The sequence below is a fragment of the Pollicipes pollicipes genome, unplaced genomic scaffold (assembly GCF_011947565.3).
Source record: "Pollicipes pollicipes isolate AB1234 unplaced genomic scaffold, Ppol_2.1 Scaffold_6686;HRSCAF=7923_pilon_pilon_pilon, whole genome shotgun sequence".
Classification (NCBI taxonomy): domain Eukaryota; kingdom Metazoa; phylum Arthropoda; class Thecostraca; order Pollicipedomorpha; family Pollicipedidae; genus Pollicipes; species Pollicipes pollicipes.
The window spans coordinates 37,505,641-37,568,774 of NW_023596921.1; the positions used below are offsets into that span (position 1 = coordinate 37,505,641).

The window sequence follows — 63,134 nt, forward strand, 5'->3', positions numbered from 1 at the left end:
GCAGTTCAAAGATAACACCGGGCAAGGCTTTTTTTAAAACTTTGAGGCTATCCCCTGGACAGATTAACAGTTACAGCAACGCGGAAAATAAAGATTTTCCCTTACTTTTCCAGCTCCACCACCACATTCCAGCATCACTTCGCGGTGCTGTAAAGGCCAATGCGTTACTGTCATCAATCTGAGAAACGCATAAGGTGGTGGTGATTTAGTGTTTAAAGAGCGCGTCGGCATCGGGGCCATTTTGTGCCCACTCGATGACGGTTATCTACCTCTGCGACGTCGCGATAAGTGGGTTGCCAACTAATAACAGGCGGTATCGCTGGCACACTTACACTGAGGGGTGAGTGAAAACAAATGTCAAAGTCAGTGTGTGCTAAAAATGCGAGCATATCTCTAAGTTCATAACATGGGTCTCGACCGATCAACCGATGAAAGAGCGCTGGAGGAAAAATCTTCGCCCTTCCGTCTCAAGGCGCCGGCATGAGACGAGGACATGTTCCACAGACAACCGGTGCTCGCATCTGTCACATCGTGGCACATCCTTACGCGTCAAGTAAAACGAGTGTGTTGCATGTGTATGACCCAACCGAAGCCTACAAAGAGCGACTACCTGGAAGCGGCTTTGGCGATGGGAAGATTCCCAATCACCCAGTTGGGGCTTGATTTCCCCAAAAGCACGAAGATGTTGGTCGAACTTGTTCTGCCAAGTATTGCGGTCTTATTTGAAAATGACCGACTTCAGATGTCGAGTGGGTACATAAACTGGCATTGGTTTTCTCTCACACGCCGCAGCAAAAGCTGCGGCGTCTGCTTCCTCATTTCCCATGATCCCTATGTGGCTGGGATCCACATAAATGTGATACGGCAGGAAGTGTTACCCAGCCATTCCAATTCCTCCCAAATTGAGTGCGTCAGAGATGAGTGGTCACGCGACATCGCCGTCGGGTCTTATGATAAAAGTGCACTAAGTGAGTCGGTCAAAGTGATATGTCCGTTTGAGGGCGATAAGTAACGTACTGAAGCGAGCGATGCTAAGATAGCAAACAGTTCTTAGGAAAAAAGTGACATGTGATGCGGGAGGCAGAGACCTACGGTGTGATCACCGCAAACAAGTGCGCAACCCATTCCTCCCGAGCCCTTGGACCCATCAGTAAATATTTATAGCGAGTTAACGTATTGTGAGATCCGTTCCAACGAATAGCTGAGCAACTCTCGTGGTAAAGTGTCCTTTTTATGATGCTGACAAGGTTCCAAAGAATACTTCAGACTCATACGTCTCCACGGAGCTGCGTCCCGAAGAGTGTGCGGGGCAATGCCATCCAGCGCCTCATCCGCCTCATCCGCCTCATCCAGCCTGTACCGGACGCGCAGACGCATCGACCGCGCTGACGTGGGCGGCTCCGTCAAGAAAGAATGGATTAACGTCTGACAGAAGATGAACTCAAAAATTGGGCGATCCGGAAATTGCGAAACATTTGTAGCGTGATCCAAAGAAAGTCGTTGCCTCCCAAGAGGCAAAGGCGGTTTATTCTATTTATTATAGGCGTATATAATATATATATATATATATATATATATATATATATATATAGGTGTATATTAAAGGCGTATATGATACATAGGCGGCGGTTTATCATAGGCGTATATTACTTGTAGTTGAAAGTTCAAGTAAAGCATGGAGGGACTCCCTCTTCAGGCGATTTAACATATAATTGTGGACTTTATCCAGTCCATGGGACACACTCTTAGCTCTCTTAAGAGCAGTGCAGAGCTTCATGACAGTGAATGGTTGGTTGTACTCATAAATCTCTGAGTCAGGAATTCTAAAATTGATTGCCGTCTTCTCACCCTCTTCCTTGTAACGAATAAAGCGTGGGTCGTCTGTTCCACGTCGGCGCCTGTCTGCAAATGCGAGGCCGAGGCCAAAAGCGAGGATTTTGTTGGAAACTTCCTGTTTGTTCAGTATCGTGATTCCCGCCACTTTCAACACCGGGACTGCAGTGGAGACGCTCCTACCGGAAATGCGACTAACTCGCTGCTACACTGTATTGAGCGGGGTGTGACGAATTAAACCATTTGCATGTCCCCTCCATGATGCACGCTTTGCCTCGCGTATTGTGCGTTTCGACAATGTTCTGGACTTTTTAAAAGCGATGAGGTTATTGGTCGTTGCAGAACGCTTAAACCTCGAACGCCCGCTTCCGCTTAAAAATTGCCGCCTTGCAGTCCTCTGACCACCAGGGAACAGGGATCCTGCGCGGCTCAGGTGATGTCAAGGGAATGCAAGACTTTGCAGTGTCGACAATTGTGGATGTCACTTGTGGTGTGAGAGATATTGCATTGTCGTCCTCGGTCGGCTGCATTCTGATATGACACTCGTCGGTAAACCTTTGCCAGTTAGCACGTCGAAGGTTCCACCAGGAAAGCCTCCTGCCTGGGTGTCCAGCACTCATCCCAAGCCATATTGGGAAATAGTTGCTCCCACATGTAGTGCTCTCAACGAACCAAGACAACCGACAGAAAAGGGACGTGGAGCAGATAGAAAGATCTATCGCTGAAGTAGTGCTGGACGGCAGAGATATATGGGTATGCCGGCCGGTGGTAAGAACGCAAAGATTATTGGAATTCAGCAAACGTTCGAGATGTCGGCCTCGGCGGCTTGTGTGACTGCAGCCCCACGAAGGGCTATGGGAGTTGAAGCCACCCAGCAGCAAGAACGGCGATGGAAGCTGATCGAAGATAGGCTGTAGCATCGAATCCGGTACTTCCTCAGCAGGAGGGAGGCAGATAGAACAGACAGTCAGCCTCAGCAACTCGAGGTCGACGACGACAGCAACAGCTTGAAGGTCCGTGTTAAGACTTAGAGGAGAACACGGTATATTGTGATGAACTAGCCACCCCATCATGGGCGATCGTGTCAGTTCTCACGACCTTCCGAAAGGTGCTGTAGCATTTGGTGCTAAGGTGCGTGTCATTAGATACCCTTGTTTCTTATAAGCATGCCGCAACCGATCTACGATTAAATAAGAGTGTGTGAAGGTTCGACATGTTGGCCCTCAAGCCACGCATGTTCCGTTGTAAAAAAGCGTCATTGGCATGCTAAATACACTTGTATGTGGGGTGTATGGTTAAGATCCATCGGTACAGCTTACATGCGCTTTAAACGTTCACCTAGGATTTCGCACTAAAATCTCCCTGGCGACGCTCTACTTCAGTGGAGCTAAACCAGACCCTTGGCTGAGCCTTGGGACTTCCATCCTCGGTAGGCGATGTCGGCCAAGGAGGGGCACGCTTCGTCGCACGACCTGCCGCCGGGGACTGCTGGGTAGGCCGACCTGACTCCCCGTCTCCAAGTGGAGGAATGGGAGGCGGACCCAATGATCCTCCCGGCGAGTGGGGTGGAGTCGACAGCGGGAGTCGGACTCCGGTCCGCGGTGTAGACGCCGACCTGGTGGCGCGCTCTGCAGGTCCAAGGCCCAGAGAACCCGGACGAACACCAGTTTCAGAGGGGCGGCTCCGGGAGGGAGCGACGAATGGGGGATGCCAAACCTTATCCGGCTCCCGTGAGCCGGGCGGACCGGCGCTCCCGACAGGACCACTAGCTGTGGAGCCAGAGGGGGTCAGCCCTCGTAGCGCCGCTGTGCCAGCGGGAACAGGTCCCGTCGTAGCTGAATGGAGGGGAAGATGGAGCCCGGGAGGGCGTGTCTTCAGCACAGGCTGGGCTGGGGTGCGATGATGGGGGGGGGGGGGGGGGGGGGCGAAGTCCACGGCCTCGCTGGTCCGCGGTTCATCCCCCTTTCCGGGTCGCACCCCAGTCCCAGGTTCTCTGACAGCTCTACCAGGGGGCCCCAACCCTATAGGTTGAGCTTCTTTGGCAGCGACCAATGCCGCAGGTGAACTCTTTTTCGGAGGATCCGACTTCTGGGACGACGGGGCAGCAGGGCCAGTTGGTATAAGTGTGCTTAGAATCAGCTGCACAAACTCGCCCACAGTCATGCCTTTGAAATCAAGTTAACACAGTTTCAGTACCTCGTTGGCTGCGGGTGTTGCCAGGACTAAATTCCTTGCCGGATTAGTAAGGGCGTCTTTGTATCTCCTTGCGGTGGTCGTATCGCTGTGTCGACATCGGGCCTCCCGAAACGAGACTCCTTCATTCACCTTGATGCTCAGGACAGCCTTCTCTGACAAGAAGGACTGACAGCTACGATATAACGCCACATGTCCCTGACCACAGTTGACGCATTTCACTGCTTCTAATTCACACTAAGAGCGTTAGTGACCTATTTCTGCACACCTTCCTTATCTAACTGTTTTCCAGCACTTCTCAGTGAAGCGACCATACGTCTGGCATGGGTAGCACCGGACTGGATCGGGCACATAGACCTTAACAGGGACCGACTGATATCCGACACGGACCCTATCTGACACCTTTCTCAGGAGCAAAACGTCAGAAATCAGGAATCAGTATCCGAATCAGCTTCTCTATCTAGCCTCTCTCTCTCTCTCTCTCTTCTCCCTCTCTCTCTCTCTTTCTCTCTCCTCTCTCTCTCTCTCTCTCTCTCTTCTCTCTCTCTCTTTCTCTCTCTCTTTTCTCTCTCTCTCTCTCTCTCTCTCTCTTCTCTCTCTCTCTCTTCTCTCTCTCTCTCTCTCTCTCTCTCTCTCTCTCTCTCTCTCTCTCTCTCCCTCTCTCCTCTTAATATGCCTCACCGCGGGTACCCCTTCCTCACACAAGCCCTCAGCAATATCCTCACCATTCACACCGCGAAGGTCTCGGCAAGTAATCACACCCTTGAAGTAGTTCTTAGAGGGGTGAAGGTGCCCCGATACGGGCGCCCTAACCTCTCCCTGTCCTCGTACTTTGTAGATAAGTGTGATCGTCTTGAGCATGCGCTGGATCTCGCGTTCGTATGTTAAATGCACTTATATTCCCTCATCCATATACAAAATGACATTCTCGGGTGTTCCGATCTTGAAAAATGTTTGTTGGCGCTGCAATGGGTTCAGTCGGAACGGTACTGTTTTTCCTTGGTCATCTACCTTAGCGGATCTTAAGACCAAAAACTGGGGCAGTGGCACAGGTCGTCTCACCTCAGCGTCCGTGAGTGGACAACTTCCGCTTTCTCCTTGGCTGCGGCGGTCGGGGTTTGGGGGCGTTGGTTGATGATATAGTGTCCACCATTAGTATATGTTTATATTCGGCGCGCTGGTTCCCCGCCCACCATGGAGTCCAACACGGGGACGGTCTGCTTCTAAGAGAGGAGCCGCCATGGCTACCAGCACGCTATACGCAGACCAGTGTGCCAAAAGAGTTGCTGCGAGAGCCGCCGGGCACGAGTCTGCGGCCGCCAGTGCCTCGGTCCGCAGGGGCTAACTAGGCACCCTGGTAGCAAACCGAGGTACGGCCTCTTGATGATGTCCGGAGACAGACTCTGCACCCGGCAGCTCTCCCCTCAACACCCATCACATAGCCTGCTCGCCTTCAAGCCAGTGTCGCGAAAACACAACGCCTGACCAGCCGATTTCCTGGTGTTGAGACTTCACGAGGCATCCTCAGGATCACAAATTCGGGCCCAAGCCACGTGTTGGTAAGCTGTTCCGACTGATCGCAGGGCAACTCCCTCAGTGACCAGGATCCCTTCATCGCCACCTGCCGATCCAACGGGGTACGGCGAGACCCCGATAAGGCTGGAAAGCTGGGGCCAAGGGGTTGCTAACCTCTACTCTGAACGAGTCAGAGCCCTTGCGGAAGGCGCGTTTCCTCTGGCCCCTCCCTTTGGCCGGAAGGAGCGCTTTACAAGCCTCCCCTACCGCTCGCAGGATCATTAGGGCACACAATCCCCCCACCACGGAATGGTGGTGCCTTGCAGGAGGAAACGTTCAAAGGTATTTCTTTCAGAGGCGTCACCATTTTCGTCCACCTGTTGGCCACGGCCTAGTATGAGCCGCGGGGCCAACGCTGCGTAGCCTATGGAGGCTGGAACGCCCCGCGTCGCGTTTTTTGTTTTGTTTCTTAGATTTGCGCACGCGTTTCATAATTTGTACCACTTAACAATCTCTACCGATCGTTTAACTTATCCAGACAAACATGGTTTGGCTATGATAATGTAACCTGTTGACCTATTTTTGTCTTCCATCTATATTCGCGGAATCCTCGCTATCTGTGTAGAACCCAGATAAAAATTCTAACAAAATTTCTGAGTTCTCTCGGTTTGAAAGAGTCCACTGAACCATCATAAGGTGAAAAGCGCCGACGATTTATTTCATACAGTCATTTAGCGCATGATTTTGTCAGTTTCTTTACTATATACTTGGGGCAGAATTGAGCTCGCGGTAGCGTTTAGCCTATATTCCAGTTATGCCTGGTGCCCCCGTCAAGCCTCTGGCTGCACCCCTGGCAGCATTCCTTGTATTTCGGCGGGCATGCCGATTCTTAACGATCCGGATTGTTGTTTGGTCTTGAATTGTATTTCATGGTTCACCATTTATACACACCTCAGCCTGCGAATATGTAATAAATCTTACAACTTATTGCATTTCATTTCAACGTGAAACCGAAGTCAGGGTCAAAACAGAGAACTGTGTTATTTCGTTCTTGTTGATGATTGGGGTTGGCTGTTGCTTGCGCGTCGACTGCTGAGGTCATTTCGCGCCCACATGGAGGCGTTACGTACCGTCCAGCATATTTTGCGGACAATCAGATCGTTCTCGGCAATCCGAAAAGCTTGTCTGCCTCAATGGCGAACGCATCCTCACTCAACGCACATCTCGGTAACTCAGCGGTGAAGCGTGACATCAGAAATGATGCGGATGTTCATTGTTCAATTACTGGCATGACTGAAGAATATGGAGAGCCGCGAGGGGAGCATCACGGCAAGCACGCTCTGGCCTGTCTTCGCCACACAGCAGGCCACCACGCGCTTTCTGTGTGGCAGATGCGTAGCATGCGAAGTGTAACTTCATCTCCTCTTGATGGACGGGAGCTCGAGGACTATAGCGCTAATTTTTATTTTACTTCTCAGAGCTATTGTTCGATGATCTGTTCGAACTGTGCTGCCACTTACTAGGTATATTTAGCCCCCCCCCCCTCTCTCTCTCTCTCTCTCTCTTTCGCTCTCTCTCTCTCTCTCTCTCTCTCTCTCTCTCTCTCTCTCTATATATATATATATATATATATATATATTTATATACATAACATCCAATGTCCGCATAAAGATCTCCAGCGGGGTGAGCCATGGTTCGAGTGCACGACCCACGCGTCGCCTGTTTAGCAGCCGTATCTGCCAGCTCGTTCCCAGCGATGCCAACGTGACCAGGTATCTAACAGCGCACGACCTTCTCCCTATCTTGTCAAGCGTAGACAGGCGAGCTGAGAACCCTGCATAACGGACCACATCAGACGAAAAGGATTTGCAGCCAACAGGCCACTGATTCAAAGGTCTGATAAAACGGCGTGTAAATTCTCGTTCCGTGGTGATAAAACACCGTGCAATTCGAGATGGCAACGACCCGACACTCAAAGCGGACGTAGGCGCCGACAATGTAAGGACCGATTACCACGAGCGTCCTCACAAACGCACCCCCCGCACTGTCATCCGACTCGGAGCTATCTATGTACATGAGAGTATAGCTAGCATAATACTCTCAATATAATACGGCGTAGCGCACATGACCCTTGTTCACTTCAGTGCCGTGTCCAGTATTGGCGAGGCCAAATGCCGGGGCGGAACGGGCATTCTCCACCACGCATGTGTATATACCACTTGCACGTAGCACGAGGAGAGGACGGGACGCCCCGTGGCCTCACCCCGGGACATCGGCAGCGTAGTCTGGTAAACCAGGGGCGCGGGGTTCGGTTCCCGCGGTGCCTGCACTTCCTGCCAGGGCGACGCCATGTAGCCTCAGCAGTTGGGCGCGTCGTAAAGTCACAATGATACGCAACGTCACCGACCGTGATATCACATCGCATGCGCTATGCAGCAGAGCTGTCGCACCTTACACCTACGTGAGACCGCACTGTTAGTGGATGCCGAACAGTACGGTCTCACGTAGAGCGGTGACACGTGGGCCTCGCTACGAGCTTATTTGCTTATTATCGTGACGATCGCTGTTTCTAGTTACTCTGGTAACTAGCTTACGGGAATAGACATCACAAAGCAAGAACAGATTATATTTCCAAATTACATTAAAGCATGCGTAACCCTCTCGGCCAAAATATGAGCATCCAGATATGATTGTACACCACGCATACGCACGAAATCTCCACTGAGTTGGGACTTTCAAGATGGGTGCATTTTTCGAATCTTCAGAGTGCAAAACCACAATTTGCCTAAACACGGCTTATTCAAAAAGGCGTCACTCGCTTGCTATGCTCAACGGGCCGCCAAAGGGTGCCTCGGGCGTCCGTTGAATCAGCCAGACTACTGCAGCTGTGGGACGTAAAGTATGTACAGTCGAAGGCTTGCGACAGTAGCAGAAGCATCTACATATCAGCTACATGCGGCACAGGAGCTATGAAGTCTAGGTCACCATCAACCACAGCGGCTGCATTCAAGTCGCGAAAACACCGGTCGGCCCGCTCGCGACCTCCCGCCGCGCCTCGGGGGAGGTGGGTAGGCGAGCTCCTCCGGTTCGAGAGCCCCGTCCCGCCGCCAACGCACGACCGCCGGCGGTGCGGCGCTCCTTGCCACCAGCGGCGACGTCGGCGTGTCGGTGCCAGCCGGACGAGCCGCCGGTGCGGCGGGGCGGCGCGGCGCCGAGCCTCAGCCCGCCGGAGCGCTTCACTTGGTGCGACGGGTGGCCGTGCCGATGTGGCAGCCGTTCACCTTCGACGCGAACCGCAGCGAGTTGAGCGTCTCCGAGGCGCAGTCCTCGCGCGGCGACACGTTCACGAACATCAGGGTCTTGGAGTTGCCGCCCAGCGAGTGCTGCAGCAGGTGCGTCAGCTTCGAGTTGCGGTACGGCACGTGGTCCTGCTGCAAGTGAGAACAGTACACGGTTAGTCGGCGCTGGTGATGGAGGCGTCCGGCGACACGGTAAGCATTGCAAGAATGCTCCCACCACAGCACACGCAGAGGCTTCCAACACAGTGTGACTGAAGTGACGTGAACCCGATCATTAGAAAGGCAGATGCTTTCAACAAAACGTGACTGAAGTGACGCGAAGCCAATCATTAGACACGCAGAGGCTTCCACCAGAATGTGACTGAAGTGACGTGAAGTCGATCATTTGACACGCAGAGGCTTCTACCAGAATGTGACTGAAGTGACGTGAAGCCGATCATTTGACACGCAGAGGCTTCTACCAGAATGTGACTGAAGTGACGTGAAGCCCATCATTAAGCAGGCTACGCATACTCGAAAGTACGTCGCGCGCGACGAAAAGAGCAACTCTGATATGCAGCGATACAGATAATGGGAAAAATGCTGCTGCGTGGAAGATCGACACTGCTGATCGACACAAGACTACAGAACACGGCACCACGCCGACCTCCGGGGCACGCCGGCCCGCGCCGCACCGCCCGGCCGCCAACCTTGTTGCCCAGGGCCATGATGACGTTGCCCAGGTTGGCCAGCGACTTGTTGATGTTCTTGGTCTCGGTGAGCCGGTCGCCCTGCGAGCCGGACTCCTTCAGCCGCTCCGAGCCGGCCAGGTCCACCAGGTTCAGCGAGCCTGGCAGACGACGGCGGGTCACAAGAGGAGCGAGCGCTGGTGCTCCCGTGAGCCCGCACCTCCCTCCCCTCCTTGTAACCCATCGAATGCACGTGAATGTAGCGTGCGGCGCGAACACTTCAGCCCATGGTGACGTATACACGGCGGCGGCAGGATTACTGCCCGTCACTGATGTTGTTGTGTTCGAGCTGGGTCCAGCCGCTGGATCCATTTACATTGGGCTAAACCGCCGATGAGCGCTATATCACGCCTGTGCATGGATGCCTCATCAGAACGAGGCAAAGCCAATTTCAAAGCCCCCAGCTAACCTCTGACTGAGCGGTTCGTCCGCAGCCGAGGCGCCCTCCTCCCCCCGCGCGCCGCCAGCGGAGCACCTACCGTGGCAGGTCTCGATCGTCAGCCGCCGGGACGCCCCCCCCCCCCCCGCACCGCCAGCGGAGCGCCTACCGTGGCAGGTCTCGGTCGTCAGCCGCTGGGGCACCGCCGCCCCCCCCCCCCCCACCCCTCGCGCCACCAGCGGAGCGCCTACCGTGGCAGGTCTCGGTCGTCAGCCGCTGGGGCACCGCCGCCCCCCCCCCCCCACCCCTCGCGCCACCAGCGGAGCGCCTACCGTGGCAGGTCTCGGTCGTCAGCCGGTTCTGTCCGCTCAGCCGCAGCGTGAACACCGAGTGCGAGCGCGACGAGTGCTCGTTGCAGTTGGTGGCGGCGACGGCGCGCTGCTGACGCGCCTGCTCCAGCAGCGTGGCCACGGCCGCCGCGTCCGCCACCGTCACCACCTGGCGACGCACCGACAGGCGTCACGCCGGCCGGCCGGCGGAGCGCGCACGAACGAGCCATTCAGGAGCATGCGGCCCGGATGGCCACGGTTACAACGGTGACAACAACGGCAGTATATGTGGCTGGCAGATGTCACAATGATGAAAAAGGCGAATATGAATGTGTCAATAGTCGGAAAAAGGGGCATCGAGCAGCATTGTGGAGGATTGGCAGAAATACCGATTGGCATGTACTGAGTGGTGGACCGGTCTTAAAATTACAAGATAGAGGGTACCGGTCTTAAAATTACAAGATAGAGGGTACCGGTCTTAAAATTACAAGATAGAGGGCACCGGTCTTAAAAGTACAAGATAGAGGGTAGGTCGAACGCATATCATCTTTACCATCAATATTTCAATGATTCTATGTGACAATGGCTTGTGTTGGCATTCATGATTTATCTGACATGACGTACGCTACCAACCAACAAAAAGAGTGCCTACAGTATTGACAAACCTTGAGGTTAGTGACATACACCTCCTTGTTCTTGTTTCCAGTCTTGTTTTCCACCATGCGGATCTCGTAGGTGGGCTTCTCCTTGCTTGTGTTCAGAAGATCGCGGATGGTTTCATTGTAAATCTCTAAGAAGCTGGCCTCCAGAGTGTAGCTCCATCCCTGTCAGCGGAGGTCAACCAGTGTCATTTGGCCACACGTTGCCTTGAAAGAGAGCACAGATTGTTCAGAAACTGCGTGCAGACAACTCACCGAACAAGACCCGCTGACCCCATCAGTGGGCGTTATAAGACCTGGGCGCACCAGCACGCGGTGGAGCAACGCCCTCTATTCCACCATGAGCCCCGAATCAAAGCCGACTGACCCAGGCGGCCCGCGCAGCCGGCCCCGAGCGCAGCCGACCCCCGGCCCGCCAGCCCCGGCGCCCGCCCACCTTCTCAGCAAGACTGTCGCGCGTCTGGAAGATCTGCCGGACGGCGCGCGGGATCATGCCCTCGAGCTGCTCATCGCGGCCGCCCTCCATCGTGTGCGTCTTGCCCGACCCTGTCTGGCCGTACGCGAACACGCACACGTTGTAGCCGTCCAGGGCCGACTGCAACGGAGCGCACGGGGCGGGGCGGGGCTTAGACAGGGCTCAAGCACGCACACGGTGGGCCTGCACGAGAGGGTGGGTGGAACACGGATCAGACGGAGGTCATTTAAGCTCCATCAAGGAATTAGACAAGGGTCGAACACACGGACACTCGTGAAACTCATCCAGAACGAACAGAACGAAACGGGCAGAGGTGTTGTTGGACAGGCGTCGGGCCAACACATATTGTAGCCGTCAGGAATCGACTGGAACGGATGGGACAGAGAAAGAGCAAGACCGAGGGCGAGCATGCAGCGGCCGGTCGATTCCTGCTGCCACCATAAAGTATAAGACGACAGAAATCTCAACACTGCAAGACCGAATCTAACGCAATGTCCGGCTACACACGACCAGCTGGTTAGCTGATGAACAGACGGCTGCAGCAACCCCGCAAGTAGCACCGCCGGCATGCTGCTACCGTGCAGCGCCGGGCCACCGGTGGAGCACCACAGCCAACAGCTGGCAGCCGGCTCACCTGCACCAGCTGGCAGATCTCCTCAAACACCTCCGCCTGGGAGGCGCGCGGCGGGAAGACGCGGTCGAAGCTGAAGCCGACCTTGCCGTCGCTCTCGCGGCGCCGTCCGCTCATCGTCTCGTTGAGGCCGGCGCCGGCGCCGTTGGCAGAGGCGGCTGCGGCAGCGGCGAGCACGGCTCAGGGCGGGGAGGGCGGCCCGCGCCCGGCCGACCGGCCAGTCACAGCAGACAGGGGCGCCGGCCATCGGTGAGGATAGAGATGGACACGCAGGGCTACGACGATGACGCACGTTTTGACGGCGAGGATACAGATCATGTTTTCAGGTGTCGCATGGGAGGAATTTCCGCGCACACACCAGGGGCGAACGGATCGACATCGCGCAGCCGCTGGTCGGAAATATCTGCTGACATTTTTTGTCGAGTGCCGAGACATACTCCGCCCGTACAACCATCTGCGCCGCGACCGCCCCTCCTCAGGTCGTCGGCTTACCTCCGGCCTTGCCCAGCTCGAGGGAGCGTTCGTCGGTGAATTGTATGTGCTGTATCTCTCCGCCGGCGGCGGCCACCTCGTCGCCGAGCAGCGGCCGCACGCGGCAGAACACGCGGATGTTGCCCTTGAGCTCCTGCACCTGGTTGTGCAGGCGGCGCCGGAGCGTCTCCTCCGAGCGGATCTTGGCCTCCAGCTCGGCCACGGTGGCGTCCCGCTGCTGCAGCGTCTCGCTCAGCTGGTCGCGCGCCGCCGTCAGCTGCTGCACGGTCAGCTGGGCGGCCGTCAGCTGCGCCTGCACCGTGGCCTGCGCGGCCGTCAGCTGGCCCACCGACGTCTGCGGCGGCACGGCAGGGCTCGCATTACGCACGCACCGTCGGGGACGGGGGGGGGGGGGGGGGGGGGGCGGACGGGGCGCCGACGGCCGGCGGCCATAGCGGAAGTGAGAAACAACAGAGCTCCCAGGTGCGAGTGAACACGCCCCATGCACGCCGACGATTCGACATGACTGTAACGTGCATACTCACTGAGTCGCAGAGCAGTGGGTAATGTTTGCTCGCGTATGGCCGGATCTTTCCCAACGTGAGTCGACTCTAGCCTCAGCTCATGACACGCGAGCCATGTGTGCCGCACGCCGGACCGTCCAGCACGCTCTCGGCCGCCTCACACGAGGGGGGGGGGATGCCTACCATCAGCGCGGCGGCCTCGTCCGTCTTGGCACGCAGCTCGGCCTCGAGCGCCCGCAGCTGGCGCTCGAGAGCGGCACGCGCCGCCTCTGTCGTCTGCTGCTGCGCCTCGAGGTCGGCCAGCTGTCGGCTCAGCCGGCGGCGCTCCTCGTCCATCTCGTCCTCGCGTCGGCGCAGCAGCTGCTGCACGCGATCCACCTCCGACTGGATCTCCACCGTGCGGATCTCCTTCTCCTTGACGCCCACCTCCAGCTGCTGCTTCTCGGTCTCCATCCTGGGGCGGGGAAGGGACAGGACGGTGACGGCAACGGCGGCGGCGAGCGGGGCGTCATCGCTGATGTTTGTTAGCCGTCCGAGAGCGTTAGCTTTCACGTCACAAACGCGCGTCTCATCAGCTGCCTGCCTGTCTTTCGGACACGGTCTCGGCTAAGTCGCCTCACATTTCAATTACGGAGAGCATGTAACGAAAAAGGAGCATCAAACTTAGGACACGCACCTCGCATTGATCATGACATTATCTCGCAGGTGACGAGGGCGTCACATCTGCAGACAAGCACAGTTACAAAGTGCTATGATCAAAGGAGAGACAGATGATGCTCAAGCTGGAGATATTGGTGGCCAAAACCGCCGAAACCGCCGAAACCACCGCGACAACCGCGACGCCGTGACACCCATGACAACCGTGACACCTGTGACAACCGCGACAGATGTTAGCTTATCTCACTTGGAGACGCGCTCCTGAGTGAGCAGCAGCTGCTGCATCAGCTCCTCATGCTGGCTGTTCTTCATGTTCAGGTTCTGCTCCATGTCCTGCAAGCGACCCTTCAGATCCCACGGCTGTCGCTTGGCGGCCGGCTTGGGGCCTGCGGTGTCACCTGGACGGACGGCGAGTCCATCAGCAGGGGCAGCGCACCATCCCCATACAGCGCGGACGGCGCACAGATCCCGCGACCGCAGCACGCACCACGTCACACGCACCACGCCCCAGGTGCTACCAATGCCCTGTGACATCAGGATGACCAGATACGGAGCGGCGTGGAGCAGTACGTGATGCCTTCACTGACACAGGCTGGCTGATACACGGCGTCAGCCCGGCTGCTGCTGTGAATCACCAACGGAGCTGCTGGCTGATCGCGCGGAACCTGACGTAGGCAGACATACATGTGCATGGTCCCATGGTCACTGGCCTCAGGATCTGTGGTCTCTTATTGCCTCTGGCCTCACGGCCTCGTGGTCTCCGGTCTCTCACGGCTCACCTGTCATCCTGTTGCCCTGGGACACCACTTTGGAGGTCACATCCCTCATCGGGGCGCCTCGGGTTCCTGGCAAAGGTCACACATGATGAGCGGTACGTCCTGCCAAAGTTAAGGATCGGCTCTGGGGGAGCCCACGGTCGGAGCCGGGCTACACCTGGCATCGGGAGCATTGGGAAATCTCGGCAGGTATGAGGCAATTCACATATGACGGGTAAAATGACATGAGGCTAGGATCACGGGGGTAACGCGGCGCGACCAGGACAACCGAGCAGTGCCGCGGACATCTCCTCGTCCAGAGGACAGGCCGTGCGGGCAGACCAGTTGGCGGAGCGTTCGCCCCTGACTATGTGTCGGGTGGTGGGTCCGAGCTGGGCTACAACACTGACGGTTCGCCGCCATCCGCTACAGTGAGCGTTAGATACCGGGACGGCAACCACTATCTGAGCTGCAGGCGTCGCGAGATGATCCCGGAAGGCGGCAACATGACTGATGGCTGGAGGTGACGAGCGCTTAGAGCCCGGGATCATCGGACTGGTGGCTAGAGGTGACAAGCGCATAAAGCCCGGGATCACTGGACTGATGGCTAGAAGTGATGAGAGATTAGAGCCCGGGATCATTTGACTAGTGGCCAGATGTGATAAGCGCTTAGAGCCTGGGATATCCAACTAATGACTAGAGGTGACGAGCGCATAGAGCCCGGGATCATCCAACTAATAACTAGAGGTGAAGATATCTTAGAGCCTGGAATATCTGACTAATGACTAGAGGTGATGAGCGCATAGAGCCCGGGATCATCTAATAACTAGAGGTGACCATCTCTTAGAGCCTGGGATATCTGACTAATGACTAGAGGTGACGAGCGCATGGAGACAGGGATCATCTAACTAATAACTAGAGGTGACCATCTCTTCGAGCCCGGGATCATCTGACTAATGACTAGAGGTGACGAGCGCAAAGAGCTCGGGATCATCTGAATGATCGCCTGACGAATGGCCCAGCAATCAATCCGACGACGGCGCGGCACGGCACGTGACGTCACCCCCGCTCCGCCGTCGTCAAGTGGCGCAGTGGCCCGCCGGCGACCGCTGACCTGGTCTGGCGCCAGCGGGCCGGCCGGCCGGCGTGTTCAGGCTGGCCACGGACTTGGAGCGGAGCAGGCCGGGGTTGGCCGGCGGTCGCATGCTGCCGGCACGCGGTGGCCGACCCGACGCCGAGCCGTCCGAGCCTGCAGCGCCGAGGGGCCACCGTCACTGGGGTCGGACTGCATGCTGGGGGGCGCCTCCAGAGGCACTGCCGTCTATACCGCTTACAAAGTTCGAAACCCGACAGGAAAGAACAAGCGGGTGCTGCCGTGCTATCTAGATTAAGGCAACTCTAGGCACGAGGGCCGCCGTTTATCAGACGTCGTGGTCAAACCAAATAGCACATCAACAGCAAAGGCACCTGACCCAGGCGAAGCACAGCCCTTAGGGTATACCCTCTTCTCCTCATCCATGACCACAAGCACTCACTGTTGGAGGTGTCCATGCGACTCCTCTTGCTGGACGCCATGCTCAGCTGTGTCGCCTGCCGCTTGCCGACGGCGCTCGACGTGGCCACCCTGGGGGTCGCTCGCGCCGCGCCCACCGCCGGCAGTCTGGAGTTGCCGGCGACCGGCAGCCGCGAGGAGGGCGTCGGAAGGCGACTCATCGTGGTGGCAGCGTCTGGATTGGTGTGGTGAGCAATTGTGAACCACTGAAAAAATATGCCACGAAAGAGAGCGGAGGTCTGGGTTGGCAGCAACCAGCTGAAACAGGTTCTGTCAGCCAGTTGTTAGTTAAAAATGGCTGGCAGAAAATACTGGTGGCAAAAACTGCCACAAACTTTATGTCTGTTGCAGGTGCAATGGATGCACACTAATGGATACCTTGCATCATTTGTAGCAGGTATACCACACACCATACACCATACCATTTACATCAATTCTGACAGGTATACCACACATTTGAATCATCCTGTTTACCAGTGTTCTGGTGCTGGCCTTTTCACTGATTAGGGAACTTTGGCAACAAGATGGCAAACATGTTTATAAAATGACAAGATCACAGCTTTTAGAGTCTGCACCATTTTGTGCCAAACTTAACCAGTAGAAACCAGAAAGCACAGAAACACAATTTCACCCAGCTGAAATGCCAAAGCTGTCAGAGTTCTGTTGAGCTAAGATTTCAGTGTGGCTAGAAATGTTAGAAAACTGACATTTGTGGAGAAAGCTGGTGATTATAAACATGCCATGCTTTTGTCAGGGAAGTGAAAGCACTTTTGGAGCACTAATGAAACAGAATGCATTACACTGATAAAGAAAAGAAAAACATCAGCAGTCAGGAAAAGTTTAAGATGAACTACATCAAAAACTGCACTGTGCTTTCCAAGGTAAAACAATGGAAAGACTATTCAGTATCTTAAGCGCCAAACAACGTTGAAAATTTGGACTTGGATGACATGTGAGCATCCGAATATGACAAATGAGGATTTGCAATTACATCTGTGTTATGTAAGATGCCTGCAAGTTGTGCTTTGTAGCTTATTGATGGTCCATATACCAAAATGCACCATTCTTTGGAACAGGACATGTTCAATGCACACTTCATGACTGAGTGATAGTTGGGTTAGTTGCTTCATAGGACTTTAATGTGATTTGACTGTGAAGCCATTAGCCACACAACTGAGTGACAGGTGGGAACATGATATAGGCAGTAATGTAATGCATGTGTAGGATTGAGCCAATCAAACAGTACTTAATTTTTTAAAAACTCAAATTATATGACAACAACCATGCCTCCATGTTTGCTAGCCTGGCTTGAAAGACACCATAAAAAACTCTTGAAATATTACAAAGTCTTAAAGCATGCTCAGGTGGGGGTTAATTTGACCGCTCAAGCTTTTCAATGCTAACTCCTGAATGGCGCAGTATTGCTATCAAATCTAGATGAGCTGTAGGCAGTTGAATAGCTGTCTTTTTGGCATACATCATGTCATGAAAGTCATCATGCAGACCATACATTTTAAAATGTTTTTTTCACACAATTTTAGAACTGAGGTTTGAAATATTACTTATTTAATTCACCTTGGGGTCAATTGTGGAGGTCTGACCAAGATAAAAACCAACTGCTTCTTCCAATGGCTAACTTGCTTTATTAAGTAGTTTTTGGCATTCTGGAGGTCTGAGGTCTGAGGATGCTAATCTGGAGCTTGACACTGAGTAGGCATATTTTGCCTGAAGATCATAACCTAGGGACCTGACAACTTGACAAAAGTGGGTTCACATACAATGCCCACACATATATATCTACCCTGTGAATTTGGTGTCTGCAGCTCTCTTAGCTTTAAATCTCAAGGGGCAAACTTGACTTCCCACCTTCTGGTGATGGTTGGGTTCTTAAGACATACTGACTATTAAGGTCATTTTGCACCAACACAGCATCTTGGTATGCTGCACTCAACCAGCGACCCAAATGAATGTTAAAGGCACCTCATCATGTTGATAATGGATTCCAGGAGCATTTCTATCATTACTGTGTGTGAGTTGAGTGTAAAGGGTAGCACATCAAGTGAAATTTTTGATCAGGTTAGGGCCTGGTGGCAGTTTGAAGATGTTTCCCACTCTGGCGATGTTGACTATGCTAGTTTGTGAGCATGTGCTGGCTCACAATTAAAAACTTCAGTGTACAATGAAAGACCAAGCTGAAAATGAAGAATACGATTAATAGTTCTAGATTTACAAGTAAATTCAAAAAATTATTTCCAAAAGGATGTTGCCCAGCCAGCAGATGCACATCCAGTTAATCAACTATTACCTACCTCAGAGCAAAGGTGAGTGAGCCAGACAAATACGTGGCGGTTCGAAGACGGATACGATTTTATATACCACTATCTATTTCTAGTCTCGGCACCTTTGTCTACCCAGAACTTGCACAAAACACCCCCACCGTACTCGCAAACAAATTGCCAAAGCCGCGTCTCTCAACGTCGACAGATTTCAAATTTCGGTCGAAAACGAAGGGCCTGTGTAGATCGGATGTGCTATTTATTTGTCCCATGTAATTAAACATTTGTAGATAGCTATTGGGACTTTTAAAATATTTTTGTTTTAATTTTTACAGTTTTTAGGAACTGATTTGCATAAATACATCTACTCACCGAATAAAACTTAATTGAATAATTATTACGTCATCGGAAACGAAAGCACGAACTATTTGAATGCCGTTGTGCATTGCGCCTTCTGATTGGCCACAAGTTTTTTTTTCCTTTGCTCCCTACCCTCAAGATACTCTAGTAAACTAACGTAAACAAAGACTGCCGTCTCAATGGCGCCGAAATTGATTCAAGGTGTGCGCTTGACGCGGGCTCAAGACCACACGTGCTTTTCTGATGACCTGGATGCTTTGGAGCGTCTGGCGTGTGTGCTGCAGATAACCATATTGGTGATTCAGAAACATGCAGTGTTGTTTATTGCACACAGTATGCCTGTTATAGCGATTTTTACCGTCAAAATGCTGCTGCATTTTTTGGTAGTGTCTAGATCAGGTGTCATGGGTTGTCACAGGAGGGGGCTGTCAAGAAGTGTTTTAGAGAATATTTAAACTTCCTCTATGATTTTGTGTTACACTGGCACCTATTACCACATTGGTGTGCAAGTCTCTGTGCTGATTATGGTCATAAGGGTTCTTTGGATTTATTTTTTACTTGTTTCAGGAGTATGAGAAATCTCATAGCAGCATGCAGGTGCCAGTTGCATCATGCACATCCTACAAGCTACCAGATGTTTGTACGAAAAGGATACGGCCCCAGGGCTTGTATTGCAGGAGACAACAGATTCCACAAGCAGTACTCGCACTCTGCACATCCAAACATTATCCCCTTAGCCAAGCTCCTCAAGCAAGTCTGGTTGTTAGGTGGAATGGTTCATTCTCAAAGACAGTTTCACCTGACATCCAGTGTCCAAGCTCAAGTGATACATCAACAGTTGCAAGTTAGTGTTGATGAGGCAAAGATACGAAATGTGTTGAAAGCCAACAACATATCATTTGAGCTTGGCTTTACTTGCTTCATCATGGACTGTATATTTTGCAAACACAAGAAAGCTGGCAGAAAGTCAGATAGTGAAAAGATGTATGTGAACATGATAACAGGTGAGATATCTTAAGTTGGCATCAGTGCTATCTGTAATGTCTTTCACATGCATGAAATGGATAGACAGCTATCACCTGCATTTTTTATGAAATTCAATGGGGTTGTTACTGACGTGGCACGGTCCAGTTGGATATAGTGGTCTCTGCAGGCTATGTCATGCTGATGGGAGTAGCAGGCCATCATAGCTGACTGGTGAGCTCTGCCCTGCTGAGGGCAGGTGGTAGTCCTTGCCCTGCTAGCTCGCCAGCTCCATGTTGCTGAGGGCATGCCAGCAGTCCTCGCCCTGCCTTGGTCAGCTGGAGAGCTCCGTCCTGCTGAGGGCAAGTGGCAGTCCTCACCGTGCCAGCCGGTGAGCTCTGTCTCGCTGAGGGCAGGCCAGCAGTCATTGCCCCTTTATGCTACTGAGGGCGAGCCGGCGGTCTCGGCTCCGGCCGCTGTCCTCTGTCCGCTGTTACCGACCCTCCACTTGTGTCCTCCAGACCGGACCCTCCATTTTTGTCGCCCGAGATGCTCGGCGGTATGTCGTTTCTACCGCCGTGGCTGCGCTTCTCGCGTTGCTTGTCGTCACGCTGTATGTGCGTATGCATGTATGCATTGCATCATTAGGCTGTACACTCTGGAGCATGGACATTACAGTCCCGCGTCAAGAGAACAGGGGATAAAAACATGCATGCAATAAACAAAACACAGTCAGAGACCCATGTACCGGCTACCAACAGCAATATCGCTCGACAGGTGCGCGCTCGCCGCGCATATGAGGCGTTGCCGTGTCCGATGTGTGATGTCGGCTGGCAGTGCATTATACAATGCTGGCGTGTGATACCCGAAATGTCTCCTATCGACCTCGGATCTCGGCCTAGGGAGTTGTAGATGCCTAGCCTGCCAAGTGGGACGCTCACGCGCGTCGCGGTTGAACACAAACGGGTTTCAGCACATCAAGCTCGCCGTGTAGCATCACCTTGTAAGCCAGCATGAGTCATCACCTTACGCTGCGCCGCTAGTCGTAGCTGGTCGGCTCGTCGAGCCCAGTAACTTGTCGGGCTCGGGCTCGGGCCTCGGAGTTTGGACGACGTGGGGCTCTCAAATCCTGAACTGGTGACGTACAATTCTCTGCGATCCCGGTGGGCTCCCAGCGGGCCCATCGGGACCATGGCATGTGGCTCGCTCCGTCCTCTCTGATACGGTGTCGTCTGAGCTCTGTGCCGTCCGGAGGGCTTAGAGGTGCGCGGGTGCCAATGATTTTCAACGCTGAATCACGTAGGAAAACCAGCAGTGATAGGAGCACTTAGTGACGGATAAAGTTTCTATGTGAATCAGACAGCAGGTCTCAATTGGCTTTAGCCTGTATCACCATGTGATCTTGCGGGTCATTTGCCACACCAGCTACCTGTGTGGCGGGCTGCATGTGTATGGGCAAGCGGTGTGCTTTACTCATGATATAGTGGCTGGTTTTCCCAGGAATGCTTCTGCAGCAATGTTTTTGGGAACTTCACCTAAACGGGTGCTCTCGGTGCCGTTTGACTGCAAAAAAAGTTCGCCACCCACTCGTGGGAATGTCTTGTGTTGTGCATGCGACAAGTTCATCTGTGTTACGTCTTTCATGGATGCATTTCATTGCACACGTAGCACACCAAAAACCGGCGCCAGTGGTATGCGAAGGTTAGACACATTTCAAGCAACACGTACTGTCTTTTTAGCTGTGCACTGGTCTGTACATTGCCCTGATTTTGGCCAGCTTTCCTGAATGTCTAGCTGTCTGGGTGGAGGCATGACTGACCGATGTGCAGGCTCCTTCATGTGCCATCAGTGCGGCCGCGGTGGCACCTGGTCTCAGCTGGAGGACCAGCTCAGCATGCTGTACTCGCCCAAGGGCAAGCGGGTGCGCCTGCCGCCGCCGCCGCCGCCGGCCGCACCGCCGCCTTCCGTCACTCGGCTCTGGGAGGCCGCTCAGCCCGTGGAGGCGGCCGACGCCGACACCCTGCAGGCTGCCCTGGAGCGGCTCAATCTGCAGGTGCGTGGTGCACGAGTCAGGCGGCCTGGATGGCGCGAGCGCCCGCGGCAACCATGATCTGAAATAATACCAGCCACAGCCATGGCACGCCAGCTGTATGCTCCTGGTCAGATTGTAGACAGTTGAGTTTGCGGTGTGTGTGTGTGCTTGAAGTCCGTACAGCTCTCATCTGCCCTGCCGGCGTCGTAGCGAGAGCCGTTCGCCCTCGGCCACTGCGCTGGCACCACCTGCAGCGCCGGGTTTATCCGTGCGCAAGGAACATCCGTCACCGGTGTCGGCCGTGTCACGCCGTGGCAGACGTCCCCAGCGGTCGTCCACCCCGTCCCGACCGCCTCCCCCGTTCACCGCCGCCCGCGCCGCGCGCCGCAGGGCATCGGCGCCGACACGCTGCGCCGGTTCGAGGCGCGGCTGGGCGACGACGGCGGCCTGCTGGTGCCGCTGCGCCGGCCGGACGGCGCGCTGGCCGGTCTGCGCCTGCTGACGCCGGCCGGCGCCGAGCGCACTGTGCCGCCGTCAGCTCACCTGCCGGCCGGCTGGGCCAGCGTGCGCGGCCGCGACCACGCCCTACTCACCTCCCGGCTGTGCGACGCACTGGCGCTCAGTGAGCGCTCGCGCGGGCCCGTGCTGGCCCTGCCGCACGGTGAGTGCATTGGCTCGGCTCGACGGCGACGGGCCGCCGCCGGAGCTCGTTGCAGTATACGGGGATTGGCGTATGATGGACATGGGAGAGACGCTGAGCGGGAAGTAGCGAGACTGGAGGTGTACCTCCCGATTTTTCTCACAAATTTGCTTATTCGTCATGTGTGTTTATGGGTTTCACGTGTTTGACTCCGTAGGTAAGGCTGCACCAATTTTGTTATGGGATTAGAGTGTACAAAGGTCGTTTTTGGCATTTTGAATGATCTGCTCATGTGTTGAATTTGGTAACATTGAATACCGTATGTAACGTTTGATGCGTTAGGTCCCGGAAGTGCCTAGGTACTCATTTGTCTGCACGACGGCGTCCCCTCTTGTGTGGAGGGCCGCCCTCCCACACAAGGACTGTCTCGTGCTCGCTGCCCTCCAGACGTCTTAAAGGCCGCCTGGTGTCCGTCTATAACCGATGCGAGTGTTCCGTCCTCCCGCTCCCCCCCCCCCCCCTAGCGTTACGCTCTGAAGTGAGCCCTGCCTCCCCACTCTGAGGTCCGCCCTCCGCTGACAGGCACCAGCAGCTTGCCGACCGAGCTGCTGCCGTTGCTGGAGCGCTTCACCAAGCTGACGTTCTGGTTTCCCGGCGACGTGGTCAGCTGGAATGCCGTACGCTGCTTCGCCCGCAAGCTCTCCGAGAAGCGCTGCTTCACTGTTAGGTGGGCTGTCACCCCGAGGCCTGCCTGACGGCCTTCAACTGAAGAGAACACGGCGGACGCGCTGTCGCTGTCAGCTGAACTAGTTGCGGGCTGGCGTGCGACAACACGGCACGGCCGTTTTACGCTGTATGTGTTTAAATTTCTTTGACAATACTCTGCAAATTATAAGGCAAAATATGCCAGAAGCCGCTAGATCAAAACAAAACGCGAAACAGAGGCTGTGTAGGTCACATCTGTTGATCCGAGCAGAGTTGGCGCGTACTGTGCTGCTGCTGCTGCCTCCTCGTGACGCGTCTAACCGGCCATCGGCGCGCAGGCCGTCCGCGGAGCACGGCTCTCCGCTAGAGGCGATGCGTGCCGGTGCGTCGCTGCAGCGCATCCTCGAAGCCGCCGCGCCCCTCTACCACAACGCCATCACCACGTTCTCGGCGCTGCGGCAGGACGTGTTCGAGGAGATCTCCAACGCCACGCAGGTGCGGCCCGGCGAGGCCGCCGTGCGACGAATGCACACCAGCGCTGCTCCTGTGGGAGGTTCCATTAATGCATGGCAGCTTGAGTAGCGGGGAGCAGATTAATCGCTGTATCGCAGCGGCTGTTGCGATCTGGTCACTCGCTTTGTTCGTGGTCAGATAGGTGGGTTATGATCGCCCATGACATCCTCAAGCTCAGATGGGTTTAACTGGTGTATAGGCACCGCCCTGACCACGACTGTGCTATTATGCGATGGCTGCGCGTGTCGTTCGTGAAGGTGCAGCTGCCCCTGTGGTGTCGGGCACCAAGCTAAGTATCACCGACAATTACAGCCTGGGTTCACCAGCTATAACTTCACGTGGTGTCGTATGCCAACTGGAACTCCCGCAGATCTTTGAAGGCGGGACCTGGACAGATACATGTACCCGTTTTGATACCCGCTCTTGCGGGCAGAGTCCGTATGCAGAGGAGATTGGGTCGCCCGCACCCAGGCTCGGAATCCTGCGAGCAGTTCCCTGCCGTCTGTGTCCAGACCGCTCTCCTGCCTGCTGTCGCGACGCGTCCGACCCGCCTCCGTTCGCCGACGCAGTGAACCTGCAGTTGATCCGGTTGTCGCCAGGTGGCTGGCGTGCAGTGGAAGCGGTTCCCGGGCCTGAACCGCCTGCTGCGCGGCCACCGGCGCGGCGAGCTCACCATCCTGTCCGGCCCGACCGGCGCCGGCAAGACCACTTTCGTCAGCGAGTACTCGCTGGACCTCTCCATGCAGGGGGTGCGTCGCACGCTGCAGGCATGATGTGGGCCCCGTCTGCAACGTGAAGGCGTTTTCGTGCTTTCGCTTTTGGTGTCAAGTGGGGATTTCAGTGTCTGTCGTCATCAGCTTGATTGACATGTAGCCTGATGTAATGTCCCCTATCAGCCGAATTTCGCGGTCGGGGTGTCAGGGGTCGGCTCGTGCTCCACTTGTCCTTCCACGCCCTAGTATCCCACGTCAGGACATAGATCAGTATCCCGTATCCCATGTTGGTGCTCTGTGAGGGTCAGCAGCGCTTGGCCCGCAGCTCAACCCGGCGGCTGTTATTATCCCATAAATCTCTAGTTTCACTGTTCCTTAACCTCCACGACTGGCACCAACGCGTCGCCCGTCCCGGCAGGTGAACACCCTGTGGGGCAGCTTCGAGATCAACAACGTCCGGCTGGCCAAGGTGATGTTACAGCAGATGGCCAACTGTGCGCTCGACAAGAACCTGGACAAGTTCGAACAGGTCGGTGACTGGCTGTCTGCGCGCAGCGAGCTGGGACGAGCTTTCGTGGGGTAGGGGGGAATATGGGAGGTGTCGTGGTCAGCTTACGTTAGCTACTGGCTTCTCTCTTCCTCGTGCTGTGTGTGTGCGCGATGGCGCTTAGACCTTTCAGTGGGTGAGGCTAACGTGCGTCGCCCTGGCTGAAGACGGACGCTGGGGATCGACTAGCGTCTCTAGTTCGCAGACGCGCACTTAATAGCTACTTAGGTAGCCACGGTGCTCTCAGTAGTACGTGCGGCGGTGCGTCGACTCGTGCTCGGCCCGAGTTGCGCGCGTGTCTCGTTTCAGCGGCCTGACTCGAGAAGCTCCCCAGTGTTCATGACGTTTCACGTCACATTAGCGCCTCAGTCCGTCGCCCGTCGACCCTGGCGGAAAGGACGGACGCCGTGGGGGATCGAACCTAGACAGTCTCTAGTTTCGCAGGACGCGCAACTTAATAGCTATCTTAGGGTAGCCCAGCGAGCCCTGCTACCTAGTGCGTGCGTACGTACGTGCGTGCACGAGTGGCGTCGACTCCGTGCTGCAGGCCCCGGAGCTGGCAGACGTCAGCCGAACGGGCGTGGTCTACTGTTTCAGGGCGGCTGACGAGTTCGAGAAGCTCCCCATGTGGTTTCATGACGTTTCACTGGTCCAGCAGAGCGTGGTCACCAACCGGATTGGACGTGAGTCAAGAGCTAGGACGGTGCGGCGGAGCGCAGGGCGGGCCGGCCGGCCGGCCGCGTCCCCTCCCTGCCGCCGCCCGGTGGCGAGCAGGGCACTCGCTATCGGCAGGGGTGACGTTAAGAGGGTACTGGCCGGGGCTGCGCTACTTGAAATGTTCGTGTTATTCGGAAGTAGCGACGCCTTCAAGAGCTTAGGTCACTTAGCACCGACATTTTCATGCTGATTTCTGGGATGAGGGTGGGATGAAACTGAACAGGCTGCTTTTAACGTGTCGGCAACGCAACACTATCGTCTTACGTACGCCGCTACCCAGTATTGAGCGTGACTCAGCCGTCATTAGGTGCCGGTGTGGCGCTGACTATCCCCTGCGCAGGTCACCATGACCCGCAACTGCATCCATGTGCGGTGCGCTATCCCGCGGCCCGATCGGCGACAGATCCCGGATAGACCGCTCCGCCCCTGATGCGCGGCGGGACCGCCCTCACCACCCTGCCCGGCCGGCGTCATCATCCCACCCGGCCGGCGTCATCAACCCACTCGGCCGGCGCCATTACCCCACCCGGCTGTTGTCATCACCTCACTCAGCCGCTGGCACCACCCCACCCGTCCGACGTTATCCACTCCACCCTGCTCTCATCACCCCGCCCGGCCGCCGTCACCAACCCGCCTGGTCGCCGTCAGGCGATGGCGCATGCGGCGTACGTGCACGACATCGGCCACGTGGTGCTGGACAACCTGCAGTTCATGATGGGCCCCGGAGAGCGGGGCACGGACCGCTTCTTCGAGCAGGATTCGGTCATCAGCCGCTTCCGCCGCTTTGCCACCATGAAAAACTGCCACGTCACGCTCGTCATACACCCCAGAAAGGTTTGTCGACCGCCAGCGGACAGACCGGCGCCAGGGGTCTGTCACTCGGGTGGGAGCCGACTTTTGTACGAGGTCATCCACGGATGAGCGTGATTAATGTAAAAATGTTAGGCCGCACTGTAAGTGCCTCGCAACATGTACATGGTTCCGGAGTAAGGCTGCGATGTGTGATCTGAACCCATCGTTGTAATCTCCATTCCGAATATTGTTATCACCTCCTACTTGTAAGGCATGTCTCATCAGCTGTATGTCAGGGCTCTGAGTACGGTGCTCCCTTCCTTCCGGGGCGTGTGTGTTTGGGTACCAGGCGGACGACAGAAAACTCTGCACACCATGACCACGCCGACCCCGCCGCCGGGCGACGGACGCCGGCGGTCGGTGGTAACGCACGCGCGCCTGCCGTCCGCCCGTCAGGAGAGGGATGACGACGAGCTGGGGCTGGCCTCGGTGTTCGGCGGCGCTCGCGCCACCCAGGAGGCCGACAACGTGCTCATCCTGCAAGTGCTGCGCGCCGCTGACACGCAAAGGAAGTATATACAGGTGCGGCGCGGGCGCGCCGGGCGGTTGACACCGACGCGCACGGCACGCATGACGCTAACAAGGCGTACAGGTGGACTGAGGCCTGGAATTGTATGGCACGCGATCGCATAGTTCCGATGCACGCGGGTGTTGGAAGCTGTGTCTTCAGAGTGGAGCGGCTGGTGAGCAGATTACAGGTGCGTGGCAGCTGGAAGTCATTTGACAGGATATAAACTGTTAGCGGCCATGTGACAGGAGTGTAGCTGCCGTTGGTAAGAAGCGCCGAATGCGAACGTGGTTAATAACATACCGCAGTGCATGACTTCGCAAACCGAACGTGTTGCCACTAGCAGCGGGTGGCGTAGTCTGCAAAGATATGCCATTTGACTGGCGGTGCAGAGCGTCACTGTAGCCCCGTCAGCCGTCGTCGGACCGGAGCACAGCCCACGGAGGCCGCACTTCGAGGAGGCGACGTCACCCCCGCCTGCCGCAGGTTCTGAAGAACCGCTTCAGCGGCGACCTGGGTCCGATCCCGCTCCAGTTCAACAAGGACTCGCTGAGCTTCGCCGTCAAGCGGAAGCCGCGTGAGAAGAAGGAGCCGGCGCGGCAGCCTGCCGAGGAGTCGCCGCCGGCGGAGGCGCCCGCCTAGCGGCCTGCTCCGACCCTAGTGTGCGCGCCCCGCCGGCCGCTACCTCACTATCCACTGTACCTGACCGGCGCTGCCGCCGAATATAACTTTTGTAGCACGTGCGTGTATGGCTCCGGCAGAGAGACGGCGGGGTGATATGTAGGCATGGGGGTATGACTGGAGGATGATTCGTAGAAATGACGCCTGGGCTCAGTGGTGGACGATAATGAGACATGCTTGACTGATAATGATGATGATTTGGGCTTTAGGGCGCACCGACTACGTTGGCCATATGGCGCCCATCACGCTTGACGATGGGGTGCTTGATGTGACGCTTGATGAGGTGCGCGTTGAAGCAAAACTGACCCGCTTGCACCTGGCAAGTCCATCTCCAGGTAGGTGGCGGGGTCAGGTGAGCGCGGGCCAATGCGTTTCGGGGGCCGTCCAGCGGGTCCCCGGGTCCAGCGGCGGGCCGTCCAGCACATCCCCGGGTCCAGCGGCGGGCGGCCGAGCGGATCCCCAGGTCCAGCGGCGGGCCGTCCAGCGAGTCCCCGGGTCCAGCGGCGGGCCGTCCAGCACATCCCCGGGTCCAGCGGCGGGCGGCCCAGCGGCGGGCCGTCCAGCGGGTCTCCGGGTACCGCGGCGGGCTGCCCACACGCCGCCGGTTCACCGATCCGCTCAAGTAGACGTCAAACACGGACCGAAGGCCTCGCTCAGTTTATTTAGCTGGCAAGCGTTGCCCGGTCGGCGGACTCGTCCAGGATTCATTACAAAGTCAGCAACGTGAAAATGTTACCAAGCCCTGCTAAATCAGACCCACCCTCGCTTACATGCACGTTAAAAAGAGAGCGGTGGTCGGTTCGGGTGTTGGGACACGGCGGCAGTGTACCGCACGCCAATATAAATGCACTGTTACAAGAATACCGGGACGCGCCATCAGCACTTGGTGCCAACAGGCACCTGCCATAAAGTGCGCGGATGGACAATCATCTTGCCTACCCGTCGAACAGAAGACATGGCTCCACGCATACTGCGTCATCAGATGTGTGCGTCGGGGGTGAAGGGACATAAGAAGGAGCGACGGCAATACAAAAGGTTACCAGCCCGCACGCGTTCCTTCGCCCTGGCCAAGAGGTTAAGCACCCCACCGGCGGACTGCTACGTCTGAGGGCATCCATTCGTCCGGCACGCTATGGTACGCCGGCCTGCGAGCTAACCGAAGACCCGACATGAGGCGAACGGCGTGTTCAAGCGGACATCAACGGATATCGCACCGACACCACACGGTAGACAGCGCCCTCGCCAAAGCAGAAAACCAAACTGGCGCGGAAAGGCGCGCTTAGTTGGCGCCAATTTGCGTCGCGAGGTCACGCCGCCCTGTACGTGTGCAGCATGATGCATGGCTACGAGAATAAACTACGCCGAGCCGAAACTGGGACGTGGCTGCTCTGGCACGGTGATACGCCAACGGACTACTGCAGCGGTCATCTACCACAGAATGTAACAAGAGTAAGGCGCGCTCGGTCAATACCCATTCCGATCGCACAGCGGAAATGGCGTCCCCCTTCACCCCTCCAGGGCCAAATTTACATCTCCCAAAGGCGGTGGCTCGTAAAAGAGGACGAATTATGTACCGTGATCAAATTCTTAGCAGCCGGCCCAGAAAGCCACACCAAGACGTACAGTAGCACATCAATATTCGCCAACGTACGATCTCCATAGGGAAGAGACTGCCCCACCCATCGCTCGCTCGCTCGCTCGCTCTCTCGGTGGCGTGGGCGGCTCCGAGTTCGTGCGGCCGCCGCTAGGCGGCGCTGGCGGCGGCACAATTATCGGCGGTACTTTCCCAAGAAGGCCTTGCAGTTGGGGCAGCTGTGCTCCTTGTCCATGCAGTCGTCAATGCAGCAGGGGATCAGGCAGCAGCCCATCCAGCACCTGAGCGCGGCAATAGGCACCGTCAGTCCTCAGGAAGAACACGGCAATCCAGTGGCGACGGCCAAGTCCAGTGTCAGCCATGTTCCAAACAGGCACATTTTCCGGTGAGTCCGAAGTAAATCGAAGACTACGAACTAGCCACGAAACTATCAGCATAGTCAAAAGAAAACTTGGCTAGGGCGCGTGGGATACCGCAGAAAACCAAACCGTGGCCAAAAACGCTCTACCTCACTCCAAACCGTAACATCGATAATTTGTCGGTTCACCACGACCCAAGCCATGTCACAGAACGGCCGGTCAGCACTCGCTGCTCACACGGCGGCCGAGCCGGCCCAGCTGCCAGCGCCACGGACGGGCCGAGGACGTACCCGAACAGGGCGATCAGCCCGCCCGAGATCCAGGCCATGGTGGACGGCGACGTCTTCACAGAAGACTCGATCTCGGCGTGGCAGTGCGGGCAGATCATGTGCGTCGGGTTGGGGCCGGGCGGCACCACGGTCGTCACCACCGGCACGTGCACCTGGTGTGGCGCCACTGGGGCGACGGCGACGCGGTCAGGTCACGCACCGGTCACGTGGCGTGTGGGCGCCGACCATCCGATCGCTCTAAGTCCGCTGCGCCCGCCGCATCCGACATTTACAGTTGCGTACACCGTGCGGCTTCTACACCATTAAGTCCTATCGGAGACGGGGGCACGGCGCAGAAACAGCGGGGAGATGACTAGAACTGTACGCACGTGCTGCCGCATAATCAACGCGCCTTGTTTGGGTCTATCAGCATCGGCAAGCAGGTGAAATGGGAGCACAGGTGTCGCGGTCAGCGAGGGTGAGTGGGCGGCTCAGCGCAAACAAGCAGCCTTATAGCTAAGGTCGTTGAACTTCTCGCCGTAGGAGTCGGCCAATGCAGGAAGAGATCGAGGCTCGGCGGTTGGCGTTGAAGGCCATGGATTAGTCGCTGCCGTTAGCCTTTGTTAGCTGAGTACGTAAGCCATCAACGCAAACGCCATGCACTAAAGACATGGTCTCAAGACATTTTCGAGCTACCTCACGGCGCTGGGAGGCTACTCCATGTCGCCGCAACTGGCATGGTCTGTCGATTACCACCCAAGGACGTCGGGAAATGGCGTGGCGTGCTGTACGCCTTAATGCGGGCGCCTCTCTTCCGACTCCGTCGGCGCCATGGACGGCTAATGCTAATGAGCGCTGCAGTCCGTCCCAAGTCCCATGTGAGCCAAGTGCGCCTCCTTACAACACACCCAATCTAGACGGAAGTTTTACACCGGTCGACAACGAATCATTTGGGCAAGAGCAGCCGAAGGTGAAGTACAAAGGCGTGCCCGAGATGACGTGTTGCTGTTTGAGCAGGTGGTTAGTTTCGCATTGCTTAACGGCTGCTTCCTTTTGCTGCTCTCATCTGCTTTAGTAACCGGCTTTCAAATTGTACTTTAAGGGCGCACAAGAGGTCTTTTCAAGCTAACATTACTGGACGAAGTCCTAATTTGGCACTTGTCTGAAATCCACGACTACAAGGGCAGGAGAGAATGTGGTTTATCGTCAGGTGTTATCGAGAATGTGGTTTATCGTTGGGTATTATCAAGAACGTAGTTTATCGTACGGTTTATCGTTAGGACTATCCCAATAGCTGTAAATGGTTATTTAGGAAGCTTTTTGTTCCATCACTATGCACATATTCGTCCATTCACGTTTGCGGCACATAGTGATTTGGTCCCGTAGTACCAAATCTGCCAAGCAGAAAACCAGTTGGTACACATCAAATCAGAAATGCTTTCAGAGCAATGTTTATCAGCTACTTTGGTAGGCCCGACGAAAAATGATGGGTTTCACCTCTGTCAATCCTGTTTTCACTGTACTTCAGGTTGGATACCAAATTAGGCCCCCGTCTAACAATACCAGCCTGGAAATGGCTAAGACGAAGTGTATAAAGTTCATGATGATATAACGGTCCGTACCTTCACGTCTTCATTTTTTGTTTAATCTATGCCAGGAGAGACATTTTGTTGTTGTAAAAGAACCAACCAATGTTATAGCGCTTAAACCGAAACAATGAACACACTGTAAGGCGCCCGTCTAAAATATCACCGGACCAAGGTATGCACAAGAACCCGGCAAACACCAAACGATCTGACCAAGCCAGGAGACGCTGCCGCCGCCTGCTGGGACGGCCGCGCCCACTCCGGTACCTTCAACAGGGCTGAAGCCGTACGGCTGCTGCCGGGCCACATACTGGACGGTGGTGTCGCCGCCAGGCAGCGGCCGGAGGTCAGCCGGGTCGACGCACACCGCTGGCCGGAGCATGCAGCCAGGTCAAGCGGCGGCCGGCGGCGCGCGGCCAGCAGGCGAGAGCGGCGCGCGGCCGGCCAGCCGCGGCCGCGCGCCGGAGCACGCGGCGCGCCCCAACACCCGCCACCCGGAGGGAACGGCTGCTGCCAGCCGATACCACGTGCGATGTTAGGGTCAGGGCCGATGGCATAACCCGCCGCGTCTTTGTTTGGTTGCTCTGGTTCCTGTTCAAACTGAACAGAGCTCAACACAAGCGCGAGGCCGGCTGCAATTTTCTTTGGATTCTTCAACCGCCACATCACGTCCATGCCGTGAATACAGCTTCTGGGGCTTTCGTGACGGTTATTTGAGCTCCAAGGCGCGCCGACTACAATGGCCATATAGCGCCCATAATACAAATTTTGCGCCAGTCTGTAAATGACAGCACATTTGCATAGGTCTGCGCACCTAAATATCCGTGGTGTGCAACACAATACCCGCTTGTGAAGTACGTGCTGAAGCGTGTAACTCACAAACACCAAAAAAGCTTTACGGAACGCAGGAAAGGACAGAGTGCACCGGATAGGTACAGGTGCAGCCATCGGTTAGCGCCGTTCGCAGTGCTCAAGACACCAGGCGCGCAGAGCCCGAGCCAGGAGCGCACGTGGCCTGGACCGCCCGTCACTCGCGATAAAGTCGCCCGGGCCGACAGAAAGCCACAGCGGGGCTGCAGCCAACCCACACCTCATCGCCAGACGTTGAGCCCCGGCAGCAGGCTTCTAAGACATTTTGTTCCGCAATATTTTCTTTGTTTTGCTGTGAACGGAGCAACTGTGTAACGCGCAGCGGCAAGGCTGATCTCAATAGTATTCTTAGTATTTCTGCACTCTTGTGCCCGTTACACTTGATATGAATGGCGTACGCAAAGACCGCTGAGGGCGTCGATACAACACAAAATTTGGAGCGGGACCACAGGAGCAGATCCAAAAATAAAAATAAAAAGGCGTTCTGTTCCGTTCCGTACTGGCACACAAGTAGCAGACACGTCACTACCTAATCCTCGAAACGAAAATACGCCTCTACATTATAAATATCAGTTTTCAAAGAGCACATTGCAGCCGGCGTAACGCAGTTCAGTTCACGATCAGGTTAGCTACAGTCAGCCATCAACTGTACACGGAGCATCCAGGCAAGAAGCATCACATCCTCGCGAGGGTCACCTCCATCGCACATGCTCGCGGGCAGCACGTTAGTCACGTTAGTACCGGGAGGCGTCCGGATGGCGGCGCGGCAGTCAGCATGCGCAGGTATACCAGACCATGCATGCCACAGGGCGCAGCATCCTACAAAGCCGCCGGAGGTGCACCAAGCGCCGCTCAACGTAGCGTGCTGGTGCAAACATCCTCAGCGTAATGTCGAACAGTGGCCGTCAGGACAATGGGAGCTGCGCGGTGGTGCCCGGCAGGGTGCCGCGCCCCGCCGGACAGCGGCAGAGCTCCGTGGCCAGCGGCTCTCAGGAGCTGCGCCGTGGTGCCCGGCAGGGTGCCGCGCCCCGCCGGACAGCGGCAGAGCTCCGTGGCCAGCGGCTCTCAGGAGCTGCGCCGTGGTGCCCGGCAGGGTGCCGCGCCCTGCCGGACAGCGGCAGAGCTCCGTGGCCAGCGGCTCTCAGGAGCTGCGCCGTGGTGCCCGGCAGGGTGCCGCGCCCCGCCGGACAGCGGCAGGGCGCCGTGGTCCCGTTTCCGTTCTCTCCCTGGTTTCCTCTCCGTGGCTCCGATGGGCAGAGCACGCTGCAGCCGTTACGGGACCGAGTGCATTGGATAGGCGCGGCACCCTGCGCGTTAGTGTAAACACTGAAGCTTATCGGCGCGCGCCGCAGCTGATGCAAAGGTCAACATATAGTGCTCGAACCGGGCGGGTGGCGTGACAGGCAGCCAGAGGTTACCCGGGGAGGGCAACAGGCAGCCAGAGGTTACTGGGGAGGAGAACCAACAGCCAGATGTTACCCGGGGAGGGCAACAGGCAGCCAGAGGTTACCCGGGGAGGGCAACAGGCAGCCAGAGGTTGCCCGGGGAGGGCAACAGACAGCCAGAGGTTGCCCGGGGAGGGGGCCCAGCAGCCAGAGTTTACCCGAGGAGGGGAACCAGCAGCCAGAGGTTTCTCGGGAAGGGGAACCAGCAGCCAGAGGTTTCCCGGGGAGGGCAACAGGCAGCCAGAGGTTACCCGGGGAGGGCAACAGGCAGCCCGAGGTTACCCGGGGAGGGCAACAGGCAGCCAGAGGTTGCCCGGGGAGGGGGCCCAGCAGCCAGAGGTTACCCAAGGAGGGGAACCAGCAGCCAGAGGTTTCTCGGGGAGGGGAACCAGCAACCAGAGGTTTCCCGGGGAGGGGAACCAGCAGCCAGAGGTTACCCGGGGAGGGGAACCAGCAGCCGGAGGTTACCGGGAGAGAATAGGAAGTGATACGTTACCTGAGGGTACAGGCGGCAAACCATCTTGAAAGCGAACATGGCCGTAAGTTACTTGGGGGATGGATAGGTATCCCGTCTATGATGGGAAGCTAAAGGTTTCTCAAGAGGAAGAAGGGCAGCCAGATATTACTCGGTAGCAAGGAAAACGGAAGCCGCGGTAATCTGTGGATGGGGATATATATATATATATATATATATATATATATATATATATATATAAAGTCCCGCAGCGTGCGCGATATCCGGTGGGTAACTTGACTGTGAACCATACCTAACAAGAGGGCAAAACGCTGAATACCTCCAGCGTTCACAGGTCACCTCCTTGCCGCTTCCGTTCCCTCCGAAGTTCCACCACTCCCTGCCCGTATTTCACCCAGTGTGACCTCCAAATGCCGTCAAGAGCCCCCCCTCCCGTCCTCATCCGTCCGCGCCTGTCCTGCCGCGCAAAGCGGCCGGGGCCGGGGCCAGAGCCGGGGCCAGGGCCGGGGCCGCGGGCGCCGGCCAGCCCACTCACCGGGTGGCTGCGGGTGGTACGGCGACTGAGGCGCCACGCCGCCGCCCATCGCCTGGTCGTAGTTGGGCGGCGCGTCCGTCGGCGGCACGAAGCCAGGCGGCGGTGCGGTCGGCTTCGACATGGCGGCGGCTCCCCTGCGGCGGGCTGGTCTCCTGCAACGGCCGCGTGCGGCTGCTGTTAGTGGTGACGGCCGACGGCAGTCGGTGGAGCGCGCGTCATCACCGGAAGGATTGCTGATAAGTGATAACTGATCTGATAACGGCGGCACCCTGCCAATACCATCGGCTGATGTCGTGCTGTGGAAACTTTATACGATGATCCCTGAAACGATCACTTAATGGCGGGCAGGCTTTCAGAGTGGACACATAAAACGATGCACAATTCGACGTGGGCCTGATGAAGACGAATGTGATGGTCTACGAGCGGCAACTGGCGGACCTTCCCAAAGGTTGTTGCCACACTGACCACATTTGGACGTGTGGAGTGCGAACCGATCTAAGTTTGTCACAGATGCGCGTGAACTGAAAACTGTCAACGCGAGTTGACTACGCGCAGTAAGCGCATCCATGACAAGCAGGTGGGGGGAAGCCCCTCAAACAAGCAAAAACAACCACTCGGAGATGAGGCTCACTATCCCATATTCCGGCAATGGTCTGGTAATGCGTTGTCACCCATAACAAGCGTTTTTTCTGTACTGTGCGACACTGCGACAACGTCACCAGCGGACCACACGGGCATGTTACACAGCACCGTCGGGCGACAGACAGCGAAGGAGCGCTTCGGCGTAAGCAACATGACACGGCGACATCTATTCTTCGCGATCCATCGTCCATCATAACACCCATGACATGTCAATAACGAAAACATTACGCCGCTCTGCGGGGCGGGGTGGAGGGGGGTGGAGGCAGCTGGCCCGCCGGCTCTGCAGGGCGAGGTTGAGGGCGGGGTAGGGGTGGGGGGGGGGAGCAGCTGGCCCGCCAGCAGGCCGCCGACCGGCGAACAATGCTGAGAGGGGCCGGACGTCACCCGGCGTCCTCCTAAATCTGTCCCGGGGCTTCCAGCAGCTGTCCAACCGCCTTCCTGGTGTACCGGGCTCAGCACACAAAACTGCCGGTCAAAAGGCAGGGGCCAATCCCACTGCCCAGACTCCGAGCGAACACCACCCGCGTTCCCTTCACACGCTGGTCATTGATCACATCGATCTCGCACACGTGCGTTTTGCGAAGAGCGAAGAGTGTTTCTCAGTCTACTCTGATCCATTACTGCTCCCTCCCACCTCCCGCTTCATCGACGGTCTCGATACTGACGGTCACCAACCAGATGATGTGCGTGATCCCGGACGAATGGTCTGGGGGTTCCAACACCGGAGATCACCGACCACGTGATGTGACTAATCCCACCGATTAGCCTGAGGGCGCCAGCTCTGGAAATCCCCGCTCTCAGGTAGCGGGGCTGATTCTGGCGCATGGCGTGCGCTCCCAATTCTGGTGACCGCCGGTCAGACGGTGTCAACCACCGTCAGCGGCTGACCCGGTCAGCACGCGGCTTCCCCAGACAACCAGACCACCCTTTCTGGGTCATCCGCTGTGGGGCCGTCCCACCGCCACCGGTACACCACGCCCGCTGGGCAGCACCCGGCCTGTCAGCGATCCAGCGCTGCCAGGAAAACCGGCGCATTTCGCCGGGCTGTACCGCCAGCAGGCTGAGCTCAGTGCTGCAGTTCGCAGCGGCGCCTGACCTTGACTGCGTCTGGCTATGCAGAACGCGTGAGCTGTGCGCGGGCCGCCGCCGACAGCGCGGCCCGCGCGCACCTGTTACAGCAGTGCGGGCCAGGGCCGGCTTAAACGCCACGGGCGCGTCAGCAGCGGCCACTTGTGGCGGCCGGCAGTCGCCCTCATCAGCCGGGCATGGCGCAGCCCTCCCCCTCCCCCCGTCCCTCCCCACAGCGGCGCCGAGCAGTCAGGGCCCGTGGCTGCGGATCGTCCCAAGGAATTCCAACGGGCCTCGGAAGGGATTGCAGCGTTCCATAGCTCCATCCCTTCGTATACCGAGCTTGGGGAGAATGGCCTCAATGCAGGTCGCCTAACGACACGTTTAGGCCGACCGCAGTCTTTTCAGGCGAATGCGAGACTGCGCCGAGTCTCCTGCACTGAACGTGGGCCAATAAATGAATCGGAATCAAGCTGGCACTAAATAAAACGATGATGGCGCCGGTGTCCTTGCAGGATCACGAGCCCACCGAGTAAACACGTCCAACGCGGCCACAGCCACAACCCAGCAAGTGCCTAGCGGACATCCCGCGGCGTTCCCGGAGGGCAGTGATGTCACCGATCAGCGGAACAGCGCCCGGCTCGTGACAGCGCGCCGCGGTGGCGCTGCAGGCCAGATACCGTCCGCCACCAGAGGCTCGGCCCGGGCCAGGGCGTCCGCCGCGAACAGGCACACACACGCACACACACCTATCCACACGCACACACACCTATACACACGCACACGGGGCGGCCCTACGCTCCGGTCGGCGGCGGCGGCGGCGAATGAACGGGCGGCTCCCGAAATAGAGTCGGCGGCCGGCCCGCCGCCGCGCCCCGCTCCAGCCCCGCCCAACGCTGGCTGCGCTCGGCCCCCGTGCCGCGCGCTCCGCGCTGCTCCCAGACCTGAAGCGGCGCGCTGTTGGTGGCCTTCCGCCCGAGCAAAACACCCGCGATCCGGTCCGCTGCTCGTCTGTCGCCCACCAGCACTTCTCTGCAGCCGACGCCGCCGCCGACCAAGGCCGACCGGTGACGTCACGCGGTGACGTAGCCGGCTCTACGTCACCCGACGTGGCGCGCGGCGTTTCGTTGCACGTCACGCAAACAACGAGAAGTGGCCCGAGTGCGTGAGTCACGCCGTAGCTGGTGGCATTAGGATAGGACTGACTGGGCGCCACTAGGACAGGACTGGCTGGGTGCCACTGAGACAGGACGGACTGGGCGCCACTGAGACAGGACTGGCTGGGCGCCACTGGGACAGGACTGGCTGGGCGCCAATGGGACAGGACTGACTGGGCGCCACTGGGACAGGACTGACTGGGCGCCACTGGGACAGGGCTGACTGGGCGCCACTGGGACAGGAACCGTCGCCGTGTTACCCGGTGACAGCATTACGGGAAAGTTTCAGCTATCCGCTAACGTAGCCTACGAGACACCGGGAATGATGAAATCAAGTGGTCATACATTAACGTCTCCGCGCACAGCTGGTAGTGAAAAATCACTGCTACTTCATCCGACGCGGATAAAGGTCTCGAAGCCCGCATTGGCGTCTGGAGGTCGGCAGCCCGGTTACCTCCACCTCAAATCAATACAGAATAGAGTGTTACGCAACTGCCGGCTGCTCTCGGTCTTCTATGCCGCAGTCGGTATGAATGAGCGCATCAGTAGACCCGGGCTGCTGGTCCGATGGGTTGCCGGGCGGGGCTGGACAGCGGAGCCGACGGGCCGTGACGGTGGAGCCCGTTCCGGGTGCAGCAGGAGCGGCAGCACCGGCCGACACAGAGCGGCCGTCCCCGCCGACACAGAACGGCCACACCCAACGACACAGAGTAGCGTTCCCTCCGAAACAGAGCGGCCACACCCGTCGACACAAAGCTGCCGCCCCCGCCGAAACAGAGCGGCCATGCCCGTCAACACAGAGCGGCCGTCCCCACCGACACAGAGCGGCCGTTCCAGCCGACAAAGATCGGCCGTGCCCTCCGACACAGCGGCCGTGCCCTCCGACACAGCGGCCGCGCCCTCCGACACAGCGGCCGCGCCCTCCGACACAGAGCGGCCACGCCCTTCGACACAGAGGCTTGCCCGCCGAAAGAGCCACTGCGCCCTCCAACGCAGGGGAGCCGCACCCGCCGACAAAGAGCCGCCGTTTCCTCCAACACAGAGCGGCCGTGCCAGCCACACAGAGCCGTCGCGACGCGGTCACAAGACCGCCGTTCCCTCTGACACAGAGCGGCCGCACCCTCCTCTCAGCCTCGCGAGAGATGAGATGTCGGCAGCCCGCAGGACGGACTGCGTCCAGCGTTGAGGCAACTTACGCTTTCGCCGCAAAGCTCTTCCATTGAGCCGAAATCTCACGATCGGATGGTGCTGGTCGGGGATCACGCAACAAACACTACTTAGTGTGGATGCTCAGCCCAGAAAGTCAGTCAATCAAAGGTCCGAGCCAAAGAAGAAGAAGAAAAAACTAAGGAAAAACACGAGCTCCATAGAGAGTGCTGCAAAATGTCAGGATGAGCATCCTTCAATGGCCAAATTTAAATCTTATCTTATCAATCTCAATCAAGGTTGGTTTAGCTGTGGCAATGCCCTCTGCATCACAAACTACTGGCAATGTACAGGGATGCCTGGGTAATGTTAAAGGAACTGGGTCCACTGAAAGCAAGCTCTGATTTCATTCTTCCTGGAGCAGACAGGAAATTGTGATCCCCAAAAGCAGTTTTCAATCCTAGCACATGCCAGAAACCAGAAAATTTTGCACTTTTTCACTTGATATCACACCATGTATAGACTAAATATGCTCCCATTATCACATAATCCCATAACATACTAAAATGCAATCACCGAGTGATTTTCAGCTGCAATTGGGCCCACAAGACAAAATTTTGAGGCATTGCCATCTTCAAACAATACTGAATGGATAAGAAGAGCATCTCTACAAATATTTTCTCCAAAAGTGTTGTGATAGGGCAAAACAAGCATTGCAAAACAAATATGAAATTTGCATCCATCTGTGAGTGTGAGCCAGCCTGCAGACATTGCAGGGATATTAACAAGATACTTGCTAAGTCTCAATGCCTGAAACTTAGGATAGCAACAGGTCATTACTGAACCAATGATCTACAAGCTTAACTTATCAGGGCAACTAATACAATATCCAATAATATGTCATGCTGCACCAGACATGAGTTTTCCCGCAATATTGTATTATATTTAGGGAGGTAAAACTCATTAACTCATGACCCGATGCAGCTGATCATCTCAACAATGTGAGACATAATGCTTCAAGCATACAATGATGGCCTGTGAGCTTGATCATCCTGTAAGAGTAGCTTGAAATTGGATGTTTACTTGGGAATTAACCTCATCATTTTATTCAGATTAATCTTACTGGTGGATATACCCCTAAGATCTGTGACTGGCCAAATCACAATGACAACCAGCTAGCAAATATTGTAAACACTTGATGTCGACTGTAAAGCTGTAATGATGACAGCAACCAGCAAGGAAATTTCATAAATTTCCTTGCTCTCCCTCCTTTCCTAAAAAAAACGACAAAAAAAACACATTCTTCCTTCCGATCTACAAGTCCACTTACATGAAACAAGGGAAAATGCTTTTCCCTGGACTCCATTTATGTTGTTGTCATGTCTCGCTTTGATGCACATCACACACCATTCTGCGTGAACCGTCTATGATTGCTATCACTTCAATAACTCGGCCCAAAAGATGCATGCACGCACAGCAAGGCACACGTAGGCAAAAGTGGCGTGCAATATTTCCATACACTATGACCCCTGAACCGACGCAGCCATCGCCACCATCCCTGGAGCACTTCCCCAAAAATATCAAAGCATGCATCCTGTGTGCTCGCTTCAACACAATCTAGATCCCCTAACTAACTAAAAACACGCAGACAGTACCTCTGCACTGCGGACGGACTCCCCCTCCCCGCTCTCTCACAGAATTGTTTACAATAGTCAAGACCGTGCATACCACTTGAAGTGAACCGGTCATTTGACCATCCCGTGGCAAAATCGCGTGACATCACTGAAATACAGTAGACGTGCACTGATTTGAGGCATGATCACTGGCGCAGGTAAGGAGAGGTCGGGGGGCACGCAGCTCCCTTAGGTTCTGGGGGTCCTTCGGGTCCCTCGGAACCTAACGAATCCCGAAGGGCCACTCGAGGCCCCTTGCTGGCACAGAATGCTCTGTAAGGCAGTGTAAGCCATTGAACGATACAGGAGCCCCGACCAATGTAAATCACCGGCCCGGCCTTGCCCCTGCTTGGGAAAATAGCCCCCCCGAGTTCAGAACAGCACCGAGCTGACTGTTCCCTGTTTGTGATCTCTGGCCGGAATAGGAGAACGTCGAAATAGAAAGTTCAGTTCAGTTTATTGAGGTTACATCCTGGAATCCTTTCAGGCTTTTCAAGAGCCAAGTCAAGATTAAAAACAAAAATAAACAATAGGCAAGAGAAGATAAGCTCACGAGTCTGGCAATCCAGACAAATAACAGTTCACAAACCAGCGCAGCAACGTATCCTCAAGGAATAAAGGTTCTGTGTCAGGGGTCCCTAGCAGTGCAAGCAATCATTTTACTGACATTTGAGATCACAACCTTATGGGCGGGGGTCCTTAATATAACCTACAGTCAGCCCTTGGGATCCTTCAGCCATCCCATCGGGCCCTTAATATCTGGTCTCGAAGGACCCTTCGGCCCTTTTTCGGGCCCCGTTAAGCACCGCTCCGACTCCGGGGCCACTTGCCGCCGCAGGACCCCTGTTAAACCCTGTATCGACAGACAAACCCCTCGTTGTGTCATTGACCCCGAACATTTCAAATCGCGGACCCCGGCCTCGTTTCTGCTTGAGAAACGGATCTCAAGGGCTCAGACGGACTTGGAGCCGACTGTTCGGTGTTCGTGGCCTCTGGCCGACTTAGACACCCGCACTGTCACAGAGACCCCTCAAACGGTGCAAGAGGATCTCTGGCTGATATTTCAGGTCACGACCATACGGGCCGCGATTTTTTATGTGACTGTGGTGTGATTGTGCGAGGTGTGCGCCCCGGCTACCAGTTAGTCTCGTTTTGGGAGGGGGCGCCTGTGAGCTCGTGGGAACCGCCGCGCCGGCGACGGAACCATGGGACCGCGGCTGTGGTTCCCACCATGTGCTTTTAGGGCCAAAGACGCGCACCCGGCGGCGGCGGCGGCCTGTCGCGGAGGCAGCCTCGATGTCTTCCGAGCTCTGCATCTGACTGGGTGTCGGGAGGCGTCCCGTGACCGCGGGTCTCCCGATTCGCCGCGGGTGAAGGGTCGGCCGCTGAGGCGGCGGCGGGGACCCGACGCTCGCAGGCGCCAGTCGGCTTTTGGACGAGTCCAAGCGAATACACACTACGTTCTTTTACAGTGACCCACAGCCAGTCCTTCGGGCCCTTATGCCCTCCAACCGAGCCTTTAATGGTCGGTTCCGGTGGGCCACCCGGGCCCCCCTTCGGGTCTCATCGAACACTTCTCTTGATCAGCTCGGGGCCCACGCGAGCACAGGGCCATCTGTTAAGCGCTGTGGGCCCCTGACAGATACAAGGCCCCCGACCAGTGTAAGTCACTCACCAAAGCTTTGTAGCTGATTTGGGAAGTAGACCCTCAGGCTTGTACCAACACGGTACCAACTGTGCGGTACTGTTGGTACCTGACCGACAAATAGGCCTCTATAGGCTCAGGGAGTCACCGATCGGCGCAAAGGGCCCTCTGACCGCCATTTAAGGGCCGTGTTCGCGGGCCGAGGCCTCTGAATAAGACTCCGACAAGCCCTTTATGCCCTTAGATCCTCTAATCGTGCTCTTGATCGTCGAACCCGATGGGCCCTCTAGGCTCTTCGGGCATGCTCGAACTGCCTCAGCACTGCCTCTGGCCGACTCTGGGCCCTTGACAGCACAGGGCTCCTGTTAGCCGCTGTGGGGCCCGAACAATATAAATCACTGGCTCCAGCCTTGTCCCTGCTGGGGAAATGGGCCCTTAGGCCCATGACACCACGAAGTCGACTTTGCGTTACTGGTGGCGTTTGACCGAAATATAGACCCTTATCGACTCAGTGGGCCCCTGATCGGCGCGCAGGACCCTCTGGCTGACATTGCAGTGCCCGGCCCTGCGGGCCGGGGTCCCTGAATGGCACCTTCAGCCGGCCCCTCGGCCCTGGATCGTAAGTTCCGAGGGACATTCGGGCCCCTCGGAACCTAAGGGGGTGAGGCGCTTGCCCCCTGTGCCCCCCATGCCTGCGCTACTTCGAGCAGACTCAAACTGATGGACAAAAACAATGAACGAACAAGCCAAGCAATGGACGGTCTCAGGCAAACCCTGCGTGTTTTTTTTATCTCATTTCGACACACTATTTAACACTAATGAGACGCTCCGGCAAACGACCGCCTTGGGAAGAACACTACGGGACACATTACTGTTCCCGGTAAAGAGCTGAAGGGCCATTCTGTCCCACCGCGGGGTGTCTTCTGGCTGTAATCCTGCTGAAACGGGGCGGTATCCCCTGTCAAACCCGAAGGCCATTAACCCGAGGGACCTAAGGGATATATCATATCACACCGGACCGCTTCCTGACTCGGGAAGCCTTCCGACCAGCGCAGTTGACCTCGGATTGGCGCAGGAACTTTCATCGACGCAACGGCATCCCTGCTCGCCACAGGTGGTCAAATAAGTGGCACATCGGGTCCATTTGGGTTTAACGGGCCCATGCTGAAATTGCGTTGGAGCGCCTACCGTTCAGTACTGGGAACCGTGACTGGCACAAGCCCCTTCCACTGCCTCAATATGATCACTCATCATAACTTACCATGCTTCCTTTCATTGCCAGAGGGCCTTGACTAAAACAAGGGACATTTTGTCATTCGGAGTTCGTCCCCGTCCTTGTTGAACACATCTTCCGCTGACCGTCTCCAGGCCTCTTATTGACACAGACCCCTGCACAGCACCCCTGGCACTGACCCCTTTCAAGCAATGTGAGCCTCTGAACAGTAAAGGAGCCCCGACCAATGTAAATCGCGTACCCGGGTCTGTCCTTTCTTGGGAAATGGGCCCCCAGGCCTGGGTTCCAGAGCAAATGGGTCTCAATCGGTGCAAGAAGTCTTCCAACTGACATTGATATCACGGCACCTCTTCAGGCCCCCTCAAACACCCTTCCAACTCAAGGCCACTTACCGCCACAGGACCTCTGTTGAATGTTGTGGCCCCTGACCGACACAGAAGCCCCTCATTGTGTCAAGCACCCCGGACATTGCAAATTGGGGCTCCGGCCTCATTCGTGCTTGGGGAAATAAGCTTCAAGGGCTCGTATGGACATGCAGCCGACCGTTCGATGTTCGTGGTCTCTGACCGACTCAGACCCCGGCATCGTTTCAGTGATTCCTCAACCGGTGCAAGAGGACCTTTGACCATATTTTTGAGATCACGACTCGACGGGCCACGATTTTTTGTGACCAACAACCAGGCCCTTACGTCTCTTCGGGCCCTTGCGATCTCCAACCGGGCATTTGATCGTCGGTTCCGATGGGCCGCCCGGGCCTCTCTTCGGGCCTTATGAAACATTTCCCTTGGTCGCTTCTGGGCTCCTTGCCAGCACTGGACCCTCTGTTAGGTGCTGTGTGCCCCTGACAGATACAGGAGCCCCGGCCAGTGTAAATCAGTGGCCCCGGCTTTATAGCTGATGGTAAAGTGTGCTCTCTGGGCCCTACCGACATGGGGTCGATTGTGCGGTACTGGTGGTGCCTGACTGATGTATAGTCCATATCGACTCAGGGAGTCCCTGATTGGCCCAAAGGTCCCTCTGACTGTTATTTAAGGGCCCATCCTCGTAAGCCGGGGTCCCCGAATAAGAGAATAAGACTCCGACCAGCCGTTCGTTCCCTGAGACCCTCCAAACTGGCCCTTGATCGTCGGACCTGTTGGGTCATCCAGGCTCTTCGGGAGTCCTCGAATACTGCCTCTGGTCAACTCGGGGCCCCTTGCCAACACAGCGACACTGTTAGGCGCTGCGGGGAACTGACAGATGTTGCGGCACCGACCAATGTAGATCGCTGGCTCTGACTTTGTTTCGTGCATAGGAAATGGGCCCGCGGGACGTCCCGCGAGCCAACTGTGCGGCCTGCCTAAGGGGGGGGGGGGGGCACTTCCTCCCCTGTGTATCCTGCCCGCGCTTCTGATCTTAAGAGACCCTAAGGGCCCATCTTCGGGCCCCTTTAAACACCGCTTCGACTCGGAGTCACTTGCCGCCACAGGATCCCTGTTAGGCACTGTGATCCCTTACTGACACGGCAAATTGCGGGCCCCGACCTCGTTCCTGCATGGAAAATGGATCTCAAGGACTCAGACGGACATGGGGTCAGGCTATTCGGTTTTTGGGGTCTGTTCGACTTAGATGCCCGCATTGTCCCAGGGTTTCCTCGAGAGGCGCAAAGGGACCGCTGGCTGGTAGCTCAGGTTCACGATTATTTTGTGACCTGTAGCCAGTACTTCGGCATTTACACCCCCAACCGAGCCTTTGATCGTCGGTTCCGGTGGGTCGCCCGGACCACTCTTCAGGTCTCATCGAAAACTTCCCTCGGTCGGCTCAGAGCCTCTGCCAACACAGGGCCCCCGCTAATGGCTGTTGGGCCCTGGCAGACGCTGGGGCCCCCATCAATGTGAATCGCTAACCCCGGTTCTGTTCCTGCTTGAGTAGTTGGTCCTCAGGCCCATGCCGCCACGCAAGTGAGTTCTTGATGGTGTCCAACCGACATATAGGCCCTCATCGAGTCAGGGGAGCCTTGATCAGCGCGCAGGGCCCTCTTGATAGCATTGGAGTGCCTGGCCCTGCTGGCCGGGGCTTCTGAATGCGACCTTCGGTCGGCCTTTTGGGCCCTTCGGGCTCACAAATCGGGGCCTTAGTCGTAGGTTCTGAGGAGTCCTTCGGTCCCTCGGAACCTGAGAGGGAGGAGCACGTGCCCCCCCCCCCTTTGACCCTCCCCCGACTGCGCTTCTGCTTATGCCTATGTTAACCTTACTAATATAATTCATGATTCAGGCTCAAATTTGTGTCAGGCCTGCAAGAAGTCACAACCTAGTCATAAACCGCGATCAGTGGGAACCAAACCAGAGACGCACACTTCATCAGACTTTAAAAGTGACTTAACAAAATTTGCTCATCATGCCCAGCATCGTCACGCCCTTTTGATCAGTTCCTGCGAGCTTGAAAGACAACACGCAGCCCGCGCGTGGGCAGCGGAATTTGCTGAAGGGTGCGAAAGTTCTCATGCGAAAGTTTGGTATTTCGCGCAAATAAAATACAAGCTTTTGTCAGCTGGTAGCTTTACAACATATTTTTGCTAAGGGTGGAATTTTCATATCTGTCGGAATAAATGCATGTCGGGAATGTCCTTGATGCGGTAGTATCGTGCCATTGGTGTGAAAGGCACGCGTAGGCAGGCGTCTCCTGTGGTATTTTTTTAGGTAAGATGATGAGGTGTTTCCTAGAATGTTCTTGTCGTATGATCATTTATGGTGTCTGATGTCTTAAAACGTCCATTAATAACAATATGATGCATCAGTGTCAGGTACCGATGTGAACCTCAATCATGCGGCTGAGGATTGTGACTGAAATAGAAACACTTATTCTGAGAAGTTTGCTTTCTAGCTCACTTTGTGCTGGAGGTATAAGATTGTGTGTTTAGTCAAGTCACAATCAAGAAAAATAATGGGTCAGCACTCGGCAGCCTTTTCCCATCTTTTCTTCACAAGGTTAAATTAGGGGATGGTGTGACCGAGGGATTTACAGGGATTCTCCATTTGTTTGGCCAGTCCTGAAATTATCCTCCAGATATGGGTACCATAGGGGCAAAAAATGTTTGTGCACTGGCCAATAGCCATAGCTATGCTCAGAAAAAAACAGATTATGTATCTTGACCATGCTCTGAAATGGGTCCTGAATTATTGCAGGAAATGCCACCCAATGTTAGCTAGTTTGCTCAAATGGACAAGGACACAGGATGTACTTGGATCTTTTATAATGGATGACTGAACTGATCTGGCTTCACCATTGGCTGAATTCATATGCTCTTACCAGACCTGGGCTGACCTTGACTGTCAGTCTTTTTTAACACCAGCATTGTTTTGATGCACAAGAACACACTCTTTGTCTTACCAGCTATGAGGCATAATAGTTATGAGGCTTAATATTTAAAGTCCTGGATAGCTCTGAGATCAGTCTGTAATGCCAGGAGTCTCCCAGGTGTTTGGTGCTACCATTCATGTCAGCAGTCAGGGGAGAGAATATGTCTGTCAGCCAATTGATATCTGAATGAAAGTGAGCAGGGTTGTAATGATTCAAGTTAGAGTTTTGCAGAACTGACAATTAGATCTGGAAACAGTGGGAAGGGAGGGGTGCTTTCAGTCCCCAAGATCATGTCAGGTAAGGTAGCTACAGGTTGAAGGAAGAGTGACACTTTTCTTTTTTCACAGGTTATCACAAATGTGTGATAGTGCTATATGCAGGGCTACAGACTATGCATAGTGAAATGAATGACACTAGAAATTGCACATGGGGGACCCAAAGCATACTTCAACCAACTCATGTTCTGATGCAAATTTGAACCCTAAATAGCCTGTTCAAAACTTTAAGTGACTTCACACAATGGCTGCAACCATATACCTGCTGGATGCTAGCCCATCAATAGAAACAGTTTAATGAATTCACTGTGCACCTGGTATCAGTATTTCATCACTGCCCTGACTGCAGACAGAGGTTGGCTCTTGTTCAAGCCAAAGGTGTCAGGTTTTCGCTTGATTAGAACATTTTTTTGCTCTTACCAGAATAAGGTATCTTAAGCCCTCACACTACATGTTACAAAGAAGTGAACCACAGTTTGCAGAGCCTACTGACTCAAGAAATATGCAGTTGTCACAAAGTGTGCTCACTCAACAAAGATGCATGGTAAAGGTAGACATAATGGAAGCAGGTACAAATCATGTGCTTGTCATAGTGGCGAGCAAATCATTTTTTGAGTTTTGTAAGTATTACAATTTCAAATGGAGGAATGTGATGAAGTGACTGAATAATGAGGGAAAACTACCCTGCCTTTCAAATAAGACCAGCATAACCCAGAAGGACTTGTGCACAGTTAAACTGTAGCCTAAAGTGGAACCCCTCCCCGAACCACCATTCGTGCGCGTCACAGTCTCCTAGCTCTGACCGGCCTTCTGCCACCAGAGATCCACGCCTGCGGCGACCGCCGGTCAATCAGCAGCGATGGTGGTCCGGTCGTATGACGAGGAGCTCAAATACCTGGAGCGCCTGACGCCGCACAGCTGGCGCATCAAGAAGGGCTTCCAGCCCAACATGAACGTCGAAGGCGTGTTCTACGTGAACGCGCCGCTGGAGCGGCTCATGCTGGACGAGCTGCGCAACTCGTGCCGCGCCGGCGCTGTCGGCGGCTTCCTGCCCGGCGTCAAACAGATCGCCAACGTGGCGGCGCTGCCCGGCATTGTCGGCCGCTCCGTCGGCCTGCCGGACGTACACGCCGGCTACGGCTTCGCCATCGGTGAGCTCGCGCCGCTGGGTGGGACGGGGTGGGGAGGGGGATGCGTCAGCTTGCGCAAGCGTTTGCGGAGTTTCCGCCTGTGTTGTTGATCCCATTGCACCTGGCGTGTTTTGCGGCTGGGCCAGGCGCCGCGGTGGGGCAGTGTCGCAATATTCGGCCACCTGGGTAGCAAGGATGTTGATGCTTTTTTATGCTATCACACCCCGGCTCGAGGCCACCGCCGGTTGCTTCTCCCCTCGCTGAAGATCGGTCGGTCAGCGTCGGGCTGGGCGGTGGTCGACACCGCGTCAAGCCGTCCGGGAGTTAGCAAGTGGGCCGGCCATCTCAGATGTCAGGGCTGGGAGTCGGAGGGCAGGGGATTACCTGCCAGCGAGTCGTGTTTGCGGATGGCGCCGGGGAGCGGGAGCCGGAAGGCTGGTGGCGTGGATTCATATTGACATCCTGCGCGCTGTACTGAGTGAGCTCGCAACCCTGTGGTGTACGCGCTACGTCGGAGGCCAGCGCGCCGTCCAACCCGTGACGAGGGTCGTCACGCGGGCGTGCGGTCCGACGGATGTCCTGGGTCACACGGTGTCGGGCCCGGCCAGGCAACATGGCGGCGTTCGACATGTCCAACCCCGCGTCGGTGGTGTCGCCCGGCGGCGTCGGCTTCGACATCAACTGCGGCGTCCGCCTGCTGCGCACCAACCTCAACTACAAGGACGTGCAGCCCGTCCAGGTGACGACGTCATGCCCGCGCGGAATCTCTGTCAGATCACGACGGATGTGGGTCCAGTACAGACGGTCTGAAGTTGTGCAGCTCTGTCTGATGTGCCATGTCCGCGGATATTTGCGTCGTGTGGTAACCTGTGATCAAATCTGCCGTGCTTTCCCAAAAGCGTTTTCCTCGGCCACAAGTGGTCATTGGTTTCCATAACTTACTTACGGTGGATCACCGGCGATACACTTTGAACGTGATCTGCGGTCAATCTCGAGCTTGCAGTCACGCAGTATGGCCGGTCCCTGACTGATGATGTGACCCGCCATCAGCGGGTCACACCAGTGGCACACCGGCCTGATGTGAGCCGCCATCAGCGGCCAGTGGTCAGCAGTGGTCTGCAGGGGCGATCCGACCTCACGCCGTCCGCCCCGCGCCGCCCCACAGGAGCAGCTGGCGCAGAGCATGTTTGACCACATCCCGGTGGGCGTCGGCAGCAAGGGCATCATCCCGATGAACGCCCAGGACCTGGAGGAAGCGCTCGAGATGGGCATGGACTGGTCCCTTCGGCAGGGTATGTGGTGTGGGACTTGACGGTCAGATCTGGAAAGTCCCTGGTTGAATCCCCTCGGCGGGGTCGGCGGGGCTGATACGGCCGTGGCTCTCGATATGTGTCACTTGACTGACCCAGCACGCACTCGACATGTCCCTGATTGTCCCCTCAGAGGGGGAGGGGGAGGGTAGTAGTGCGGGACATGGTACATGGTACACTGCCTGCGTGCGACGAAGAATACGACCCATCACTGACTGATTCCTCTAGAAAGGGATGGTTCAATTGCGTGGCACCTCGGCTGCACCTTGCGCCGCGATTTCGTTTCGACTTTGTGGCATCAGCTACGCTATGCGACGTGTGCGGGCGAGCGGACATTGACCAGCTGTGTTCTGACCCGTTTTTCAAGTCAAAAGATGTATGAGCGTGGATGGTCAGCGTATTATTTAAAACACTTAGAACCTCCACACGGCCGACTGTAAGTTGCAAATGATTGCGGGCTATCCACGTTCATTTTGCGGCTCTTGAAGTGGTTCGTATGTTCTTTTCGCCGAGATCACGCCGTGTGAAGGGGTGCTTATTTGCCGTTTCGCCCCTCAGGCTACGTTTGGGCGGAGGACAAGGAGCACTGCGAGGAGTACGGAAGGATGTTGAACGCGGACCCGACCAAAGTCAGCACGCGAGCCAAGAAGCGAGGCCTTCCTCAGGTAAGGAGGACAGCTCTCAGTTGTGTCCAATCGATTTACCCGCTAGGTTATGGACTGGAGGTGTCTTGTGTCGTTAGCGTGCAGCCGGTACCTAATTGTGACAGTCACGGCCACAGTGCATCCTACCATCACGGTCCACGTAGATGAGCCACTGCACTTTCCAGCGGTGATGACGTATTGATCGCCTCGCCACGTGCTGCGCTGGTGCACTGCGGCGCGGCTGGTGCGTCACGTGCGCCGCCGCGCCCGCCGCCGTCTGACCCGCTCCCCCCCCCCCCCCCTCCCCCGCCAGCTGGGCACGCTGGGCGCCGGAAACCACTACGCCGAGATCCAGGTGGTGGACGAGATCTACGACCCGTGGGCGGCCAGCAAGATGGGCGTCGAGTTCAAGGGCCAGGTGTGCGTGATGATCCACAGCGGCAGCCGCGGGTTCGGTCACCAGGTGGCTACCGGTGAGAAGCCGCGTGAGGTGGCGCCAGTGAGCCGGTATGTGACGCTGCTCTGGCGAGAGCAGGGTCCGGTGAAGGTCGGAGTGGGATGGGCTTGGCTTTGCACGTCGTTTGAGGACAGCTGGTGACGTTTGGGGGAGTTTCTGTCGCCGGGAGGTGATATGTGGCGTTAGCCGGCCACCTGACTGGTGACTGGGTTGGTGCGCTCTGCGAGGGTCTGGTGTGGCAGCGGCGAAGGCCATAGCCTGCGGCGCGGTCAGCGGAGCGATGCTCGCAGCTTGCGTGGCGGCGCGGTGTCTCGCGCTGCCTGCCTCGCCGCCTGACGTGTGCCTCGCCGCAGGAATGGCGGCACGTGGGGCGGGTCAGACGGACCGTGACGTCACCGCTGACGTATTCTGGTAAACCAGCGGGGCCAACCGAGGCTCGAATAGAGGCCGCGGCCCCCTCTGTTCCCCGCTCCGACCCCTCTGTGCGGTGCCGGACCCGCGCTCGCCGACTGACCGGGCGTGGCGGTGGGCCGGCCGGCCGGCTCCGGACCTGGGCAGGCCCGCCCCGCCCGCCCCGACCCGCCCACGCTCTGCGCCGCTCCAAAGCCGCCGCCCTCGCTGTGCGCAGACGCCCTGGTGCAGATGGAGAAGGCGATGAAGCGCGACAACATCGCCACCAATGACCGGCAGCTGGCGTGCGCGCGCATCAGCTCCAAGGAGGGCCAGGACTACCTGAAGGGCATGTCGTGCGCCGCCAACTTCGCCTGGGTCAACCGCAGCTCCATGACCTTCCTCTGCCGCCAGGTCCGTGGTCCAGGGTACAGTGTGGCCGCCGAGGGCCCACAAATGAAACGTGCACGGGAAAATTGACGGAGATTTTACGCAGGAGTCTGGACGGATTGGATGCCAATGTGGGCCCGACATTGTTGGGCGGGATGGTCGCTTAGTGGGGGAGACATTGAGGATATGAAGGGCTGATGTGTTCCAGCGCGTCAAGTATTCGATCGGTAGGCACGTCCGGGATATTTCGTAAGGAAGCCAAATTGATTCGTGTCATTCAATATGAAAAAATGATTTAAGATACGTGTGGACATGGTCGAGGATTTGCAATGGCATGTTCGACTCGGTGGATCATGTGCACCAAAGCTGCCTCATCATCAACTAACCACCTGGCCGCCCCAATAGGCGTTCGCCAAGCAGTTCAACATGGCGCCTGACGACCTTGACATGCACGTGATCTACGACGTCTCCCACAACATCGCCAAGGTGGAGGAACACTTCATCGACGGCAAACAAAAAACGCTTCTAGTGCACAGAAAGGTCGGTAAGCCGTGGATCTGACCATTCAGCTGAAAGCTCCTATGTGAAGTTAATGATCTTCAATGTACCAGCGGGTACTGGCTAGACTACGTTGTAGTGCTAGATAACGATTGTGTTGGCGGTGTTTAATATTTGGAGCTGTGCTCATCCTCAGAGGAGGATATATCCCGAGGAGGTATTCGCCAAACATTTCAACATGACGCCCGACTACCTTGACATGCACGTGACCTACGTCGTGCCCCACTCCGCCACAAGCCCGATAAATTCTCTGTTGAAGGAAGTTTTTTGTATAGGAATACAAAATAAACTTTTTATGTTGGCGTTAGCCTCTCTTGTTAAAATCGACCGCAAAATTAGGTGAAGTTCTTGACTAAAGTAATCTAAGCAAGCATTGAAATCAATACATATTCCACAAGATCGAAAACCTGCTAACCCTTTTCCCTATCCAGCCATCTCAGGAGTAATCTGTAATCCAGATGCTGTTAACCCTCGCCCTGATAGGGGGGGGGGGGGGGATGATGCAACCCCCTAAGGTCTTGTTGAAGATACCTCTCCGTCATTTGGTGCAATCGCGTCCAAACTTTCATAAGCCTATGGGGCATTTAGGGTATTTATTGCGCTTGTTTAGAGTCCAAAAACACCTTCTCGCTATCAGTCCTTGTTTGGAAAGCATGGCGAATCGCGGTGGGAGTTCATCTGCTGGTTACAGACGGAAGCCTCGGAGACATTGCCCTTTGAGCCGGCATGCCACCGCACCATCCTCCTAGTAAATAATCCTAGAGTAAATCCTCCTATGCTGAGACCTCTGTCCCAAAACCTTCAGCAAGGTGATGGGTACGAATCGTTAGGGGAGGGTAGGGGAGGCTGAACGGTGTTCTTTTGAAATTTGGTCAGGGAGCTGATGCCTCATCCAGGTGAGTGCGCAGCCTGTCCCTTGATTTGAAGTTGAGCCAAATCTGAATAATTCAGAAGACAAGGCAGACAAGGCTCGATAATGATGGCTAACATGTTGGCAAGTTTAACCCAATATGAGCGAAATGGCTTCCATTGTTCAGAGGAATTCCCTCTTAGGTGCCTTTCCAACCTCTCATTCAATTTCCTGACGTTTCTGGCACCTGAACAACCAAACAGCACCCGTGCTAGAGTTATGGATTCGGAGTTGCAGGGTTGAGATAAGTTTAAATTTCAAGTCTTAGAAACTGAATCTTAATTCTCGCCCTGATTGGGGGGGGGGGGGGGGGGGGGTCAGGGGAGTTCGATGCGACCCCCTCCTGAGGTTTTCTTGAGGATACCTATCCAGCATGTTGGACAATGACCTCCAAAATCTTCATTAGCCCATGGAACATCCGTTGCGCGTGTTTTGCACACTAAAAACGTATTCATAGCCTTTCTGCATTTGGAGCAGCGGCGGTTTCTGAGGAACACTGCATGACGATCTACGGCCGGCGCGGCCGCCGGCTGCAACCGACGCCGCCGCGGAACGCTCGCGACGGGCCGACGTTGTTACATTAACGGAGTCATATATCGTGAATATATGCTCAAAACACAAAGGTATACACAGTTATGCTCGTAACTGAAAAAAACCACGGCTGTGTTTGTTTTGTGTCGCGACGAGGCGTGGTCTTGATGTAAGATGTAATGTATGACGTAAAGCTGAAAAGGCGCAGTTTTCCGGAAAATTTGGCCTTTTGACTCGACACAGTGATATCAGTCATTGACCTAACAATATACAACTGGTGCCAATCGCGAGATCTCGCTGAGACCAATCCACCGGTGTTTTCCGCTAGGATCTACCTTTATGTATTTGGATATGCCAGGGGAGGGGAAGGTCCCATCAACCCCTCTATCAGTCCGCAGTATGAAAGCGACGAATCAGAGCGAGGGTTATGGACAAAGATTCAAGCACTGAGTGACATGTTCTCATTTCGATGACCAATTTGGAATGTGCATCATCACAGCCATATGAGAAGATGAAAATAATGTGTTAAATATTTTCTTGTCCAAAATATTCATTCAGTTAACTGAACGAAAAACGTGAAAAGGTTGGTTTTCATCAAACTAGGTTAAAGGCCGTTTACTTTCTTGTTATATTAGTGTAAGTTCAAGACTTAAATGGAAAGGTAAGAAGTGATTTGAATCATTAAAAGATTTGTCATTTTTGGGTCATATTCCAAACCAAAGTCCCCATATGCTACTGAATCACAAAAGGCTGTCAATCTTCAGCTATAACAAATTTCCCATTCCACACTGATGCTTACCCAGGTGAACACAAAATGAACACTACTGGATTTGCAAACCCCGCGGCGTGTCGACAAGAAATTCTTATGAACAATTTCTCTGTGAAGCAAACTAAACCTTTTTGCCTAAGCAGCGCAACGCCTGTTGAACTCATCAGATTTATACGCGTATTTTCTTATCCCTTTAATTCCCATCGGATACCGTGGGGCTTCGGCGGCCCAGGCATCAAGCGCCGTCTAGTGTCCGAAATACCCGATGTTTTGTGTAAAATCCGTCACGAGATCTTCTGTCATTCACAGGAACGCACCATTGGAATGAACCAACACAAACTGATGGGATACAAATTTTACCAGGGATGAATCCCCTGAAAAAGCTAAAATTATAACACTGGGGTCATGCGGTCTGAGCTGTTGTAGTTGTCGAAAAGATGCTGGCACGACCGGAGATCGTCTGACACCACTCGGCACGGACTGACCGGGTAACCGGCAACATGGTGCCGGTCGAGCCCAACCGCCGTTGGCACCTGGCACACAGAGCTGCAGTGACCAGCGGCTGACCCGCCGCAGGGCTCGACGCGGGCGTTCCCTCCGCACCACCCGATGATCCCGGTGGACTACCAGCTGACCGGGCAGCCGGTGCTCATCGGCGGCACCATGGGCACCTGCAGCTACGTGCTCACCGGCACCGAGCGGGGCATGCTCGAGACGTTCGGGTCGACCTGTCACGGGGCGGTGAGTTCGGCCCGCCAGCAGCGCCGCCCGCAACGGCCGTCGGACTGGGCGCCGGCAGGCGCGGGGCTCGCTGCCGGCTGTACGCTGACGTGGTCTCTTGTGGTGAGCGTGGCACTCTCTCGCGTACGTTTCAGACCGACTGAGTTGAAAACGAAAATGTTTTATGCAAATGAAATCGTGAATCGTGGTTGTTTGCTGCAAAATTTTGTTCTGTGCTGTTTGCGATTATTTGCGCATGCTGTCTTCCAGCGCCGCCTGTCTAACTCCGCGTTCCACCGCCAGGGGCGAGCCATGTCGCGGGCCAAGTCGCGCCGCAACCTAGAGTACCAGCAGGTGCTGGCCAAAATGAACGAGATGGGCATCTCTGTGCGCGTGGCCTCGCCCAAGCTGGTGATGGAGGAGGCGCCAGAGTCCTACAAGAACGTGACGGACGTGGTGGACACGTGCCACGCGGCCGGCATCAGCAAGAAGTGCATCAAGCTGAGGCCGGTGGCCGTTATCAAGGGCTGAGCCCCCGCCGGTGCGGTGTGACGGGAGACGTGAGGGACCGGCCCGGTGTGCTGGGCGCTCCGGGCCGGGCCGGCGGCCTGTGGAGCCTGGGCGGCCGGTGGGGAGCGGGTCGGGTCGGGCCGGGCCGGGTGGGGCTGGCCGGTGACGCGCTGGCGACAGCTGGAGCTCGTGACCTCGCTGCCGCGCTGATGCTGGAAGCGTGGTCTCGCAGGGAGGGCGTGTGCTCCGGGCGGGCTCTTCCCCGTCCCGGGCGTTGTTGGGCTGGGCCCGAGAGAATGCCCTGGAGGGAAGCTTGCGGCGGCGCGACCACGCCATGCGTCCTAACATTCTGCCTTCTCTCGGTTGCCATGCGGTGCTGTTATGTGATATTTTCCAAATGCCTCCTGAATACATTAGAGTGCTCTTGCATGTCGCAGACTGGGTCATCACCCAAGTGTAGAGGAACGCGCAGCATCACACGCGATGCCAGCCCCCCCCCCCCCCCTCCGCCCCCTTCCCCCGAGAGTATGTGCTGAAGGGTGCCGCCCTCTATTTAGGCCCGTGGAGATCCCTTCTGGCGTAATTGTCGCAGCGTGACTGTTCTCTTTCTTATATGGAGCGCAGTGTGACAGTTATGTGATCGGACCCATGCTTTGCGGCGGGCCCACATGGCTGTCGTCTGGCCTTCACATGGCTGCCGTCTGGCCTTCGCTGGGCCCACATGGCTGCCGTCTGGCCCTCATCGGGCCCACATGGCCGTCGCCTGGCCCTCGCCAGGCCCACATGGCTGCCGTCTGGCCTTCGTCGGGCCCACATGGCTGTTGTCTGGCCCTCGCCGGGCCCACATGGCTGTCATCTGGTCCTCGCCGGGCCCACATGGCTATCGTCTGGCCCTCACCGGGCTCAGCGTATCCCGGGGCTGTTTCGGGGTCGAAGGAGACTGATGTGCGTGGATCTGACCTGGAAAGCAGGTTTGCGATGAAATAACGTGCTCGTGGCTTCTCTTTTTATGCCGTGCTGTATGCACAATTTAACGGTGCATGGTGCGTGAGAAATTTCACGCACCACGCACCAGGATCATGTAGCGCTGGACGCCCCGTTTTCGCACCAGTAATATTAGCTGCCCAAAAACTGTACAACTGGGTGAAACCCCCTGAACAAACCTTGCTGTCATAACAGCCTAAAAGATGCGATTTTGCGAAGCTAGATGCATCTAAACTGGTGTTTGACCGCTGAACAAAGTCGTGACTACTTCACATTAACACAAATTTCGCCGACAGTCGCGAAGACAGCTTTGGATGACGGATATCCGTCTTGCCTCGCTCTGAGCTACTCTTGCAGCTCATAGCTGACACAAAATATGGCACGGTGTGTGCTGAAGGCAACGGGGCGTCGAGCCGTGGCAATGTCGGCTGAGGAGGCATGGCATGAGTATTGGCGCAGGTCGGCGAAACTTCCTGACACCCTCCATCGACCACCCGTGGTACGCTTGCACCGACAGCGTGGAGACGCCGCTGCACTGGATCAGTGCCTGGCGGGCATGCGTCCGTGTTCCAGGAGCGGGCTGCGTTGAGTCGGGGTCGCACGGCGGGCCAGGCTCTTCCGGAGCGTCGGCGTCATGAGCGGGCTGCTCCGAGCCGGGATCACGCGGCGGGCCAGACTGTTCCGAAGCGCTAGCGTCAGTTGCGATGGTCGGACAGCGGCGCGACGGCCGCACCTGTCAGCTTTCGCATCCCGCACGCAAATCGACTCCGGAAACAACCCATCTCAAAAACCCCAGCAGGCGGCCTCTCACGAAGTAAGCCGGCCCGGCCGCCTAGCACGCTGGGAGCCGCTGCGGGAAAGTTTGCCTGTGCGCCGCAGCCGGCGGCAGCTGCGTCTGCGGCGCCACAAAAAGCGCCGGCGCGCTACCCTCGCCGCGGTCGCCGCTCCCGATGTCGGCAAGAGTGAGAGCGGCGCACGCGTGCGCGCGCGGCCAAGTAGCCCACGCGGCGTCATGGTGACCTTGTTTCGCCGGCGGACGCGGTGGCGCGTGTGCGTCGGATAATGACCCGTGCGGGCCGCGTTCCTGACGCTGGCCGAGGCGGCCGGCACCGGCGTGACTGGCCGTGGCAGCGCGGCTCCGCCGACGGCCCGATCGGGGATGACGGAGGGCGGGCGCACTGCGGCGGGGCGAGCAGCTCGTCCAGCTGCTGGGGGTGGCGCGCGATGGCTGGCGGTGGGGAGGGACGTCAGGCCGGTGGCTCACTCTTGCCCGCGATGATGTTGGAACACGTATGGCTAGAATGATGCATGCCGTATTGGCCTAGGTCAGCGGTACTCCACCGTGGGGCTTCACACCTGTGGCAGGGGCAGTGTGACGTCAGCGATGAATCATCGCGAGGCCCCACACCTGTGGCAGGGACGGGATTACCTGCGCGGGTGCAGCATCATGCTGAAGAGGATGAGAGATGAAGTTATCTTAAGAAGATGTGCATTGTTTCTCACGATATGCGCTACTCTAAATCGTGCCCAAAAATTTTCGATTTTTTGTTACTAACAGAACTTTTTACAAACCCAAACTAAGGGGAGCAGAACTTTTACAGCAGTTACAGAACTCGTTGCCGTAAGAAAACGTCTTGAATATTTTCTGCTGCTGCAATTTAGATCAAGAGTTCTCTTCCCAGAAGTAGCGTTTTGATCGATATGAAAACTTATTTGAACACAGCGCCCTCCACTTTACCAACATTTGGCATTTTTCATCGATAGCTTCTTGGCTCACATTCAACCAGGGCTTGGAAACGTGAGCCCGTAATATCATTCACGTTATGTCAACGTGACTTATGCATGCCGTTGTACTTCTGTGTCAGTGCGCTCGTCCGCGTTGATTTCAGGCAACATGAGAAATGTGGGGACATTGAATTGCATGACATGAAAGGACGGATGTATGTCACTATCTGCAGTCGCACAGTTCATGTTTTTGGAAATGAGGCAGTGCTGCAGCAGTGGCACGCTTCTGGGCATGGTAGGACGATGCAGACGATTTCTGCCGCATTTACGTCGCATTTGCATGGCCGTTGACCCAGCCGTTTCGCGTCGGGCAGCTCATATCGCCCTCCAGTCTACTAGATCGGCATCACAGACCGGTCGGTGGTCCGTTGGTGAAGTGCGACGCCGTCTGACCCGCGTTGACCTCAACCACTCGAGGTCACAAGGTCGCACGGAAGACCGTGGCTCGGCGTTCAACAGGTGGCCACACGCGGCTGCCGGCAGGCCCGTATTCAGAAGCCCTCTCGCGTCGATCTTCAACAGCCCACCTCGCTAACAACCTCCTGTTGTCCACCCACCAACCGGTGACCCAACCAATGTCCCATCAGCCTCCTCACATGGCCGTGTCACAGACATCCCCACAGCGCATCGCACCTCGAGACCGCTCCCGTCGGCGTCGCCGGCGTCGGCGCCGCTGGGCGCGCCCCTGCCCGTTCAGAGGCGTCTAACGGCACCGTCGGGGCGGCGGCCGCGCCTGCCGGGCTGCCGCCGCCGCCGACCCGGCCGGCCGGCCGGCGAGCGGGCGGGTCGAATGAATGAGCGGCGCGCGGGCCGGCCGGCCGGGGCGGGCCGCGCTGGCGTCGGCCGCGCCCGGCCGCGAGCCAGCTGTCGGGCGGGGCCGGCCGCGGCGCCGCTCATCTGTGTCACGCGCCGCGCAGAACGGAGCCGCTGCGCGCCGACCGGGCGACGCGCTGGGGGCGCACGAGCCCGCGGTACCGCCGCTGGCTCGGGCTGGCTCCTCCAGAGCTGAGCGTGGGGCTGCGACTCGGAGATGCCTAGGACCGCAGCTCGAACATGGTGGGAACTGCGGCCCAACCACGTACATAACACATGCAGAAGCTGGGGCTCGCGGACGTATGGGGCTGCAGTTCAGATCTGAATGAAACTGCGTCTTAGAGCTGCCGAAAGGTGCGGGTCAGAATTTCCTAGTCTCTAACATATGACAGGTGATCTATTTTTTGGGCCGGGGGGGGGGGGCGCTTTGACAACTATGGCCGTATCGTGCCCCGATATGTGATGGAAAGCCGCGGTTTGGAGATGAAGGGGATGCGATTAAGTCGCCAGCAAATGCAGCTGAATCGTCTGAACCGCTCCAAGTCGCCGGAGCTGCATCTAGAGCAGCCGGCAGCCGCGTCCAGAGCGGCCGCGAGTGCAACTGGGGTTTGCCCTGAACCATGTCTAAGACCGGTGTCACGGAGGCTCCGTATCCACCCACGCTGCTTCGATATGAGCTTTACATGACACTTCAGTGCTGATTGGACGAGTTAGCTGCGTGCTTGATGAGCCTGTGGTCGAAGTATGTGTCGCTGGACTTGTCACGCTCATGCCTGAGTTATGCGACGAGTTGGCTTCCTGCATTGATTGCGTCAACGCAGCGATCCGACCCAGATCCCGCGGGCGCGTGCGCTGCCACCGCGCGGATCCGATAGTCGTGCATCACCGGGTGCGGCTCGCTTCCGCGCGTGCCTGAGCGTGCTAGTGTTGACCCGGGCGAGAGGCTCACACCCATCCCTGCACGGCGCACGCGCAGAGGAATGCCCCGCGGGCGCCGCCCGGTCTCTGCAGCTGGGACTCGAGAGGCACGGGCACCGGTGCAGAGGAATGGCCGGCGGTGGCCGGTCGAGTTCACGCAGCGTGAGCTCAGGTGGGGCGCGGCCGGCGCGGCTCGTGCGGGTCCCCGCACCCGGCAGCCAGCGCCGGCGGCTCTGTGACGCGCTCTTCGACCGGTGACGTCACTCGCCGGCCGCCCGGCGCCGGCTGACCGCGTTTCTGGTTCCGCGTTCCGCTCAGGTTTGTTGACCTTCAGAGCGTTAGTGGGTCAGCGGGACGGCCTCTCCAGACGCGACCCGCGCCGCCGGAGCAGCAGCCGGCCGCCCACGGCGCCGCTGCGCCCGCAGCCCGACCGAGATGGGGCTGCCGTAGTCGGGATACGGCCAGTTCTGCTGTAGGGTGGAGATGATGCTGAACAAGGCGGAGATGGGGCTGTTGTAAAGGGGACCAGGCGGAGATGAGGCTGTTTGCTAGGAGACAGATCGGGGTGTGGCCGTTTTGCCAGGTTTTAAGTGCAGATGGCGTTATCATATCAGGAGTGAATCTGACATGAGGTGGTGGCAACAGCAGCAACCCTGAAACGGGGCTCTTGTGGCTGTTCAGGTGGAAATATGAACGTCATACCTCAAGCCAACTCCAGCGAGCGGCTCCAGCGGAGCTAGCCGGAGACGAGGCTTTTTCGGAAGCCAGGCGGATATGAGGTGTTAAGCCAAGAGCTGGGCGAATGCTGAGCTATCGCGCCAGATTTCAGCTGTCGAAACAGCGACAGAGACCCACTGAATCACCATTGGTCTCTGCTATATCGAGTTAGAGCATTATGGCCGAGGCCGACACCAGGCAAACAGAGGATGCTGAGAAATACAAGCCCAATCTCGGCTGGAGACTGCGTTAGCAGGCGCAGCGATCGCTCCAACGTTGCAGGGAATCTAACCGATTTTAAGACTTTGATATAAAAAAGAGCTCGCTGTGACAACTTCGCCACATTGACTTCTATTGTTTTCCATCGTGAGATGGTTGCTTTGCGGGCGCCGTAGGCCATGCGAACTTACCGCTCGACACATGGCTCTCTCACACCCAGCACGTCCACCCTCCTTAACTTCACATCGCTGATGCCAATTTGGCGTTATTCGCACTGCGGCGGCAGCTCTCCCATCACTGAGCAATACTGAGCCGGCCGCCCGGCTGACCGGCGGCGGGCTGACCGTGGTCTGGGGGGGGGGGGGGGGGGGCGGGGGTCACTGATCCATGCCGTAAGTGGCGGCGGCGCTCGTGTCCGGCGCGAACTTTTTCTCTCCTTTCGACACGGCGCTATTGTGTAGGCGCACCGCCGGATCGAAAGCGCAGGGCTTTCTGGCCGGCTTTCACGGCTGGCGGCGGAGCGTGCGCCGCCCGCCGATCAGGGTCGAGGTGGCCATCCTGTGCCCGGGTCAACCGCGCTGCGGCCGCCCTGTGTCTGCCCAAAAACCACACCGAGTTGTTCAGGATCCATTTGGCGACAAATGCTACGCGTTGCGGATAACAATGCGTGTTTTACACCTCATAAGGTCCATGTCTATCCCAGGCAGGTATGGTATCTGTCAAAGTTGTGCGCATGCTTTTTGCACGTGCTTAGCTGGACGTGCGGTTTCAGAAGGCGTCGTGGCCTACCAATGTCGTGGGGCCTCATCTGCCTGTTCCGCCGGGTTCACCACAAGTAAAAGTGGGCGAATAAGTGCATAGGCAGCATTTCACCAACGATAGTGCCGTCTCGGTGAGCGAAGCCCCCATTAAAAGCCTCGTTCGGCCAATATGCTGCCAGTGAGACTTCCCAGAACGCTAGCCATGCGTATGATCCCATTCTCAGGTGAAGAGCGCGGCGCCTCGCTGGATGCGTCCAAAGCTGAGCCCGCCACCGGCCGATACCCCGCTTCACTAAGCCATTGTGCGTCACCGGGTCACGGCGGGGTGTCGCCCCACTGCCAATAGCAGAACCAGGCAACGACTCGGCGCCGGGAGGCGATTTCAGTGTCGTCGTAATGTACCCGTTAATCAAGCCGATCGGCCTGGTAATGAAGTCTGGTGGATCGGAATGCAGCTAATAAAGATGGTAATACAATGGCTTACGCCGGTTTGTTGTCGCATTTGTGTGGAGATACTTCCGCAGTAAGTTCGTCCGATGATGTCAGTTTGCCATACACATACTGGTCGTTTGGGTCACAAACGACTGGTAATGACCATTTCAGGGCCACGGGATGAAGAGAATGGGTAACGTTGGGGTGGGACTACATGCACCCGGGGACCCAACAGTCGGGACCCAATCCGACCGGACGGGGTCCCCACCAGGATGCACTTTAGCCCACTCGCAGCTGACGCGTGCAGCCTGCTCTGGACATAGTCCGTCGCGAGGAGGCAGGATAAAGTGGGAAAGATGATAGCAGGGGCGGATAGCGACCTGCGCAAGCCAGGCGACCTCTCATTGGCGTCCTGGCGCGGCGGTGCCCCTCACCAAAGACGCTCCTCCGTATTGACCGGCTACAGCGATACCTGACCGCGGTGACCGACCACCGGCGGCGCGTGTCCACACGCCCGATAACCGAGGACGGGCGCCGGAGAGTCCAGCCTGTCGTCCGTATGCAGGGCGGCCTCCAGGGATTCCACGGCGTGCAGTTTCCCAGGTGGCCGGGACGGCCGGTGGTGGCGCTGCCGTCGGCCGCCGTTTGCGCGCCGGCATCGGGCTGCGGCTCGGAACAGCCGCGGGCTGCCGCTCGCCACACGGGTTCTCTGCACGGAGGGATGGCTTCCGTTCGAAAGTGATGCTGCAGAATCGCAGAGGGCGCCGGGTGGCTAGATGGAGCGCGGTGTGGCCCAATCACTGTTGGCAGGTAGAAGCAGGTCACACGTTGGCTTTTGTCCCGTGAAGAAAACATGCACTTACGAGTCAGGGCGCGTTTAATGGCGAAGTCGGTGGCATATGGTCGGCAATGAATCTGCCGTCAAGAAAGCGGCACGGTACGCCACCAGGCCCTGCTTGGCAATGACATTGATTGCCAGGATTAGATTGCACATTGAATGTACACAACTTCTTAATTATCACGGGGAATGTTCTGTGGATGAAGTAAAAGGGCCTGCAATAGCGTCTAATTGCTATTTAATTGCAACCGATGGCACCACAAAGCTGCTTTCCCGGCCCAGTTAGCGTGGGGGTGATTTTGTGTGTGGGCGTTGCAGGTCCTGCCCACGTCCCCACCCGGTCACGACTTTATGAGCCGTGCCAGACGGGCTGGCAGGGCCCACTTCGGCCAGCAGCTTAAGTGCTCGAGTGGCTGGTAGAAAGCGTCATCAGCACGTCGCCCTCGGCGGCTTTCGGGGGCACGGGCTCGTCCGCCGACTCGAGTCACGCACCGGATCGCGGTCTGGGAGCGACGGCTAGTGCCCGCCG

General features: G+C 56.7%; 4 protein-coding genes across 7 annotated transcripts; 2 read left to right on the forward strand and 2 right to left on the reverse strand.

The window, feature by feature from the left end:
- Positions 1-8,149: 8,149 nt before the first annotated feature.
- LOC119108522 (carboxy-terminal kinesin 2) lies at positions 8,150-18,466 on the reverse strand. 3 transcript variants are annotated; one of them, XM_037232097.1, is made up of 13 exons: positions 18,310-18,466; positions 15,984-16,175; positions 15,563-15,697; positions 14,473-14,538; positions 13,941-14,091; positions 13,220-13,490; positions 12,534-12,867; positions 12,045-12,199; positions 11,372-11,530; positions 10,942-11,100; positions 10,280-10,445; positions 9,530-9,669; positions 8,150-8,972 (listed from the first exon to the last, which is right to left on the reverse strand). In XM_037232097.1, the coding sequence occupies exons 2-13, from the start codon at positions 16,159-16,161 to the stop codon at positions 8,778-8,780; spliced, it is 2,109 nt and encodes a 702-aa protein (XP_037087992.1). In that variant the 5' UTR covers positions 16,162-16,175; positions 18,310-18,466; the 3' UTR covers positions 8,150-8,777. The 3 variants fall into 3 exon arrangements, with proteins under 3 accessions (XP_037087992.1, XP_037087991.1, XP_037087993.1); XM_037232096.1 differs by having other exon boundaries at positions 15,984-16,206; XM_037232098.1 differs by lacking the exon at positions 18,310-18,466 and adding an exon at positions 17,867-18,279 and having other exon boundaries at positions 15,984-16,206.
- A 402-nt stretch (positions 18,467-18,868) lies between these two features.
- Positions 18,869-27,560, forward strand: LOC119108268 (twinkle protein, mitochondrial). Its single transcript, XM_037231847.1, has 13 exons — positions 18,869-18,932; positions 19,204-19,640; positions 21,429-21,652; positions 22,022-22,059; positions 22,195-22,292; positions 22,854-22,998; positions 23,315-23,471; positions 24,089-24,238; positions 24,621-24,731; positions 25,348-25,452; positions 26,115-26,300; positions 26,715-26,840; positions 27,313-27,560. Exons 2-13 carry the CDS (start codon positions 19,208-19,210, stop codon positions 27,466-27,468), a joined length of 1,929 nt encoding a protein of 642 aa, XP_037087742.1. The 5' UTR covers positions 18,869-18,932; positions 19,204-19,207; the 3' UTR covers positions 27,469-27,560.
- Positions 27,561-28,148: 588 nt separating this feature from the next.
- LOC119107200 (LITAF domain-containing protein) lies at positions 28,149-40,371 on the reverse strand. 2 transcript variants are annotated; one of them, XM_037230594.1, is made up of 4 exons: positions 40,309-40,371; positions 34,641-34,792; positions 29,751-29,916; positions 28,149-29,382 (listed from the first exon to the last, which is right to left on the reverse strand). In XM_037230594.1, exons 2-4 carry the CDS (start codon positions 34,759-34,761, stop codon positions 29,277-29,279), a joined length of 393 nt encoding a protein of 130 aa, XP_037086489.1. In that variant the 5' UTR covers positions 34,762-34,792; positions 40,309-40,371; the 3' UTR covers positions 28,149-29,276. The 2 variants fall into 2 exon arrangements, with proteins under 2 accessions (XP_037086489.1, XP_037086490.1); XM_037230595.1 differs by lacking the exon at positions 40,309-40,371 and adding an exon at positions 37,295-37,388.
- A 5,461-nt stretch (positions 40,372-45,832) lies between these two features.
- LOC119108625 (RNA-splicing ligase RtcB homolog) lies at positions 45,833-55,261 on the forward strand. The gene is made up of 10 exons (XM_037232225.1): positions 45,833-45,883; positions 47,640-47,970; positions 48,558-48,688; positions 49,115-49,241; positions 49,818-49,924; positions 50,217-50,376; positions 50,989-51,164; positions 51,546-51,680; positions 54,485-54,649; positions 54,932-55,261. Exons 2-10 carry the CDS (start codon positions 47,679-47,681, stop codon positions 55,157-55,159), a joined length of 1,521 nt encoding a protein of 506 aa, XP_037088120.1. The 5' UTR covers positions 45,833-45,883; positions 47,640-47,678; the 3' UTR covers positions 55,160-55,261.
- Positions 55,262-63,134: the final 7,873 nt, after the last annotated feature.

Coding starts and splice junctions, on each gene's coding strand:
- LOC119108522 (XM_037232097.1), bottom strand. CDS start 16,161: ATGAGTCGCCTTCCGACGCCCTCCTCGCGGCTGCCGGTCGCCGGCAAC. Junction 15,698..15,983: donor TCGCATGGACACCTCCAACA/GTGAGTGCTTGT, acceptor TCGGCGCTGCAG/GCTCGGACGGCTCGGCGTCG. Junction 13,491..13,940: donor ACTCAGGAGCGCGTCTCCAA/GTGAGATAAGCT, acceptor TCCCCGCCCCAG/GATGGAGACCGAGAAGCAGC.
- LOC119108268 (XM_037231847.1), top strand. CDS start 19,208: ATGAGAAATCTCATAGCAGCATGCAGGTGCCAGTTGCATCATGCACAT. Junction 22,293..22,853: donor CGTGCTGGCCCTGCCGCACG/GTGAGTGCATTG, acceptor CTCCGCTGACAG/GCACCAGCAGCTTGCCGACC. Junction 25,453..26,114: donor GTGAGTCAAGAGCTAGGACG/GTGCGGCGGAGC, acceptor GGTCGCCGTCAG/GCGATGGCGCATGCGGCGTA.
- LOC119107200 (XM_037230594.1), bottom strand. CDS start 34,761: ATGTCGAAGCCGACCGCACCGCCGCCTGGCTTCGTGCCGCCGACGGAC. Junction 29,917..34,640: donor GTACCACCCGCAGCCACCCG/GTGAGTGGGCTG, acceptor CCGTCGCCCCAG/TGGCGCCACACCAGGTGCAC. Junction 29,383..29,750: donor GGGCTGATCGCCCTGTTCGG/GTACGTCCTCGG, acceptor TGCCGCGCTCAG/GTGCTGGATGGGCTGCTGCC.
- LOC119108625 (XM_037232225.1), top strand. CDS start 47,679: ATGGTGGTCCGGTCGTATGACGAGGAGCTCAAATACCTGGAGCGCCTG. Junction 48,689..49,114: donor AGGACGTGCAGCCCGTCCAG/GTGACGACGTCA, acceptor GCCGCCCCACAG/GAGCAGCTGGCGCAGAGCAT. Junction 49,242..49,817: donor GGACTGGTCCCTTCGGCAGG/GTATGTGGTGTG, acceptor TTCGCCCCTCAG/GCTACGTTTGGGCGGAGGAC.